The following is a 72,089-nucleotide window of genomic DNA, read 5'->3' as shown; positions in this document are numbered from 1 at the left end:
ACACACCAAAAGACAGCATGAAAGTTGATCTCATTGACTCTTTGGTAGAGGAGGTCAACATGTCTGAGAGTCTCAAATCAGAGCTGGAAGACATCTTTAAAGATGTTCAGCCTGATTTGGAGGGTTCAGAGGAACTGAAAGAGCCTCTGAGATTTCCTCAGGAAGAGGAGAAACCTCCTAAACTCGAGCTCAAGCCATTACCACCATCCCTAAAATATGTATTTCTGGGAGAAGGTGACACTTTTCCAGTGATCATAAGCTCTGCTTTAAACCCACTGGAAGAGGAAGCACTAATTCAAGTGCTAAGGACACACAAGACAGCTCTTGGGTGGTCCATAAGTGACCTTAAGGGCATAAGCCCAGCTAGATGCATGCACAAAATCCTATTGGAGGATAATGCTAAGCTAGTGGTTCAACCACAGAAGTGGCTAAATCCAGCCATGAAGGAAGTGGTGCAGAAAGAAGTCACCAAATTAATGGAGGCTGGGATAATTTACCTTATTTCTAATAGCCCCTAGGTGAGCCCTGTTCAAGTAGTTCCCAAGAAGGGAGACATGACAGTGGTTCATAATGAAAAAAATGAACTGGTTCCTACAAGAACAGTTACAGGGTGGCGCATGTGTATTGACTACAGAAGGCTCAACACAGCCACCAGAAAGGATCATTTTCCTTTACCATTCATAGACCAGATGCTAGAGAGACTAGCAGGTCATGAATATTACTGCTTTTTGGATGGCTATTCAGGTTACAACCAAATTGCAGTAGATCCTCAGGATTAAGAGAAGACAGCATTCACATGTCCTTCTGGAGTATTTGCTTACAGAAGAATGCCTTTTGGTCTGTGTAATGCACCTGCAACCTTTTAGAGGTGCATGCTCTCTATCTTCTCTGATATGGTAGAGAAATTTCTGGAAGTCTTCATGGATGACTTTTTAGTATTTGGAGACTCATTCGGCTCCTGCCTTGTCCATTTAGCACTTGTTCTGAAAAGATGTCAAGAGACCAACCTAGTTTTAAACTGGAAAAAATGTCACTTTATGGTGACTGAAGGAATTGTCCTTGGGCATAAAATTTCAAATAAGGGGATAGAGGTGGATCAAGCTAAAGTGGAAGTAATTGAAAAATTACCATGACCTGCTAATGTTAAGGCAATCAGAAGCTTTTTGGGGCATGCAGGATTCTACAGGAGGTTTATAAAGGATTTTTCAAAAATTGCAAAACCCCTAAACAATCTGCTAGCTGCTGACATGCCATTTGTATTTGACACAGAGTGTCTACAAGCGTTTGAGACTCTGAAAGCTAAGCTGGTTACAGCACCAGTTATTTCTGCACCAGACTGGACTTTACTATTTGAATTAATGTGTGATGCCAGTGATCACGCCATTGGTGCAGTACTGGGACAGAGGCATGACAAGCTTTTGCATGTCATTTATTATGCTAGCCGTGTTTTAAATGATGCCCAGAAAAACTACACAACCACAGAAAAAGAATTGCTTGCAGTGGTTTATGCCATTGACAAGTTTAGATCATACTTAGTAGGATCAAAAGTGATTGTGTACACTGACCATGCCGCTCTTAAATATCTACTCACAAAGCAGATTCAAAACCCAGTCTCATAAGATGGGTGTTGCTTCTGCAAGAGTTTGATATAGAAATAAGAGACAAAAAAGGGACAGAGAACCAAGTGGCTGATCATCTGTCCCGGATAGAACCAGTAGAAGGGGAGTTTCCCCCCTCTATTGAGATCTCTGAGACCTTTCCAGATGAGCATTTGTTTGCCATCCAGGAAACACCATGGTTTGCAGATATTGCAAACTATAAAGCTGCAAGGTTCATACCCAAGGAGTACAGCAGGCAACAAAAGAAAAAATTAATTACTGATGCAAAGTACTACTTCTGGGATGAACCCTATCTCTTTAAGAGATGTGCAGACGGAATAATTCGTAGGTGTGTGCCTAGAGAAGAAGCACAGAGGATCTTATGGCATTGCCATGGATCACAATATGGAGGCCATTTCGGAGGTGAGCGAATAGCCACCAAGGTCCTCCAATGTGGCTTCTACTGGCCTACACTCTATAGGGATTCCCGAGAGTTTGTACGTAACTGTGACAGTTGCCAAAGAGCTGGTAATCTGCGTCATGGTTATGCTATGCCTCAACAGGGAATCTTGGAGATTGAGTTGTTTGATGTATGGGGAATTGACTTCATGGGACCTTTCCCACTATCATACTCAAACACTTATATTCTGGTGATAGTCGACTATGTATCAAAATGGGTAGAGGCCGTTGCCACACCCACCAATGATACTAAAACAGTGCTGAAGTTCTTCCAGAAACATATCTTCAGCAGGTTTAGTGTCCCTAGAGTATTAATCAGTGATGGGGGCACTCACTTCTGCAACAAACAGCTCTACTCTACCATGGTCCTGTATGGGATTTGCCACAAGGTGGCGACTCCATATCATCCACAGACAAATGGGCAAGCTGAAGTTTCCAACAGAGAACTAAAAAGAATCCTAGAACGGATTGTAAGTACCCGTAGAAAGGATTGGGCAAGAAGCTTGGATGATGCTCTGTGGGCTTACAGAACAGCATTCAAGACTCCTATAGGAACCTCTCCATACCAACTTGTGTATGGTAAGGCCTGTCATCTGCCCGTGGAACTGGAACATAAGGCCTACTGGGCAACCAGATTCCTAAACTTTGATGCCAAATTAGCTGGAGAAAAAAGATTGCTCTAGCTGAATGAGCTAGAGGAATTCAAACTCACTGCTTTCGAAAATGCCAAGCTTTATAAAGAGAAATAAAAAAGGTGGCATGACAGAAAGCTGTCATCTAGAGTCTTTGAACTAGGACAAAAGGTTCTGTTGTTTAACTCTAGGCTCAGGCTATTCTCCGGGAAACTGAAATCCCGGTGGAGGGGACCATATGTGATTACAAGTGTATCACCATATGGTTATGTGGAGCTTCAAGACATTGATTCTGATAAGAAGTTCATTGTTAATGGACAGAGAATCAAGAACTATCTTGAAGGCAATGTTGAGCAAGAGTGCTCAAGGCTGAGGCTAGATTAAAAGCTCAGCAAAGGTCTAGCTAAAGACAATAAAGAAGCGCTTGCTGGGAGGCAACCCAGCCATTGGCAAAACTCTTTCTGTTATTTTACCCTATTCTTCATTTTATTTATTTATTTTTAAAGAATATAAGTTCAATGTTAATAAGGTAAAGAGTCAAATGCATAGGTTCACAGGGTTACAGAAGGATTCAGCACACAAAACAGAGAAAAAGAGCTCACTGGCAAGAAAACGCCAGTAAGAGGCACAACTGGGCATTAAACGCCCAAAAGGAGCATCTACTGGGCGTTTAACGCCAGTAAAGATAGCCATCTGTGCGTTAAACGCCAGAAAGAAGCAGCTTCTGGGCTTTTAACGCCAGATTTACAGCATCCTGGGCGTTCAGAAAAACGCCCAGTGACAAAGGGGTTTCTGGCGTTTAACGCCAGCTAGAAGCAACAGCTGGGCGTTAAATGCCCAAACCAAGCAACAACTGGGCGTTAAACGCCCAAAACATGCAGCTGTTGGGCGTTTAATGCCAGGATTGTGGGGAGTAGGCAATTTCGTTTTCAATTCAAATTTTTTCTATTTTTATGTTTCAATTCATGATTTCTTGCACAAACATGTTACAAATCCTAATTTTTCAAATCCTTTTTTTTTCAAAAAGATATCAAATGTATCTTAATTCATAAGCCCTTTTTCTTAATCCTCTTCAAATTATTTTCAAATCCTTTTCAAAATAAATCTATCTCTTTTCACTCTAAAATCTTTTCAAATCATCAATATCTTTTTCAAATCCTCACATCATCTTTTTCAAAATTCAGATTTATCTTTTTCAAATATCTTTCATATCTTTTCAATTTTAAATCATATCTTTTTTCTATCATACTTATCTTTTACAAATCATATCTTTTATCATATCTCCTTCAAAATTTTTGAACCCACCCTCCCTTTTCCCTTTAAATCCTAATTCGGCCTCCCCCTCTCCTCCACAAGTTGCGCTTGGCTCTCCCTCTTTCCCTCTCCTTTCTTTTCTTTTGCTTGAGGACAAGCAAACCTCTAAATTTGGTGTGTTTATCTGTGATCACTAAGCCAATACCCACTAAGATCATGGCTCCCAAGGGAAAACAAACTGACTCAAGAGGCAAGAAGGAGAATATTCGAAAACCACTTTGGAATCAAGGGAAGTTCATAACCAAAGAACATTCAGACCATTTTTACAAAATAATGAGTCTAAGGTCAGTGATCCCGGAAGTTAAATTCGATCTGAAAGAAGATGAATATCCGGAGATCCAAGAGCAAATTCGAAATAGGAGCTGGGAAGTCCTAGCTAATCTTGAAACAAAGGTGGGAAGAAAAATGGTTCAGGAATTCTATGCTAATCTATGGCAGACAGACAAGCAGAGAATAGCTGGAACTGCATTCTATGACTATAGAACTCTGGTCAGAGGGAAGATTGTTCACACCCACCCTGACAAAATAAGGGAGATCTTCAAGCTGCCTCAACTGCAAGATGACCCAGACTCTTTTAATAGGAGAATGATGAGATCAAACCTGGGATTGGACAAAATCCTAGAGGACCTATGCCTCTCTGGAGCCAAGTGGACAACCAACACAAAGGGTGCCCCGAACCAACTCAAGAGAGGAGATCTCAAACCAGTTGCCAGAGGCTGGCTGGACTTCATTGGGCGCTCTATACTGCCCAATAGCAACCGCTCTGAGGTCACCATCAGAAGAGCAGTGATGATTCATTGCATTATGCTAGAAAAAGAAGTGGAAGTTCATCAGCTGATTGCTTGTGAGCTTTACAAAATTGCAAACAAGAACTCCAAAGATGCTAAATTGGCTTATCCAAGCTTAGTCTCTCTGCTATGTAAAGATGCTGGAATAAAAATGGGAGTAGATATGTGATGAGCAGATAATTTATACGCTTTTTGACATTGTTTTTAGTATGTTTTTAGTAGGATCTAGTTACTTTTAGGGATGTTTTCATTAGTTTTTATGTTAAATTCACATTTCTGGACTTTACTATGAGTTTGTGTGTTTTTCTGTAATTTCAGGTATTTTCTGGCTGAAATTGAGGGACTTGAGCAAAAATCAGATTCAGAGGTTGAAAAAGGACTGCTGATGCTGTTGGATTCTAACCTCCCTGCACTCAAAGTGGATTTTCTGGAGCTACAGAACTCGAAATGGCGCGCTTCCAATTGCGTTGGAAAGTAGCCATCTAGGGCTTTCCAGCAATATATAATAGTCCATACTTTGGCCAAGAATTGACGACGTAAACTAGCGTTCAACGCCAGCCTTCTGCCCAAATCTGGCGTCCAGTGCCAGAAAAGGATCCAAAACCAGAGTTGAACGCCCAAACTGGCACAGAAACTGGCGTTCAACTCCACAAATAGCCTCTGCACGTGCAACACTTAAGCTCAGCCCAAACACACACCAAGTGGGCCCCGGAAGTGGATTTATGCATCAATTACTTACTCATGTAAACCCTAGTGACTAGTTTATTATAAATAGGACCTTTTACTATTGTATTAGGCATCTTTGGATTACCTTATGATCCTTTGATCACGTTTTAGGGGGCTGGCCATCTCGGCCATGCCTGGACCTTCACTTATGTATTTTCAACGGTAGAGTTTCTACACTCCATAGATTAAGGTGTGGAGCTCTGCTGTTCCTCAAAGATTAATGCAAGTACTACTGTTTTCTATTCAATTCATCTTATTTCGCTTCTAAGATATCCATTCGCACTCAAGAACGTGATGAAGGTGATGATTATGTGTGACGCTCATCACCATCTCCCCTATGAACACGTGCCTGACAAACACTTCCGTTCTACATGAAATAAGCTAGAATGAGTATCTCTTAGATCTCCTAACCGGAATCTTCGTGGCGTAAGCTAGAATGATGGCGGCATTCAAGAGAATCCGGAAGGTCTAAACCTTGTCTGTGGTATTCTAAGTAGGATTCAATGATTGAATGACTGTGACGAGCTTCAAACTCGCGAGTGCTGGGCGTTAGTGACAGACGCAAAAGGAGGGTGAATCCTATTCCAGCATGATCGGGAACCGACAGATGAATAGTCGTGCCGTGACAGGGTGCGTGAGCATATTATTCACTGAGAGGAGGGGATGTAGCCACTGACAATGGTGATGCCCTTGCATACAGCCAGCCATGGAAAGGAGTAAGACTGATTGGATGAAGATAGCAGGAAAGCAGAGGTTCAGAGGAACGAAAAGCATCTCCATTCGCTTATCTGAAATCCCTGCCAATGAATCTACATAAGTATCTCTATCCCTTTTATCGTTTATTTTAATCTAATAAAATATCATGTTTAAATCCGCCTGACTGAGATTTGCAAGGTGACCATAGCTTGCTTCATACCAACAATCTCCGTGGGATTCGACCCTTACTCACGTAAGGTATTACTTGGACGACCCAGTGCACTTGCTGGTTAGTTGAACGAAGTTGTGATCACACGTGCCATTACCAGGGATTATTAAGATCCCAATTCATTACACCATGATCTCTTTGGGGTATTTTTGATTTCATACAAATACAAAGAGACTAACTTTGAGGATCACAATTTCGTGCACCAAGTTTTTGGCGCCGTTGCCGGGGATTGTTTGAGTCTTCGGCAAGCTTTTGGTCCGGTAACATCAGTGCCAGATTCCCTTTTGATCCGGCAACAGCACCAAGTTTTTGGCACCGTTGCCGGGGATTGTTCGAGTTTGGACAACTGACGGTTCATCTTGTTGCTCAGATTAGGTAATTTTCTTTTTATTTTGTTTTCAAAATTCTTTCAAAAATATTTTCAAAAATCTCTCATATGTTTTCGAAAAAATAAAAATGTTTTCAAAAATTTATTCAAGATTTTTAAGAATGAATTCTAGTGTTTCATGAAGCATGTGAAGCCTGGCTGGCTGTAAAGCCATGTCTAAATTTATTTGGACTGAGGCAGCAATTTGTTATCAAGAGCAAGCTAGTTGGAGTTAATCCACCTGCTACTGTTTCTGATTTACATGCTAAAGCTTGGCTGGCCATTGGCCATGTCTAGTGTTTTGGACTGGAGTTTTTTTTGAAAGCTTGGCTGGCTAGTGAGCCATGTCTAATTCCTGGACTGAAGCTTTAGACTAACATGGCAAGATTCCTGGAATTCATATTAAAAATTTTGGAATCCTTATTTTTCCTTTTAATTTTCGAAAAATATAAAATAAAAATCCAAAAAAATTAGAAAATCATAAAAATCAAAAAAATATTTCATGTTTCTTGTTTGAGTCTTGAGTCATGTTATACGTTTGGTGTCAATTGCATGTGCATCTTGCATTTTTTCGAAAATTCATGCATTCATAGTGTTCTTCATGATCTTCAAGTTGTTCTTGGTAAGTCTTCTTGTTTGATCTTGATGATTTTTTTGTTTTGTGTCTTTTCATGTTTATCATATGCATTCTTGAATTCTTAGTGCGTAAGCATTAAAAAATTCTAAGTTTGGTGTCTTGCATGTTTTCTTTGCATTAAAAATTTTTCAAAAATATGTTCTTGATGTTCATCTTGACATTCAAAGTGTTCTTGGTGTTCATCTTGACATTCATAGCATTCTTGCATGCATCACATGTTTTGATCTAAAAATTTCATGCATTGCATAATTTTCATGTTTTTCATAAAAATTCAAAAAAATCAAAAAAATATCTTTCCCTTTTTCTCTCATCAAATTCGAAAATTTGAGTTGACTTTTTCAAAAATTTTTAAAATCAAGTTGTTTCTTATGAGTCAAATCAAATTTTCAATTTGAAAATCTTATCTTTTTCAAAATCTTTTTCAAAAATCAAATCTTTTTCAAATTTCTTAGTTATTTTCGAAAATTCCAAAAATCTTTTTCAAAAATCTTTTTTCTTATTTTTACACTAAAGTTTCGAAAATAACATAAACAATTAATGTTTTGATTCAAAAATTTGAAGTTTGTTACTTACTTGTTAAGAAAGATTCAAACTTTAAGTTCTAGAATCATATCTTGTGATTTCTTGTGAATCAAGTCATTAATTGTGATTTTAAAAATCAAATCTTTTTCAAAACTAATTCCTATCATATCTTTTCAAAAATATCTTCTTATCTTATCTTTTTCAAAAATATCTTTTTAAAATATCTCTTCTAACTTCCTAACTTCTTATCTTTTCAAAATTTGTTTCAACTAACTAACTTTTTGTTTGTTTCTTAACTTTTTCAAAACCACCTAACTAACTCTCTCTCTCTCAATTTTCGAAAATATCTTCTCCCTTTTTCAAAAATTTCTTAACTAATTAATCTTATTTTTATTTTTAATTTTAAAAATTTTTTCGAAAAAAAAATAAAAAAAATAAAAAAAAATAAAAAAAATACTAACAATTTTCAAAAACCAATTTTCAAAAATCACTAACTCCTTTTCAAAATAATTTTCGAAAATTATACCTCCCACATCCTATTCTATTTATTCATTCATATCCTAACATCTCATCTCACATCTCTTCCATTCTCACAGTTGTGTTTCTTCCTTTACATCACATTCTTTATCTCCCCCTCCTTTCTTCTACTCACATAAGGGAACCTCTATACTGTGGTAAAGAGAATCTCTATTATTATTATCATTTTTCTGGCCATTCTTCCTTGTCATATGAGCAGGAGCAAGGATAAGAACATTCTTGTGGAAGCAGATCCAGAACCTGAAAGGACTCTGAAGAGAAAATTAAGAGAAGCTAAAATACAACAATCCAGAGATAACCTTTCAGAAATTTTCGAACAGGCAGAGGAGATGGCAGCCGAAAATAATAATAATGTAAGGAAGATGCTTGGTGACTTTACTGCACCTAATTCCAATTTACATGGAAGAAGCATCTCCATTCCTGCCATTGGAGCAAACAACTTTGAGCTGAAACCTCAATTAGTTTCTCTGATGCAGCAGAACTGCAAGTTTCATGGACTTCCATCTGAAGATCCTTTTCAGTTCTTAACTGAATTCTTGCAGATATGTGATACTGTTAAGACTAATGGAATAGATCCTGAAGTCTACAGGCTCATGCTTTTCCCTTTTGCTGTAAGAGACAGAGCTAGATTATGGTTGGATTCTCAACCTAAAGACAGCCTGAACTCTTGGGATAAGCTGGTCACGGCTTTCTTAGCCAAGTACTTTCCTCCTCAAAAGCTGAGCAAGCTTAGAGCTGATGTTCAAACCTTCAGACAAAAAGAAGGTGAATCTCTCTATGAAGCTTGGGAAAGATACAAACAGTTGACCAAAAAGTGTCCTTCTGACATGCTTTCAGAATGGACCATCCTGGATATATTCTATGATGGTTTATCTGAGCTATCAAAGATGTCACTGGACACTTCTGCAGGTGGATCCATTCACCTAAAGAAAACGCCTGCAGAAGCTCAAGAACTCATTGACATGGTTGCTAATAACCAGTTCATGTACACTTCTGAAAGGAATCCTGTGAGTAATGGGACGCCTATGAAGAAGGGAGTTCTTGAAGTTGATACTCTGAATGCCATATTGGCTCAGAATAAAATATTGACTCAGCAAGTCAATATGATCTCTCAGAGTCTGCATGGAATGCAAGCTGCATCCAACAGTACTCAAGAGGCATCTTCTGAAGAAGAAGCCTATGATCCTGAGAACCCTGCAATAGCAGAGGTAAATTACTTAGGTGAACCTTATGGAAACACCTATAACTCAACATGGAGAAATCATCCAAATTTCTCATGGAAGGATCAGAAGCCTCAACAAGGCTTTAACAATGGTGGAAGAAACAGGTTTAGCAATAGCAAACCTTTTCCATCATCAACTCAGTAACAGACAGAGAACTCTGGACAAAACGCTTCTAATTTAGCAAATCTAGTCTCTGATCTATCTAAGGCCACTGTAAGTTTCATGAATGAAACAAGGTCTTCCATTAGAAATTTGGAAGCACAAGTGGGCCAGCTGAGTAAAAGGATCACTGAAATCCCTCCTAGTACTCTCCCAAGCAATACAGAAGAGAACCCAAAAGGAGAGTGCAAGGCCATTGACATAAGTGCCATGGCCGAACCTGTGAGGAAAGGAGAGGACGTGAATCCCAAGGAGGAAGACCTCCTGGGACGTCCAGTGATCAATAAGGAGCTTTCCTCTGAGGAACCAAAGGACTCTGAGGCTCATCTCGAGACCATAGAGATTCCATTGAACCTCTTTATGCCCTTCATGAGCTCGGCTGAGTATACCTCTTCTGAAGAGAATGAGGATGTTACTGAAGAGCAAACTGCCAAGTTTCTTGGTGCAATCATGAAGCTGAATGCCAAATTATTTGGCATTGATACTTGGGAAGTTGAACCTCCCTTGTTCATCAATGAACTAAGTGATCTGGATCAACTAACATTGCCTCAGAAGAGACAGGATCCTGGAAAGTTCACAATACCCTGCACCATAGGCACCATGATCTTTAAGGCTCTATGTGACCTTGGTTCAGGGATAAACCTCATGCCCCTCTCTGTAATAGAGAAACTGGGAATCTATGGGGTGCAAGCTGCTAAAATCTCACTAGAGATGGCAGACAGCTCAAGAAAATAGGCTTATGGACAAGTAGAAGATGTATTAGTAAAGGTTGAGGGCCTTTACATACCTACTGATTTCATAGTCCAAGATACTGGAAAGGAAGAGGATGAATCCATCATCCTAGGAAGACCTTTCCTGGCCACAGCAAGAGCTGTGATTGATGTTGACAGAGGTGAAATAGTCCTTCAATGGAATGAGGACTCCCTTGTGTTTAAAACTCAAGGATCTCCCTCTGCAACCATGGAGAGGAAGCAGAAAAAGCTTCTCTCCAAGCAGAGTCAACCAGAGCCCCCACAGTCAAACTCTAAGTTTGGTGTTGGGAGGCCACAACCAAACTCTAAGTTTGGTGTTGAACTCCCATATCCAAACTCTAAGTTTGGTGTTGGAGAGTCTCAACAAAGCTCTGCACATCTGTGAGGCTCCATGAGAGCCCACTGTCAAGCTATTGACATTAAAGAAGCGCTTGTTGGGAGGCAACCCAATGTTTATTTATCTAACCCTATCATTATTGTTTTTCATGTTTTCTTAGGTTCATGATCATGTGGAGTCACAAAATAAATATAAAAATTGAAAACGGAATCAAAAACAGCAGAAGAAAAATCACACCCTGGAGGAGCATCTGTCTGGCGTTCAAACGCCAGAACAGAGCATAGTTCTGGCGCTGAACGCCCAGAATGGGAGCATCCTGGCGCTGAACGCCCAGAACAAGCATGGTTCTGGCGTTCAATGCCAGAAATGGCAGCAAATGGGCATTGAACGCCCAAAACGGGCACCAACCTGGCGCTGAACGCCCAGAGTTGTGTGCAAGGGCATTTTGCATGCCTAAATTGGTGCAGGGATGTAAATGCCTTGACACCTCTAGATCTGTGGACCTCACAGGATCACCTCAGGATCTGTGGACCCCACAGGATCCCCGCCTACCTTCACTCACTCTCTTCTCTCTTCTCAATCATCCTCTATTCTTCCATTTACCACTCACACCCATACATCCATTTATGGCTGAATACACACAGCCATCCATCTCCTCCATATCTTCTTCTTCTTCTATTCTTTCTTCTTTTGCTCGAGGGCGAGCAACATTCTAAGTTTGGTGTGGTAAAAAGCATAGCTTTTTTGTTTTTTCCATAACCATTGATGGCACCTAAGGCCAGAGAAGCCTCTAGAAAGAGGAAAGGGAAGACAAAAGCTTCCATCAAGGGTCTATAGCTCAGTGGTAGAACATTTGACTGCAAATCAAGAGATCCCTGAGATACCTCAGGGGATACATTTTCTTCCACACAATTATTGGAAGCAACTAAGGGTGGAACATCAAGAGCACTCCATCATCCTTCATGAAATCAGAGAAGATCTAAAAGCAATGAAGGAGGAGAAGCCAAGGCAAGGAAGAGACATAGAAGAGCTCAAGGACATCACTAAGGTGGACTCATTCCTTGTTCTTACTTTCTCTGTTTTTCGTTTTCTATGTTATGTGCTTATCTATGTTTGTGTCTTCATTACATGATCATTAGTAGTTAGTAACTTTGTCTTAAAGTTATGAATGTCCTATGAATCCATCACCTCTCTTAAATGAAAAATGTTTTAATTCAAAAGAACAAGAAGTACATGAGTTTCGAATTTATCCTTGAACTTAGTTTAATTATATTGATGTGGTGTCAATGCTTCTTGTTTTCTGAATGTATGCTTGAACAGTGCATATGTCTTTTGAAGTTGTTGTTTAAGAATGTTAAATATGTTGGCTCTTGAAAGAATGATGACTAGGAGACATGTTATTTGATAATCTGAAAAATCATAAAAATGATTCTTGAAGCAAGAAAAAGCAGCAAAGAGCAAAGCTTGCAGAATAAAAAAAGAGGAAAAAAGGGGGCGAGAAAAAAAAAATAGAAAAAAAATAGAAAGAAAAAGCAAGCAGAAAAAGCCAATAACCCTTAAAACCAAAAGGCAAGGGCAAATAAAAAGGATCCCAAGGCTTTGAGCATCAGTGGATAGGAGGGCCTAAAGGAATAAAATCCTGGTCTAAGCGGCTAACCCAAGCTGTCCCTAACCATGTGCTTGTGGCGTGTAGGTGTCAAGTGAAAACTTGAGACTGAGCGGTTAAAGTCAAGGTCCAAAGCAAAAGAAGAGTGTGCTTAAGAACCCTGGACACCTCTAATTGGGGACTTTAGCAAAGCTGAGTCACAATCTGAAAAGGTTCACCCAATTATGTGTCTGTGGCATTTATGTATCCGGTGGTAATACTGGAAAACAAAGTGCTTAGGGCCACGGCCAAGACTCATAAAGAAGCTGTGTTCAAGAATCATCATACTGAATTAGGAGAGTCAATAACACTATTCGAAATCTGAAGTTCCTATAGATGCCAATCATTCTAAACCTCAATGGATAAAGTGAGATGCCAAAACTATTCAAGAGGCAAAAAGCTATAAGTCCCGCTCATATGATTACAGTTATGTTTCATTGATAGTTTGGAATTTATAGTATATTCTCTTCTTTTTATCCTATTTGATTTTCAGTTGCTTGGGGACAAGCAACAATTTAAGTTTGGTGTTGTGATGAGCGGATAATTTATACGCTTTTTGACATTGTTTTTAGTATGTTTTTAGTAGGATCTAGTTACTTTTAGGGATGTTTTCATTAGTTTTTATGTTAAATTCACATTTCTGGACTTTACTATGAGTTTGTGTGTTTTTCTGTAATTTCAGGTATTTTCTGGCTGAAATTGAGGGACTTGAGCAAAAATCAGATTCAGAGGTTGAAAAAGGACTGCTGATGCTGTTGGATTCTGACCTCCCTGCACTCAAAGTGGATTTACGGAGCTACAGAACTCGAAATGGCGCGCTTCCAATTGCGTTGGAAAGTAGACATCCAGGGCTTTCCAGCAATATATCATAGTCCATACTTTGGCCAAGAATTGACGACGTAAACTGGCGTTCAACGCCAGCCTTCTGCCCAAATCTGGCGTCCAGCGCCAGAAAAGGATCCAAAACCAGAGTTGAACGCCCAAACTTTCACAGAAACTGGCGTTCAACTCCACAAATAGCCTCTGCACGTGCAACACTTAAGCTCAGCCCAAACACACACCAAGTGGGCCCCGGAAGTGGATTTATGCATCAATTACTTACTCATGTAAACCCTAGTGACTAGTTTATTATAAATAGGACCTTTTACTATTGTATTAGGCATCTTTGGATTACCTTATGATCCTTTGATCACGTTTTAGGGGGCTGGCCATCTCGGCCATGCCTGGACCTTCACTTATGTATTTTCAACGGTAGAGTTTCTACACTCCATAGATTAAGGTGTGGAGCTCTGCTGTTCCTCAAAGATTAATGCAAGTACTACTGTTTTCTATTCAATTCATCTTATTTCGCTTCTAAGATATCCATTCGCACTCAAGAACGTGATGAAGGTGATGATTATGTGTGACGCTCATCACCATCTCCCCTATGAACACGTGCCTGACAAACACTTCCGTTCTACATGAAATAAGCTAGAATGAGTATCTCTTAGATCTCCTAACCGGAATCTTCGTGGCGTAAGCTAGAATGATGGCGGCATTCAAGAGAATCCGGAAGGTCTAAACCTTGTCTGTGGTATTCTGAGTAGGATTCAATGATTGAATGACTGTGACGAGCTTCAAACTCGCGAGTGCTGGGCGTTAGTGACAGACGCAAAAGGAGGGTGAATCCTATTCCAGCATGATCGGGAACCGACAGATGAATAGCCGTGCCGTGACAGGGTGCGTGAGCATATTATTCACTGAGAGGAGGGGATGTAGCCACTGACAATGGTGATGCCCTTGCATACAGCCCGCCATGGAAAGGAGTAAGACTGATTGGATGAAGATAGCAGGAAAGCAGAGGTTCAGAGGAACGAAAAGCATCTCCATTCGCTTATCTGAAATCCCTGCCAATGAATCTACATAAGTATCTCTATCCCTTTTATCGTTTATTTTAATCTAATAAAATATCATGTTTAAATCCGCCTGACTGAGATTTGCAAGGTGACCATAGCTTGCTTCATACCAACAATCTCCGTGGGATTCGACCCTTACTCACGTAAGGTATTACTTGGACGACCCAGTGCACTTGCTGGTTAGTTGAACGAAGTTGTGATCACACGTGCCATTACCAGGGATTATTAAGATCCCAATTCTTTACACCATGATCTCTTTGGGGTATTTTTGATTTCATACAAATACAAAGAGACTAACTTTGAGGATCACAATTTCGTGCACCAATAAGTATATCTCAGTTGAGCAACCAATCACCAAAAAGTCTATGGAAGGACTACAAGTGCAGGACGGCCCCATCAAGAGAAAAGCAGAGGAGCTCCTCCCGGAAATCCCTCAAATTGAATACTGGGAGCGCCTAGAAGCATCTGTCACCAAGTTGCAAGAAGCTGTGAATCAACTGAAGGAAGAACAGCAAAATCAAAATAGCATGCTATGCAAACTGCTTAAATAACAAAAAGAGCAAGGGTGTGACATAAAGGAACTGAAGCGCCAGAAGCTGTCTCTTGAAGGGCCAAGCACCCCACAGACTAAAGAAGCATCTACCTCCCAAAATAAAGGTTGTTGAGTCCTAACTCTGAGATAACCTTTTATCTATGTTAAGAGTATATGAGTATTAGAGTTAGAGTCATTTATTTTTAAGTCCTTAATTTCCTGTCTTTTATTATTAAGTGTCTGCTTTTATGCCTAATTTATATTATTAAATAATAAATAAAGATTAGAGTCTATGCCTTAAAGTTATGAATATCCTATGAATCCATCACCTTTCTTAAAAAAATGTTTTAATTATAAAAGAACAAGAAGTACATGGTTTCAAATTCATCCTTGAAACTAGTTTAATTATTTTGATGTGGTGACAATACTTTTTGTTTTCTGAATGAATGCTTGAACAGTGCATATGTCTTTTGAATTTGATTGTTTATGAATGTTAAATATGTTGGCTACTGAAAGAATGATGAAAAGGAAAAATGTTATTTGATGATCTGAAAAATCATAAAATTGATTCTTGAAGCAAGAAAAAGTAGTGAATACAAAAGCTTGCGAAAAAAATAGAAAGAAAAAGAAAAAGCAAGCAAAAAAAGCCAATAGCCCTTAAAACCCAAAGGCAAGGGTGATAAAAAGGATCCAAGGCTTTGAGCATCAGTGGATAGGAGGGCCTAAAGGAATAAAATCCTGGCCTAAGCGGCTAAACCAAGCTGTCCCTAACCATGTGCTTGTGGCGTGAAGGTGTCAAGTGAGAACTTGAGACTGAGCGGTTAAAGTCAAGGTCCAAAGCAAAAGAAGAGTGTGCTTAAGAACCCTGGACACCTCTAATTGGGGACTTTAGCAAAGCTGAGTCACAATCTGAAAAGGTTCACCCAGTTATGTGTTTGTGGCATTTATGTATCCGGTGGTAATACTGGAAAACAAAGTGCTTATGGCCACGACCAAGACTCATAAAGTAGCTGTGTTAAAGAATCAACATACTAAACTAGGATAATCAATAACACTATCTGAATTCTAAGTTCCTATAGATGCCAATCATTCTGAACCTCAATGGATAAAGTGAGATGCCAAAACTATTCAAGAGACAAAAAGCTACTAGTCCCGCTCATCTAATTGGAGCTAAGTTTCATTGATATTTTGGAATTTATAGTATATTCTCTTCTTTTTATCCTAATTAATTTTTAGTTGCTTGGGGACAAGCAACAATTTAAGTTTGGTATTGTGATGAGCGGATAATTTATACGCTTTTTTGCATTGTTTTTAGTATGTTTTCAGTATAATTTAGTTAATTTTTATTATATTTCTATTATTTTTTAAATAAAAATCAAAATTCTGGACTTTACTATGAGTTTGTGTGTTTTTCTGTAATTTCAGGTATTTTCTGGCTGAAATTGAGGGAGCTGAGCAAAAATCTAATTCAAGCTGAAAAAGGACTGCTGATGGTGTTGGATTCTGACCTCTCTGCACTCGGAATGGATTTTCTGGAGCTACATGAGTCCAATTGGCGCGCTCTCAATTGCATTGGAAAGTAGACATCCAGGGCTTTCTTGCAATATATAATAGTTGATACTTTTCTCAAGGATAAATGACGTAAACTGGCGTTCAACACCAGTTCCATGTTGCAGTCTGGCGTCAAACGCCAGAAACAGGTTACAAATGGGAGTTGAACGCCAGAAACAGGTTACAACCTGGCGTCTAACTCCAAAAACAGCCTAGGCACATGAGAAGCTTAAGTCTCAGCCCCAGCACACACCAAGTGGGCCCCAGAAGTGGATTTATGCACTATCTATCATAGTTTATTCATTTTCTGTAAACCTAGGTTACTAGTTTAGTATTTAAACAACTTTTAGAGGTCTATTTCGCACCTCATGACATTTTAGATCTGAACTTTGTACTCTTTGACGGCATGAGTCTCTGAACTCCATTGTTGGGGGTGAGGAGCTCTACTGTGTTTCGATGAATTAATGCAACTATTTCTGTTTTCTATTCAAACACGCTTGTTTCTATCTAAGATGTTTATTTGCACTTCAATTTGATGGATGTGATGATCCGTGACACTCATCATCATCCTCAACCTATGAACGCGTGCCTGACAACCACCATCGTTCTACCTTCGATTGAATGAATATCTCTTTGATTCCTTAATCAGAATCTTCGTGGTATAAACTAGAATCCATTGGCAGCATTCCTGAGAATCCAGAAAGTCTAAACCTTGTCTGTAGTATTCTGAGTAGGATTCAGGGATTGAATGACTGTGACGAGCTTCAAACTCACAAGGGCTGGGCGTAGTGACAGACGCAAAAGGATCAATGGATCCTATTCCAGCATGAGTGGGAACCGACAGATGATTAGCCGTGCGGTGACAGCGCACCTGGACCTTTTTCACTAAGAGGACGGATGGTAGCCATTGACAATGGTGATCCACCAACACAAAGCTTGCCATAGAAGGAACCTTGCGTGCGTGAAGAAGAAGACAGGGAGAAAGCAGAGATTCAGAAGACAAAGCATTTCCAAAACTCCAACATATTCTCCATTACTACAGAACAAGTATTTAATCCATGCTCTTTTATTCTTCGCAATTCATACTGATAATTATAATTGATTTACAAGATAACCATAGATTGCTTCAAACTAACAATCTCCGTGGGATTCGACCCTTACTCACGTAAGGTATTACTTGGACGACCCAGTGCACTTTCTGGTTAGTGGTACGAGTTGTGAAAAGTGTGATTCATAATTCGTGCACCAAGATCCCTCTTTTGTACAGGATGTTGTTTATGATAGTGTAGTACTGTGTGATGAGAGAACTTTTGCGTGATCTAGAAAATTGCGGATGAATCCTCGTTGCAAGTATAGTTTCTAAACCTTCAAAAGTCCTTTCATACAAACGTTTTGGTTGTCACAAGTAACAAACCCCTTAAAAATTGTTAATCGAGTATTCAAACCTCGGGTCGTCTTCTCAAGGAACTGCAGGGAAGTATGTTCTTATTATTGGCTATAAAGGTTGTAATCGGGGTTTAGAAGATGAGAAGTAAGTGACTTAAATGGCAATTAAAATCAATAAATAACTGTAAAGCAACTTTTGGCAGGGTAAGAGAAATTGGAAGTCCAACTTGGTTATCCCTCTCAACAATAATGAAAGTTGAATCTTAATTCCTCTTAGTTAACCTTTAAAGCAAAGGAAAGTCAAGGGACTAATTAGTTTGACCTTCGAATCCTATTTATTTCCTAAGAAAAATTTGGGATTATTGAAGTTCAGTTCAATTAGCAAGATAACGATTATCAATTATGCTGAGTTTGATAATGTTGAGTTACTGATTTCTTAACCAAGACCAAAAAGGGAAAAAGTAAAATTGCTGGAATAAAAATGTCCTTAGATGGGAAGCAAAAATATCTTAATTCAAAGAGAACAATAATAAACTGAAATACCTCAAATAATCATTAATTCAAATCATAACATGGAAACGGTTCATAAGCTAATTTGGCAACATTTATAGATACGACTAAAAGCATTGAAGTAAAAGCAGCATAGAAACATAGATTAAAGTAAAAATTAAACCTGGATCGAGAGTCACTCTTAAAAACTAAGAGAAGTCCTAAATCCTAATCCTAAAAGAGAGAGGAGAGAACCTCTCTCAAAACTAAATCTAAATCATGGAAAGTGAAAATTGGCGAGCTCTCTCTGAATGGATGCATTCTACCGCTTCATAACCTCTGGTCTATGCCTTCTGGACTTGGATTTGGGCCAAAAAGGGCTTCAGAATTCGCTATGAGCATTTTCTGCAATTTCTGGTGCGTGGCCTCTGTCACGCGTCCGCGTGGGTCACGCGGTCGCGTCATTCGGAGCTTTTCCTTGCCACGCGGTCGCGTCAGTCATGCAACCGCGTCATATACATTCTACTTAAGGCGCGCGGTCGCATCAGTCATGCGACCGCGTCATTGCTTCTTTGCGCTTGGCATGCGTCCGCGTCGCCCATGCAATCGTGTGGATTCTAATTTCTTTAGAAGCTCCGTTTTGTGCTTTCCTTCCAATTTTGTATGTTTCCTTTCCATCCTTTAAGTCATTCCTACCTTAGAAGATCTGAAAACTACTCAACACACTAATCACGGCATCAAATGGAATTAAAGGTGATTAAAATAATTAATTTAAAAGCATAGGAAACATGTTTTTCACATACATCACATAATAAGGAAGGAGAGTAAAACCATGCAATTAACATGAATAAGTGGTTGGAGGATTGAATAAATCACTCAAATTAAGCACAAATTACATCATAAAATATGGGTTTATTACTGTGCCTCTCTTTTTAACCTCTTTGCCTCCTTTTCTTCTGTGGGGAGTGTTTCTGCTTTGAGGTAGTTAATTATGGGGGTCATCCATCCTTGGTCCTAACTTGTTATGGCTAGGACTTTTTCCTCTTCCAAGATTGACGGGTTCTGTAGCATTTCCTGGATGAGGCTTCTATTGTTGCCCCCTGGTTTGGTGCTGGCTAGTTTCGAAAGTGCGTTAGCTCGGGCATTTTGTTCGCAGGTATGTGGCGGATCTTATATTCCCCGAGTTGTCCGAGCTGTTCCTTGGTTTTATCCAAATACTTTTTCATGGTGGGATCTTTGGCTTGGTAGTTCCCTGTTATCTGTGACGTGACTACTTGTGAATCACTGTAAATGTTGAGTTTTTAAGCTCCAACCTCTTTAGCCAGCTTCAAACCAGCTAATAACGCTTCATATTCCGCCTGATTGTTTGAGGCCGGGAACCCGAATTTGAGGGAAAGCTCAACTTGGGTTCCTTGGTTGCTTTCTATTGTCACACCTGCGCCGCTTCCAGTCTTATTTGAAGAACCGTCCACATAGAGATTCTATTCTGTGGGATTTTCGGGGCATCTGTGAATTCTGCGATGAAGTCGGCTAGATACTGTGATTTGATCGCCGTCCGAGCTTCATATTGGAGGTCAAACTCGGATAACTCGACTGGCCATTATAAAATTCTGCCTGCTAAATCTGTTTTCTGCAATATTCCTTTTATGGGCTGGTTAGTTCGAACCTTAATTGTGTGAGCCTGGAAGTACGGGCGAAGTCGTCGAGATGTTAGAACGAGAGTATAGGCAAACTTTTCTATTTTCTGGTAGTTCAACTCGGATCCCTGTAGCGCTTTACTAATGAAGTAGACGGGTTGTTGCCCACTTTCGTCTTCTCTGACTAGTGCTGAGGCTATTGCCCGGCTTCCTACTGCGAGATATAATATAAGCAATTCTCCTTTTCGTGGTCGAGATAGGATAGGTGGCCGTCCTAAGAATTCCTTGAAGTCTTGGAAGGCTTGTTCACATTCTGTTGTCCATTCGAACTGCTTTCCCTTCCTTAAAGTAGCATAGAATGGGAGAGATCTTATCGCTGATCCTTCTAAGAACCTGGATAGAGCGGCCAATCTCCCGTTGAGTTGCTGTACTTCTTTGACACAGGTTGGGCTTTTCATGTTGAGTATGGCTTGACATTTATCTGGATTTGCTTCAATTCCTCTTTGTGTGAGCATGAAACCTAAAAATTTGCCTGCTTCTACTGCAAAGGTGCATTTTGCGGGATTGAGTCGCATGTCATGCTTCCTTATAGTGTCAAACACTTGAGCCAGGTCGGATAATAATGTCTCTTCACTTTGTGTTTTTATCAACATGTCATCCACATAGACTTCCATGATTTTCCCGATGTGATCTGAGAAGACTTTATTCATTAGCCTTTGATAAGTAGCTCCCGCATTCTTGAGACCGAAAGGCATCACAACGTAGTAGTAATTTGCTTTTGGCATCAAAAACGAGGTCTTTTCTTGATCTGATGGATACATGGGGATCTGGTTGTATCCGGAATATGCATCCATGAACGAGAGGTATCTATATCCGGAGGAAGCATTTACCAGAGCGTCGATACTTGGGAGTGGGTAAGGATCTTTTGGGCAGGCTTTGTTGAGGTCGATGTAGTCGGTGCACATTCGCCACTTCCCATTTGATTTTTTCACCAAGACGACGTTAGCTAGCCATAGTGGGTACTTGACTTCTCTTATGAATCTTGCCTCCAGTAGTGCTTGTACCTGTTCATCCATAGCTTGGGATCGCTCTGGCCCAAGTTTTTTTCGTCTCTGCTGTACCGGCCGAGATCCTGGGTAGACCACCAATTTGTGACACATTAGCTTGGGGTCTATGCTTGGCATATCTGCAGCTTTCCATGCAAAGAGATCGACATTATCTCGCAAGAACTGTACTAGTAATTCTTTTTCATCACCTTTCAGGATCGTGCCAATATTAGTCGTTTTGTCCGAGGTGTCTCCGATCTGAACTTTCTCTATTTCACCTTCGGGCTGTGGACGGAGTTCTTCTCATCTCTGGACTCCACCAAGCTCAATTGTATGGAACTCTTCTCATCTGCCTCTGAGGTTTAGACTTTCGTTATAACAGCGGCGTGCCATCTTTTGATCTGCTTTTATTGTGGCTATCCCCTCTGTAGTTGGGAATTTCATGCATAGATGTGGAGTTGAGACTATTGCGCCGAGTTGATTTAGTGTTGTCCGACCTATTAGGGCATTGTAGGCTGAACTCACGTCGACCACAATGTAGTCTATCTTGAGTGTTCTGGATTGGTTTCCTTTTCCGAAGGTTGTATGTAGTGACACGTATCCCAGTGGTTGTACCGGGGTATCTCCTAGTCCGAACAGACTGTTCGGGTATGCCCTAAGCTCCTTGTCTTCTAGGCCGAGCTTGTCGAAGGCAATTTTGAATAAGATGTCGGCAGAGCTCCCTTGGTCTATTAATGTGCGGTGTAGATTGGCGTTTGCCAGTATGATGGTGATAACCATGGGGTCGTCGTGTCCCGAGATGATACCGGATGCGTCCTCTTTAGTGAATGTGATTGCAGGGATGTCAGGTGCTTCTTCCTTTCCCTCGACATGATATACTTCTTTGAGATATCTTTTGCGATATTATTTGGAGATTCCTCCCCCTGTGAATCTGCCGTGTATCATGTGGACGTGTCTTTCCGGTGTACGAGGTGATCACGCGGTTCGTCCGATATCTTCATCCCTTCGTCTCTTTTTTTGGTCGTCATCTCGGGTGGCTAGAAAACGATCTAGTTTTCCTTCCCTCACCAATTTTTCTATGATGTTCTTTAGATCGAAGCACTCGTTGGTGGAATGCCCTCGCACTCGATGATATTCGCAATATTCATTCCGGTTTCCTCCTCCTCTTTTGCCTTTGAGTGGCCGAGCTGGGGGTATTTTCTCCGTATGGCAGACTTCTTTGTATACGTCGACTAGGGATGCCCTGAGAGGGGGTGTAATTGTGGTATTTTTTGATTTTCTCTCTGATAAATCCATATTTCATGAGTTCTTTTGTGCTTAATTTGAGTGACTTATTCAATCCTCCACCAACTTATTCATATTAACTGCATGGTTTTACTTTCCCTTCCTTATTATGTCATATTGTGAAAAACATGTTTTTCTAAGCTTTAAAAATTAATTATTTTAATTACCTTTATTTCCATTCGATGCCGTGATTAGTGTGTTGAGTAGTTTCAGATTTTCTAAGGCAGAATGACTTAAAGGATGGAAAAGGAAACATACAAAAATGGAAGGAGAAAGCAAAATGGAGCTTTGAAGGAAACTGGTATTCACGCGATCGCATGGACGACGCGATCGCGTGCCAGAAGCGAAGATGCAGCGACGCGGCCGCATGACTGACGCGACCGCGCGACATAAGCAGAACGCATACGACGCGGACGCGTGACTGACGCGACCGCGTGGCAAGGAAAAGCTCTGAATGACGCGACCGCGTGACCCATGCGGACGCGTGACAGAGGCCACGTATCAGAATTTACAGAATATGCCCCCAGCGATTTCTGAAGCCCTTTTTGGCCCAGATCCAAGTACAGACAGCATAGACCAGAGGTGATAAAGTGTGGGAATGCACCCATTCAAAGGGAGCTCGCATATTTTATTTTTCAATGATTTAGATTTAGTTGGGAGGGAGATCTTCTCCTCTCTCTCTTAGGATTTAGGATTTCTTTTCGCTTTAAGAGTGACTCTCAATCCAGGTTTTATATTTCTTTGCTTTAAACTTCCCTTTTACTTTATTTATTTATTTCAGTATCTGAGTTGGCTATTTACCTTTATAATTGAATCTATGAATTCTTCCATGTTACAGACTGTTATTTGAATTAATGATAATTGAGGTATTTTCAGTTTATGATTTTCAGTTTATGATTGTTCTCTTTGATTTAAGCTACCATTGCTTCCCATCTAAGGACATTTTTATTATTCCAACAATTTTACTTTTTCCCCCTTTTAATGATAATTGAGGTATTTCCCATCTAACGTTTGTACGAAGGGATTTTTGTCGGTTTAGAGACTATATCTACAACGCGACTGTTTTTATGACATTCTTTACTGGCAAAAATCCTAACGTCAAAAATGGCGCCGTTGCCGGGGAACTGCTAACGTGTGCCTTATTATTGGTTATTGTAAATATTTTTCTTTTGCTTGTTTATTTATTTTTGTTTTTTTTTCCTGTTTATCTTTATTTGCTACCATGGACTCTCACCCCTCTCGCTTTGAGTTTGGTTCTAATATTGTTAAAGGAAATAGAAGTTACAGTAGGAACGCACATCAGGGTCAGACCAATCAAGGATGGATGGAAACAAGGGGATCTAATCAACCCTTTTGGCAGCTACACCCTCTGAGATATCCTGGACAAAGACCATTGGTACGCGGAATCGTGATTACACTTTAATTATGTAAAGTTCATTGCTCTTTCTTTCCCTGGTAATGGCGCCAAAAACATGATGCCAAAACCACGGTTCACAACTCCGTGTAACTGACCAGCAAGTGCACTGGGTCGTCCAAGTAATACCTTACGTGAGTAAGGGTCGAATCCCACGGAGATTGTCGGTATGAAGCAAGCTATGGTCACCTTGTAAATCTCAGTCAGGCAGATATCAAACAGTAATGGGTTTTCGAATAATAAGTAATAAAATAGGGATAGAGGTACTTATGTAAATCATTGGTAGGAATTTCAGATAAGCGAATGGAGATGCTTTTCGTTCCTCTGAACCTCCGCTTTCCTGCTATCTCCATCCAATCAGTCTTACTCCTTTCCATGGCTGGCTTTATGCAAGGGCATCACCGTTGTCAGTGGCTACATCCCCTCCTCTCAGTGAAAAATATGCTCACATGCTCTGTTACAGCACGGCTAATCATCTGTCGGTTCTCGATCATGCTGGAATAGGATTCACCCTCCTTTTGCGTCTGTCACTAACGCCCAGCACTCGCGAGTTTGAAGCTCGTCACAGTCATTCAATCATTGAATCCTACTCGGAATACCACAGACAAGGTTTAGACTTTCCGGATTCTCTTGAATGCCGCCATCATTCTAGCTTACGCCACGAAGATTCTAATTAAGAGATCTAAGAGATACTCATTCAGTCGAAGGTAGAACGGAAGTGGTTGTCAGGCACGCGTTCATAGGGAATGATGATGATTGTTACGTTCATCACATTTAGGTTGAAGAGCGAATGAATATCTTAGAAGCGAAATAAGATGAATTGAATAGAAAACAGTAGTACTTTGCATTAATCTTTGAGGAACAGCAGAGCTCCACACCTTAATCTATGGAGTGTAGAAACTCTACCGTTGAAAATACATAAGTGAAAGGTCCAGGCATGGCCGAGAGGCCAGCCCCCATGGTCTATGTACTATGCGTTCAAAGATGTCTAATACAATAGTGAAATGTCCTATTTATAATAAACTAGCTACTAGGGTTTACAAAAGTAAGTAATTGATGCATAAATCCACTTCCGGGGCCCACTTGGTGTGTGCTTGGGCTGAGCTTGAGTGTTGCACGTGTAGAGGTCCTTCTTGGAGTTGAACGCCAGTTTTTGTGCCAGTTTGGGCGTTCAACTCTGGTTTTGGCTCCTTTTCTGGCGCTGGACGCCAGATTTGGGCAGAAAGCTGCCGTTGAACGCCAGTTTACGTTGTCTATTCTTGGCCAAAGTATGGACTATTATATATTTCTGGAAAGCCCTGGATGTCTACCTTCCAACGCAATTGGAAGCGCGCCATTTCTAGTTTTGTAGCTCCAGAAAATCCACTTTGAGTGCAGGGAGGTCAGAATCCAACAACATCAGCAGTCCTTCTTCAACCTCTGAATCTGATTTCTGCTCAAGTCCCTCAATTTCAGCCAGAAAATACCTGAAATCACAGAAAAACACACAAACTCATAGTAAAGTCCAGAAATGTGAATTTAACATAAAAACTAATGAAAACATCCCTAAAAGTAACTAGATCCTACTAAAAACATACTAAAAACAATGCCAAAAAGCGTATAAATTATCCGCTCATCACAACACCAAACTTAAATTGTTGCTTGTCCCCAAGCAACTGAAAATCAAATAGGATAAAAAGAAGAGAATATACTACAAATTCCAAACTATCAATGAAACAGAGCTTCAATCATATGAGCGGGACTTATAGCTTTTTGCCTCTTGAATAGTTTTGGCATCTCACCTTATCCATTGAGGTTCAGAATGATTGGCATCTATAGGAACTTCAGATTTCGAATAGTGTTATTGACTCTCCTAGTTCAGTATGATGATTCTTGAACACAGCTTCTTTATGAGTCTTGGCCGTGGCCCTAAGCACTTTGTTTTCCAGTATTACCACCGGATACATAAATGCCACAGACACATAATTGGGTGAACCTTTTCAGATTGTGACTCAGCTTTGCTAAAGTCCCCAATTAAAGGTGTCCAGGGTTCTTAAGCACACTCTTTTTTTTTGCTTTGGACATTGACTTTAATCGCTCAGTCTCAAGTTTTCACTTGACACCTACACGCCACAAGCACATGGTTAGGGACAGCTTGGTTTAGCCGCTTAGACCAGGATTTTATTCCTTTAGGCCCTCCTATCCACTGATGCTCAAAGCCTTGGGATCCTTTTTATTTGCCCTTGCCTTTTGGTTTTAAGGGTTATTGGCTTTTTGCTCTTGCCTATTGGTTTTAAGAGCTTTTGGCTTTTTCTGCTTGCTTTTCTTTCTATTATTTTTTTCGCCTATTTTTTTTCTCTTTTTTTTTCTGCAAGCTTTGTTCTTTGCTGCTTTTTCTTGCTTCAAGAATCATTTTTATGATTTTTCAGATTATCAAATAACATGTCTCCTAGTCATCATTCTTTCAAGAGCCAACATATTTAACATTCTTAAATAACAGCTTCAAAAGACATATGCACTGTTCAAGCATTCATTCAGAAAACAAGAAGCATTGTCACCACATTAATATAATTAAACTAAGTTCAAGGATAAATTCAAAACTCATGTACTTCTTGTTCTTTTGAATTAAAACATTTTTCATTTAAGAGAGGTGATGGATTCATAGGACATTCATAACTTTTAAGACATAGTTACTAACTACTAATGATCATGTAATGAAGACACAAACATAGATAAGCACATAACATAGAAAACGAAAAACAGAAGAAATAAGAACAAGGAATGAATCCACCTTAGTGATGGTGGCGTTTCCTTCTTGAGGAACCAATGATGTCCTTGAGCTCTTCTATGTCTCTTCCTTGTCTTTGTTGCTCCTCCCTCATTGCTTTTTGATCTTCTCTTATTTCATGGAGCATGATGGAGTGCTCTTGATGTTCCACCCTTAGTTGTCCCATATTGGAACTCAATTCTCCTAGGGAGGTGTTGATTTGCTCCCAATAGTTTTGTGGAGGAAAGTGCATTTGAGGCATCTCCGGGATCTCATGGTGATGAGCTTCATACGCCTCTTGAGCTCCATGAATGGGCTCTCTTGCTTGCTCCATCTTTTTCTTAGTGATGGGCTTGTCCTCTTTAATGAGGATATCTCCCTCTATGTCAATCCCAGCTGAATTGCATAGGTGGCAAATGAGGTGAGGAAAGGCTAACCTTGCCGTAGTGGAAGACTTGTCAGCCACCTTGTAGAGTTCCTGAGGTATAATCTCATGAACTTCCACCTCTTCTCCAATCATGATGCTATGGATCATGATGGCCCGGTCTATAGTAACTTCAGACCAGTTGCTAGTGGGAATGATTGAGCATTGAATAAACTCCAACCATCCTCTAGCTATAGGCTTGAGGTCCAATCTTCTTAGTTGAACCGGCTTGCCTTTGGAGTCAATCTTCCATTGAGCTCCTTCTACACATATGTCCATAAGGACTTGGTCCAACCTTGTTTAAAGTTGACTCTCCTTGTGTAGGGGCGTGCATTCTCTTCCATGTTTGGCAAGTTGAACGCCAACCTCACATTCTCCGGACTAAAATCTAAGTATTTCCCCCGAACCATTGTAACATAGTTCTTTGGATCCGGGTTCTTACTTTGATCATGGTTCTTGGTGATCCATGCATTAGCATAGAACTCTTGAACCATTAGGATGCCGACTTGTTGGATGGGATTTGTTAGAACTTCCCAACCTCTTCTTTGAATTTCATGTCGGATCTCCAGATACTCATTTCTTTTGAGTTTGAAAGGGACCTCAGGGATCACCTTCTTCTTGGCCACAACATCATAGAAGTGGTCTTGATGGGCTTTGGAGATGAACCTTTCCATCTCCCATGACTCGGAGGTGGAAGCTTTTGTCTTCCCTTTCCCCTTTCTAGAGGATTCTCCGGTCTTAGGTGCCATCAATGGTAATGGAAAAATAAAAAGCTTATGCTTTTACCACACCAAACTTAGAATTTTGCTCGCCCTCGAGTAATAAAAGAAAGAATAGATGAAGAAGAAGAAGAAATGGAGGAGAGGGAGAGTGGTAAGTGTTTCGGCCAAGAAGGGTGTAGAGGGGTGTGTTGTGTGAATTTGATGAAGAATGGAGGGCTTTATATAGGGGAAGGAGGGGGGAAAGGTTTCAGCCAGATGGGTGGGTTTGGGTGGAAAATTGGTTTTGAATTTTTGAAGGTAGGTGGAGTTTATGAGGTAGGTTTATGGGGAAGAGTGGATGGATGTGAGTAGTGAAGAGGTGATGGGGAAGAGAGTTTGAGGTGATTGGTGAAGAGAGTGGTGAGAAGAAGTGAGTGGAGGTAGGTGGGGATCCTGTGGGGTCCACAGATCCTGAGTGGATCCTGTGGGGTCCACAGATCCTGAGGTGTTCAAGGATTTACATCCATGCATCCATTATGCTTGAAAAAATGCCTTTGCACACAACTCTGGGCGTTCAGCGCCAGGTTGGTGGCCATTTTGGGCGTTCAACGCCCATTTGTTTGCCATTTCTGGTGTTGAACGCCAGAACCATGCCTGTTCTGGCATTCAGCGCCCAGAGGCTGCCCATTTTGGGCGTTCAGCGCCAGAACCATGCTCTGTTCTGGCGCTGAACGCCAGACAGATGCTCCTCCAGGGTGTAATTTTTCTTCTGCTGTTTTTGATTCCGTTTTCAATTTTTTTATTTATTTTGTGACTCCACATGATCATTAACCTATAAAGACATATAATTAAGAAAAATATAGTTAGATAAAATAAAAATTGGGTTGCCTCCCAACAAGCGCTTCTTTAATGTCAATAGCTTGACAGTGGGTTCTCATGGAGCCTCACAGATGTTCAGAGCATTGTTGAGAGTCTCCAACACCAAACTTAGAGTTTGGATATGGGAGTTCAACACCAAACTTAGAGTTTGGTTGTGGCCTCCCAACACCAAACTTAGAGTTTGACAGTGGGGGCTTTGGTTGACTCTGCTTTGAGAGAAGCTTTTCAGGCTTCCTCTCCATGGTTGCAGAGGGAGATCCTTGAGTTTTAAACACAAGGGAGTCCTCATTCCATTGAAGGACTATTTCACCTCTGTCAACATCAATCACAGCTCTTGCTGTGGCCAGGAAACGTCTTCCTAGGATGATGGATTCATCCTCTTCCTTTCCAGTATCCAGGACTATGAAATCAGCAGGGATGTAAAGGCCTTCAACCTTTACTAACACGTCCTCTACTTGTCCATAAGCCTGTTTTCTTGAATTGTCTGCCATCTCTAATGAGATTTTAGCAGCTTGCACCCCATAGATTCCCAATTTCTCTATTACAGAGAGGGGCATGAGGTTTATTCCTGAACCAAGGTCACATAGAGCCTTTAAGATCATAGTGCCTATGGTACAGGGTATTATGAACTTTCCAGGATCCTGTCTCTTCTGAGGCAATGTCAGTTGATCCAGATCACTTAGTTCATTGATGAACAAGGGAGGTTCAACTTCCCAAGTATCAATGCCAAATAATTTGGCATTCAGCTTCATGATTGCACCAAGAAACTTGGCAGTTTGCTCTTCAGTAACATTCTCATTCTCTCTAGAAGAGGAATACTCATCAGAGCTCATGAAGGGCATAAGGAGGTTCAATGGAATCTCTATGGTCTCTAGATGAGTCTCAGATTCCTTTGGTTCCTCAGAGGGAAGCTCCTTATTGGTCACTGGACATCCCAGGAGGTCTTCCTCCTTGGGATTTACGTCCTCCTCTCCCTCATTGGGTTCGTCCATTTTGCTTATGTCAATGGCCTTGCACTCTCCTTTTGGATTCTCTTCTGTATTGCTTGGGAGAGTACTGGGAGGGATTTCAGTGATCCTTTTACTCAACTGGCCCACTTGTGCTTCCAAATTTCTAATGGAAGACCTTGTTTCATTCATGAAGCTCACAGTGGCCTTGGATAGATCAGAGACTAGATTTGCTAAATTAGAAGCATTTTGTTCAGAGTTCTCTGTCTGTTGCTGAGTGGATGATGGAAAAGGTTTATTGTTGTTAAACCTGTTTCTTCCACCATTATTAAAGCCTTGCTGAGGCTTTTGATCCTTCCATGAGAAATGTGGATGATTTCTCCATGATGAGTTATAGGTGTTTCCATAAGGTTCACCTAAGTAATTCACCTCTGCTATTGCAGGATTCTCAGGATCATAAGCTTCTTCTTCATAAGAAGCCTCTTGAGTACTGTTGGATGCAGCTTGCATTCCATTCAGACTCTGAGAAATCATATTGACTTGCTGAGTCAATATTTTATTCTGAGCCAATATGGCATTCAGAGTATCAACTTCAAGAACTCCCTTCTTCATAGGCGTCCCATTACTCACAGGATTCCTTTCAGAAGTGTACATGAACTGGTTATTAGCAACCATGTCAATGAGTTCTTGAGCTTCTGCAGGCGTTTTCTTTAGGTGAATGGATCCACCTGCAGAAGTGTCCAGTGACATCTTTGATAGCTCAGATAAACCATCATAGAATATATCCAGGATGGTCCATTCCGAAAGCATGTCAGAGGGACACTTTTTGGTCAGTCCTTTGTATCTCTCTCAAGCTTCATAGAGGGATTCACCTTCTTTCTGTTTGAAGGTCTGAACATCCACTCTAAGCTTGCTCAGCTTTTGAGGAGGAAAGAACTTGGCTAAGAAAGCCTTGACCAGCTTATCCCAAGAGTTCAGGCTATCCTTAGGTTGAGAATCCAACCATAATCTAGCTCTGTCTCTTACAGCAAAAGGGAAAAGCATGAGCCTGTAGACTTCAGGATCTACTCCATTAGTCTTAACAGTATCACATATCTGCAAGAATTCAGTTAAGAACTGAAAAGGATCTTCAGATGGAAGTCCATGAAACTTGCAGTTCTGCTGCATCAGAGAAACTAATTGAGGTTTCAGCTCAAAATTGTTTGCTCCAATGGCAGGAATGGAGATGCTTCTTCCATGTAAATTGGAATTAGGTGCAGTAAAGTCACCAAGTATCTTCCTTACATTATTATTATTTTCGGCTGCGATCTCCTCTTCCTGTTCAAAAATTTCTGAAAGGTTATCTCTGGATTGTTGTATTTTAGCTTCTCTTAGTTTCCTTTTTAGAGTCCTTTCAGGTTCTGGATCTGCTTTCACAAGAATGTTCTTATCCTTGCTCCTGCTCATATGACAAAGAAGAGGGCACAGAAAAATAATAATAATAATAGAGATCCTTTATACCACAGTATAGGGGTCCTTGTGTGAGTAGAAGAAGAGGGGGAGACAAAGAATGTAATGTAATGGAAGAAACACAACTGTGAGGAGGGTTGAGATGTGAGATGAGATGTTAGTAGATGAATAAATAAATAGAATAAGATGAGAGAGAAGGAATTTTCGAAAATAAATTTTGAAAAAGAGTTAGTGATTTTTGAAAATAGTTTTTGAAAAATGTTAGTAATTTTCGAAAATTAAGATTTAAAAATTAAAAATTAAAATAATTAATAAATTAAAAAGAAATTTTGAAAAAGGGGGAAGATATTTTCGAAAATGAGAGAGAGAGAGTTAGTTAGGTAGTTTTGAAAAAGTTAAGAAACAAACAAAAAGTTAGTTAGTTGGTTGAAACAAATTTTGAAAACCACTTTTGAAAAGATAAGAAGTTAGGAAGTTAGAGAAGATATTTTGAAATCAAATTTTTGAAAAAGATAAGAAGATATTTTTGAAAAGATATGATAGAAATTAGTTTTTGAAAAAGATTTGATTTTTAAAATCTCAATTAATGACTTGATTCACAAGAAATCACAAGATATGATTCTAGAACTTAAAGTTTGAATCTTTCTTAACAAGCAAGTAACAAACTTCAAATTTTTGAATCAAAACATTAATTGATTATGTTATTTTCGAAAATTTGATATAAAAATAAGAAAAGGATTTTTGAAAAAATTTTTTGGAATTTTCGAAAATAACTAAGAATTTTGAAAAAGATTTGATTTTTGAAAAAGATTTTGAAAAGGATAAGATTTTCAAATTGAAAATTTGATTTGACTCATAAGAAACAACTTGATTTTAAAATTTTTGAAAAAGTCAATCCAAATTTTCAAATTTGATGAGAGAAAAAGGGAAAGATATTTTTTTGATTTTTTTGAATTTTTTTTATGATGAGAGAGAAAAACAACAAAAAGACTCAATGCATGAAAATTTTGAATCAAAACAATGAATGCATGCATGAATGATATGAGTGTCAAGATGAACACCAAGAACACTTTGAATGTCAAGATGAACATCAAGAATATATTTTGAAAAATTTTTGATGCAAAGAAAACATGTAAGACACCAAACTTAGAAATCTTTCATGTTTAGACTCTAAGAATTCAAGAATGCATATGATAAACATGAAAAGACATAAAACAAAAAATCATCAAGATCAAACAAGAAGACTTACCAAGAACAACTTGAAGATCATGAAGAACACTATGAATGCATGAAATTTTCGAAAAATGCAAGATGCACATGCAAATGACACCAAACTTATGACATGACTCATGACTCAAACAAGAAACACAAAAAATGTTTTTGATTTTTATGATTTTCTAATTTTTTTGGATTTTTTCGAAAATTATATGAAAAAGAAAAAATAAGGATTCCAAAATTTTTAACATGAATTCCAGGAATCTTGCATTCTTAGTCTAAAGCTTCAGTCCAGGAATTAGACATGGCTCATGAGCCAGCCAAGCTTTCAATGAAAGCTCCGGTCTAAAACACTAGACATGGCCAATGGCCAGCCAAGCTTTAGCATGTAATTCAGACATGACACGCCTGACATACTCATTCCCAAAGGAATTAGACATGGCTTTACAGCCAGCCAGGCTTCAACATGCTTCATGAAACACTAGAATTCATTCTTTAAAAATTTTGAATAAAATTTTTGAAAACATTTTTATATTATTTTTTTCGAAAACACAAGAAAAATTTTTTGAAAGATTTTTGAAAAATTTTTGAAAACAAAACAAAAAGAAAATTACCAAATCTGAGCAACAGGATGAAGCGTCAGTTGTCCAAACTCAAACAATCCCCGGCAACGGCGCCAAAAACTTGGTACGCGGAATCGTGATTACACTTTAATTATGTAAAGTTCATTGCTCTTTCTTTCCCTGGTAATGGCGCCAAAAACATGATGCCAAAACCACGGTTCACAACTCCGTGTAACTGACCAGCAAGTGCACTGGGTCGTCCAAGTAATACCTTACGTGAGTAAGGGTCGAATCCCACGGAGATTGTCGGTATGAAGCAAGCTATGGTCACCTTGTAAATCTCAGTCAGGCGGATATCAAACAGTAATGGGTTTTCGAATAATAAGTAATAGAATAGGGATAGAGGTACTTATGTAAATCATTGGTAGGAATTTCAGATAAGCGAATGGAGATGCTTTTCGTTCCTCTGAACCTCCGCTTTCCTGCTATCTCCATCCAATCAGTCTTACTCCTTTCCATGGCTGGCTTTATGCAAGGGCATCACCGTTGTCAGTGGCTACATCCCCTCCTCTCAGTGAAAAATATGCTCACATGCTCTGTCACAGCACAGCTAATCATCTGTCGGTTCTCGATCATGCTGGAATAGGATTCACCCTCCTTTTGCGTCTGTCACTAACGCCCAGCACTCGCGAGTTTGAAGCTCGTCACAGTCATTCAATCATTGAATCCTACTTGGAATACCACAGACAAGGTTTAGACTTTCCGGATTCTCTTGAATGCCGCCATCATTCTAGCTTACGCCACGAAGATTCTGATTAAGAGATCTAAGAGATACTCATTCAGTCGAAGGTAGAACGGAAGTGGTTGTCAGGCACGCGTTCATAGAGAATGATGATGATTGTCACGTTCATCACATTCAGGTTGAAGAGCGAATGAATATCTTAGAAGCGAAATAAGATGAATTGAATAGAAAACAGTAGTACTTTGCATTAATCTTTGAGGAACAGCAGAGCTCCACACCTTAATCTATGGAGTGTAGAAACTCTACCGTTGAAAATACATAAGTGAAAGGTCCAGACATGGCCGAGAGGCCAGCCCCCATGGTCTAAGAACTATGCGTTCAAAGATGTCTAATACAATAGTGAAATGTCCTATTTATAATAAACTAGCTACTAGGGTTTACAGAAGTAAGTAATTGATGCATAAATCCACTTCCGGGGCCCACTTGGTGTGTGCTTGGGCTGAGCTTGAGTGTTGCACGTGTAGAGGTCCTTCTTGGAGTTGAACGCCAGTTTTTGTGCCAGTTTGGGCGTTCAACTCTGGTTTTGGCTCCTTTTCTGGCGCTGGACGCCAGATTTGGGCAGAAAGCTGGCGTTGAACGCCAGTTTACGTCGTCTATTCTTGGCCAAAGTATAGACTATTATATATTTCTGGAAAGCCCTGGATATCTACTTTCCAACGCAATTGGAAGCGCACCATTTCGAGTTCTGTAGCTCCAGAAAATCCACTTTGAGCGTAGGGAGGTCAGAATCCAACAACATCAGTAGTCCTTCTTCAACCTCTGAATCTGATTTCTGCTCAAGTCCCTCAATTTCAGCCAGAAAATACCTGAAATCACAGAAAAACACAAAAACTCATAGTAAAGTCCAGAAATGTGAATTTAACATAAAAACTAATGAAAACATCGCTAAAAGTAACTAGATCCTACTAAAAACATACTAAAAACAATGCCAAAAAGCGTATAAATTATCCGCTCATCACAACACCAAACTTAAATTGTTGCTTGTCCCCAAGCAACTGAAAATCAAATAGGATAAAAAGAAGAGAATATACTACAAATTCCAAACTATCAATGAAACAGAGCTTCAATCTTATGAGCGGGACTTATAGCTTTTTGCCTCTTGAATAGTTTTGGCATCTCACCTTATCCATTGAGGTTCAGAATGATTGGCATCTATAGGAACTTCAGATTTCGAATAGTGTTATTGACTCTCCTAGTTCAATATGATGATTCTTGAACACAACTTCTTTATGAGTCTTGGCCGTGGCCCTAAGCACTTTGTTTTCCAGTATTACCACCGGATACATAAATGCCACAGACACATAATTGGGTGAACCTTTTCAGATTGTGACTCAGCTTTGCTAAAGTCCCCAATTAAAGGTGTCCAGGGTTCTTAAGCACACTCTTTTTTTTTGCTTTGGACCTTGACTTTAACCGCTCAGTCTCAAGTTTTCACTTGATACCTACACGCCACAAGCACATGGTTAGGGACAGCTTGGTTTAGCCACTTAGACCAGGATTTTATTCCTTTAGGCCCTCCTATCCACTGATGCTCAAAGCCTTGGGATCCTTTTTATTTGCCCTTGCCTTTTGGTTTTAAGGGTTATTGGCTTTTTGCTCTTGCCTCTTGGTTTTAAGAGCTTTTGGCTTTTTCTGCTTGCTTTTCTTTCTATTATTTTTTTCGCCTATTTTTTTTTTCTCTTTTTTTTTTCTGCAAGCTTTGTTCTTTGCTGCTTTTTCTTGCTTCAAGAATCATTTTTATGATTTTTCAGATTATCAAATAACATGTCTCCTAGTCATCATTCTTTCAAGAGCCAACATATTTAACATTCTTAAATAACAGCTTCAAAAGACATATGCACTGTTCAAGCATTCATTCAGAAAACAAGAAGCATTGTCACCACATTAATATAATTAAACTAAGTTCAAGGATAAATTCAAAACTCATGTACTTCTTGTTCTTTTGAATTAAAACATTTTTCATTTAAGAGAGGTGATGGATTCATAGGACATTCCTAACTTTTAAGACATAGTTACTAACTACTAATGATCATGTAATGAAGACACAAACATAGATAAGCACATAACATAGAAAACGAAAAACAGAAGAAATAAGAACAAGGAATGAATCCACCTTAGTGATGGTGGCGTTTCCTTCTTGAGGAACCAATGATGTCCTTGAGCTCTTCTATGTCTCTTCCTTGTCTTTGTTGCTCCTCCCTCATTGCTTTTTGATCTTCTCTTATTTCATGGAGCATGATGGAGTGCTCTTGATGTTCCACCCTTAGTTGTCCCATATTGGAACTCAATTCTCCTAGAGAGGTGTTGATTTGCTCCCAATAGTTTTGTGGAGGAAAGTGCATTTGAGGCATCTCCGGGATCTCATGGTGATGAGCTTCATACGCCTCTTGAGCTCCATGAATGGGCTCTCTTGCTTGCTCCATCTTTTCCTTAGTGATGGGCTTGTCCTCTTTAATGAGGATATCTCCTTCTATGTCAATCCCAGCCGAATTGCATAGGTGGCAAATGAGGTGAGGAAAGGCTAACCTTGCCATAGTGGAAGACTTGTCAGCCACCTTGTAGAGTTCTTGAGGTATAATCTCATGAACTTCCACCTCTTCTCCAATCATGATGCTATGGATCATGATGGCCCGGTCTATAGTAACTTCAGACCGGTTGCTAGTGGGAATGATTGAGCATTGAATAAACTCCAACCATCCTCTAGCTATAGGCTTGAGGTCCAATCTTCTTAGTTGAACCGGCTTGCCTTTGGAGTCAATCTTCCATTGAGCTCCTTCTACACATATGTCCATAAGGACTTGGTCCAACCTTTGATCAAAGTTGACTCTCCTTGTGTAGGGGCGTGCGTTCTCTTCCATGTTTGGCAAGTTGAACGCCAACCTCACATTCTCCGGACTAAAATCTAAGTATTTCCCCCGAACCATTGTAACATAGTTCTTTGGATCCGGGTTCTTACATTGATCATGGTTCTTGGTGATCCATGCATTAGCATAGAACTCTTGAACCATTAGGATGCCGACTTGTTGGATGGGATTTGTTAGAACTTCCCAACCTCTTCTTTGAATTTCATGTCGGATCTCCGGATACTCATTTCTTTTGAGTTTGAAAGGGACCTCAGGGATCACCTTCTTCTTGGCCATAACATCATAGAAGTGGTCTTGATGGGCTTTGGACATGAACCTTTCCATCTCCCATGACTCGGAGGTGGAAGCTTTTGTCTTTCCTTTCCCCTTTCTAGAGGATTCTCCGGTCTTAGGTGCCATCAATGGTAATGGAAAAAGAAAAAGCTTATGCTTTTACCACACCAAACTTAGAATTTTGCTCGCCCTCGAGCAATAAAAGAAAGAATAGATGAAGAAGAAGAAGAAAGGGAGGAGAGGGAGAGTGGGAAGTGTTTTGGCCAAGAAGGGTGTAGAGGGGTGTGCTGTGTGAATTTGATGAAGAATGGAGGGCTTTATATAGGGGAGGGAGGGGGGGAAAGGTTTCGGCCAGATGGGTGGGTTTGGGTGGGAAATTGGTTTTGAATTTTTGAAGGTAGGTGGAGTTTATGAGGTAGGTTTATGGGGAAGAGTGGATGGATGTGAGTAGTGAAGAGGTGATGGGGAAGAGAGTTTGAGGTGATTGGTGAAGAGAGTGGTGAGAAGAAGTGAGTGGAGGTAGGTGGGGATCCTGTGGGGTCCACAGATCCTGAGTAGATCCTGTGGGGTCCACAGATCCTGAGTGGATCCTGTGGGGTCCATAGATCCTGAGGTGTTCAAGGATTTACATCCCTGCACCCATTATGCATGAAAAAATGCCTTTGCACACAACTCTGGGCGTTCAGCGCTAGGTTGGTGGCCATTTTGGGCGTTCAACGCCCATTTGTGTGCCATTTCTGGCGTTGAACGCCAGAACCATGCCTGTTCTGGCGTTCAGCGCCCAGAGGCTGCCCATTTTGGGCGTTCAGCGCCAGAACCATGCTCTGTTCTGGCACTGAACGCCAGACAGATGCTCCTCCAGGGTGTAATTTTTCTTCTGCTGTTTTTGATTCCGTTTTCAAGTTTTTATTTATTTTGTGACTCCACATGATCATTAACCTATAAAGACATATAATTAAGAAAAATATAGTTAGATAAAATAAAAATTGGGTTGCCTCCCAACAAGCGCTTCTTTAATGTCAATAGCTTGACAGTGGGTTCTCATGGAGCCTCACAGATGTTCAGAGCATTGTTGAGAGTCTCCAACACCAAACTTAGAGTTTGGATATGGGAGTTCAACACCAAACTTAGAGTTTGGTTGTGGCCTCCCAACACCAAACTTAGAGTTTGACTGTGGGGGCTTTGGTTGACTCTGCTTTGAGAGAAGCTTTTCAGGCTTCCTCTCCATGGTTGCAGAGGGAGATCCTTGAGTTTTAAACACAAGGGAGTCCTCATTCCATTGAAGGACTATTTCACCTCTGTCAACATCAATCACAGCTCTTGCTGTGGCCAGAAAAGGTCTTCCTAGGATGATGGATTCATCCTCTTCCTTTCCAGTATCCAGGACTATGAAATCAGCAGGGATGTAAAGGCCTTCAACCTTTACTAACACGTCCTCTACTTGTCCATAAGCCTGTTTTCTTGAATTGTCTGCCATCTCTAATGAGATTTTAGCAGCTTGCACCCCATAGATTCCCAATTTCTCTATTACAGAGAGGGGCATGAGGTTTATTCCTGAACCAAGGTCACATAGAGCCTTTAAGATCATAGTGCCTATGGTACAGGGTATTATGAACTTTCCAGGATCCTGTCTCTTCTGAGGCAATGTCAGTTGATCCAGATCACTTAGTTCATTGATGAACAAGGGAGGTTCAACTTCCCAAGTATCAATGCCAAATAATTTGGCATTCAGCTTCATGATTTCACCAAGAAACTTGGCAGTTTGCTCTTCAGTAACATTCTCATTCTCTCTAGAAGAGGAATACTCATCAGAGCTCATGAAGGGCATAAGGAGGTTCAATGGAATCTCTATGGTCTCTAGATGAGTCTCAGATTCCTTTGGTTCCTCAGAGGGAAGCTCCTTATTGGTCACTGGACATCCCAGGAGGTCTTCCTCCTTGGGATTTTCGTCCTCCTCTCCCTCATTGGGTTCGGCCATTTTGCTTATGTCAATGGCCTTGCACTCTCCTTTTGGATTCTCTTCTGTATTGCTTGGGAGAGTACTGGGAGGGATTTCAGTGATCCTTTTACTCAACTGGCCCACTTGTGCTTCCAAATTTCTAATGGAAGACCTTGTTTCATTCATGAAGCTCACAGTGGCCTTGGATAGATCAGAGACTAGATTTGCTAAATTAGAAGCATTTTGTTCAGAGTTCTCTGTCTGTTGCTGAGTGGATGATGGAAAAGGTTTATTGTTGTTAAACCTGTTTCTTCCACCATTATTAAAGCCTTGCTGAGGCTTTTGATCCTTCCATGAGAAATGTGGATGATTTCTCCATGATGAGTTATAGGTGTTTCCATAAGGTTCACCTAAGTAATTCACCTCTGCTATTGCAGGATTCTCAGGATCATAAGCTTCTTCTTCATAAGAAGCCTCTTGAGTACTGTTGGATGCAGCTTGCATTCCATTCAGACTCTGAGAAATCATATTGACTTGCTGAGTCAATATTTTATTCTGAGCCAATATGGCATTCAGAGTATCAACTTCAAGAACTCCCTTCTTCATAGGCGTCCCATTACTCACAGGATTCCTTTCAGAAGTGTACATGAACTGGTTATTAGCAACCATGTCAATGAGTTCTTGAGCTTCTGCAGGCGTTTTCTTTAGGTGAATGGATCCACCTGCAGAAGTGTCCAGTGACATCTTTGATAGCTCAGATAAACCATCATAGAATATATCCAGGATGGTCCATTCCGAAAGCATGTCAGAGGGACACTTTTTGGTCAGTCCTTTGTATCTCTCTCAAGCTTCATAGAGGGATTCACCTTCTTTCTGTTTGAAGGTCTGAACATCCACTCTAAGCTTGCTCAGCTTTTGAGGAGGAAAGAACTTGGCTAAGAAAGCCTTGACCAGCTTATCCCAAGAGTTCAGGCTATCCTTAGGTTGAGAATCCAACCATAATCTAGCTCTGTCTCTTACAGCAAAAGGGAAAAGCATGAGCCTGTAGACTTCAGGATCTACTCCATTAGTCTTAACAGTATCACATATCTGCAAGAATTCAGTTAAGAACTGAAAAGGATCTTCAGATGGAAGTCCATGAAACTTGCAGTTCTGCTGCATCAGAGAAACTAATTGAGGTTTCAGCTCAAAATTGTTTGCTCCAATGGCAGGAATGGAGATGCTTCTTCCATGTAAATTGGAATTAGGTGCAGTAAAGTCACCAAGTATCTTCCTTACATTATTATTATTTTCGGCTGCGATCTCCTCTTCCTGTTCAAAAATTTCTGAAAGGTTATCTCTGGATTGTTGTATTTTAGCTTCTCTTAGTTTCCTTTTTAGAGTCCTTTCAGGTTCTGGATCTGCTTTCACAAGAATGTTCTTATCCTTGCTCCTTCTCATATGACAAAGAAGAGGGCACAGAAAAATAATAATAATAATAGAGATCCTTTATACCACAGTATAGGGGTCCTTGTGTGAGTAGAAGAAGAGGGGGAGACAAAGAATGTAATGTAATGGAAGAAACACAACTGTGAGGAGGGTTGAGATGTGAGATGAGATGTTAGTAGATGAATAAATAAATAGAATAAGATGAGAGAGAAGGAATTTTCGAAAATAAATTTTGAAAAAGAGTTAGTGATTTTTGAAAATAGTTTTTGAAAAATGTTAGTAATTTTCGAAAATTAAGATTTAAAAATTAAAAATTAAAATAATTAATAAATTAAAAAGAAATTTTGAAAAAGGGGGAAGATATTTTCGAAAATGAGAGAGAGAGAGTTAGTTAGGTAGTTTTGAAAAAGTTAAGAAACAAACAAAAAGTTAGTTAGTTGGTTGAAACAAATTTTGAAAACCACTTTTGAAAAGATAAGAAGTTAGGAAGTTAGAGAAGATATTTTGAAATCAAATTTTTGAAAAAGATAAGAAGATATTTTTGAAAAGATATGATAGAAATTAGTTTTTGAAAAAGATTTGATTTTTAAAATCTCAATTAATGACTTGATTCACAAGAAATCACAAGATATGATTCTAGAACTTAAAGTTTGAATCTTTCTTAACAAGCAAGTAACAAACTTCAAATTTTTGAATCAAAACATTAATTGATTATGTTATTTTCGAAAATTTGATATAAAAATAAGAAAAGGATTTTTGAAAAATATTTTTGGAATTTTCGAAAATAACTAAGAATTTTGAAAAAGATTTGATTTTTGAAAAAGATTTTGAAAAAGATAAGATTTTCAAATTGAAAATTTGATTTGACTCATAAGAAACAACTTGATTTTAAAATTTTTGAAAAAGTCAATCCAAATTTTCGAATTTGATGAGAGAAAAAGGGAAAGATATTTTTTTGATTTTTTTGAATTTTTTTTATGATGAGAGAGAAAAACAACAAAAAGACTCAATGCATGAAAATTTTGAATCAAAACAATGAATGCATGCATGAATGATATGAGTGTCAAGATGAACACCAAGAACACTTTGAATGTCAAGATGAACATCAAGAATATATTTTGAAAAATTTTTGATGCAAAGAAAACATGTAAGACACCAAACTTAGAAATCTTTCATGTTTAGACTCTAAGAATTCAAGAATGCATATGATAAACATGAAAAGACATAAAACAAAAAATCATCAAGATCAAACAAGAAGACTTACCAAGAACAACTTGAAGATCATGAAGAACACTATGAATGCATGAAATTTTCGAAAAATGCAAGATGCACATGCAAATGACACCAAACTTATGACATGACTCATGACTCAAACAAGAAACACAAAAAATGTTTTTGATTTTTATGATTTTCTAATTTTTTTGGATTTTTTCGAAAATTATATGAAAAAGAAAAAATAAGGATTCCAAAATTTTTAACATGAATTCCAGGAATCTTGCATTCTTAGTCTAAAGCTTCAGTCCAGGAATTAGACATGGCTCATGAGCCAGCCAAGCTTTCAATGAAAGCTCCGGTCTAAAACACTAGACATGGCCAATGGCCAGCCAAGCTTTAGCATGTAATTCAGACATGACACGCCTGACATACTCATTCCCAAAGGAATTAGACATGGCTTTACAGCCAGCCAGGCTTCAACATGCTTCATGAAACACTAGAATTCATTCTTTAAAAATTTTGAATAAAATTTTTGAAAACATTTTTATATTATTTTTTCGAAAACACAAGAAAAATTTTTTGAAAGATTTTTGAAAAATTTTTGAAAACAAAACAAAAAGAAAATTACCAAATCTGAGCAACAGGATGAAGCGTCAGTTGTCCAAACTCAAACAATCCCCGGCAACGGCGCCAAAAACTTGGTACGCGGAATCGTGATTACACTTTAATTATGTAAAGTTCATTGCTCTTTCTTTCCCTGGTAATGGCGCCAAAAACATGATGCCAAAACCACGGTTCACAACTCCGTGTAACTGACCAGCAAGTGCACTGGGTCGTCCAAGTAATACCTTACGTGAGTAAGGGTCGAATCCCACGGAGATTGTCGGTATGAAGCAAGCTATGGTCACCTTGTAAATCTCAGTCAGGCGGATATCAAACAGTAATGGGTTTTCGAATAATAAGTAATAGAATAGGGATAGAGGTACTTATGTAAATCATTGGTAGGAATTTCAGATAAGCGAATGGAGATGCTTTTCGTTCCTCTGAACCTCCGCTTTCCTGCTATCTCCATCCAATCAGTCTTACTCCTTTCCATGGCTGGCTTTATGCAAGGGCATCACCGTTGTCAGTGGCTACATTCCCTCCTCTCAGTGAAAAATATGCTCACATGCTCTGTCACAGCACGGCTAATCATCTGTCGGTTCTCGATCATGCTGGAATAGGATTCACCCTCCTTTTGCGTCTGTCACTAACGCCCAGCACTCGCGAGTTTAAAGCTCGTCACAGTCATTCAATCATTAAATCCTACTCGGAATACCACAGACAAGGTTTAGACTTTCCGGATTCTCTTGAATGCCGCCATCATTCTAGCTTACGCCACGAAGATTCTGATTAAGAGATCTAAGAGATACTCATTCAGTCGAAGGTAGAACGAAAGTGGTTGTCAGGCACGTGTTCATAGGGAATGATGATGATTGTCACGTTCATCACATTCAGGTTGAAGAGCGAATGAATATCTTAGAAGCGAAATAAGATGAATTGAATAGAAAACAGTAGTACTTTGCATTAATCTTTGAGGAACAGCAGAGCTCCACACCTTAATCTATGGAGTGTAGAAACTCTACCGTTGAAAATACATAAGTGAAAGGTCCAGGCATGGCCGAGAGGCCAGCCCCCATGGTCTAAGAACTATGCGTTCAAAGATGTCTAATACAATAGTGAAATGTCCTATTTATAATAAACTAGCTACTAGGGTTTACAGAAGTAAGTAATTGATGCATAAATCCACTTCCGGGGCCCACTTGGTGTGTGCTTGGGCTGAGCTTGAGTGTTGCCCGTGTAGAGGTCCTTCTTGGAGTTGAACACCAGTTTTTGTGCCAGTTTGGGCGTTCAACTCTGGTTTTGGCTCCTTTTCTGGCGCTGGACGCCAGATTTGGGCAGAAAGCTGGCGTTGAACGCCAGTTTACGTCATTTATTCTTGGCCAAAGTATGGACTATTATATATTTCTGGAAAGCCCTGGATGTCTACTTTCCAACTCAATTAGAAGCGCGCCATTTCGAGTTCTGTAGCTCCAGAAAATCCACTTTGAGTGCAGGGAGGTCAGAATCCAACAACATAAGCAGTCCTTCTTCAACCTCTGAATCTGATTTCTGCTCAAGTCCCTCAATTTCAGCCAGAAAATACCTGAAATCACAGAAAAACACACAAACTCATAGTAAAGTCCAGAAATGTGAATTTAACATAAAAACTAATGAAAACATCCCTAAAAGTAACTAGATCCTACTAAAAACATACTAAAAACAATGCCAAAAAGCGTATAAATTATCCGCTCATCAACCGTTCTACAATGCATACACAGCTCAAAGATATGGTGGACAACCTTGTAACTACCAACAAGCCCCACCCCGTGCATGTAAACCATCCTTTCAATATAACCTCGAACCACCACACTCACAAGCTTCTCTTCACCATTCGCCACCATATGATCCTTCCTTACCCCAGTGCCAATCCAATCGCCCCCAATCACCACCACTTTCCTTTGTGTCATGTCCAAGTCCAGCAACCCGAGAAGCAGAGGTTTGCCTAACGGAAACAGTAAATAAATTTCAAACAACCATTCAACAACTGGAGCAAGCGATAATTCAATGGGTTTCTAGGCGCACAAATACACAAGGATCAGCCACAGCCCCATGTGAACAGTCTAACGAAGAGCATAGCATGAAGGAGATACCAGAAACTCTAGTGGACAAGACAAAGAATGAATTCGTACTAGAACAAGTAGAAGAAGATGTCATCGCTCAAGAAGAAGAGTTTGTTGAAGATCTAGGAGATGCTGAACCTCCATGGGAATCCAGAATTGAGGAACACGCCATCAAGGAGACTACAGTTGATGCTAAGGAGGATATTTCTCCAAGGCAAGTCGTTTATGAAGAATCAGACGGAATAATCCAAGAAACAAATTCCCTCGATAGTGATAGTCACAAGTCTAGCTCTCTTAATGATGAACTTGCATCCGCAAGTGAATTCTCTGAGATCGAAGAATCTTCCCCAAGTGAATATGAAGATGATGCAGAGGTAGATTTCTCTCAACCTCCAATCTATGACTCAAGTGATGAGGAAAACACAGAAGACTTTGACCAGGACACAGATACAATTGAAGATCTTTGCAAAGAAGTGGAGGAATTCACAGAAGAGCACAAAGAAATGGAACTTGCAGAACCACCAAAAACACCTATCCCAAGGCCATTACCACCTAATACAAGCTTCAAGTGGGTACAATCCTTAACTTATAACTTTACTTATTCACTTGAATATGGTTTGCTTGAAACAGATGGCCAGCTTAGAGCTCTCTGTGGCTTTAAGAGTAAGAGGGAAATGGCTCGTACTCAGAGCTGGTGCACAAGGTTCAATAAGGTTCCACGCTTCACCTCGAAGTACACGGATTGGTATCATGCTCAATTGCATGGATCACGGAAAACGTTTGGTCACCAAGGTGAGATTCTACTTTTTAAACCGCCCGAATGGAAACATGTAGATCAAGACGGAGGCGGATTTAAAAGCAAGGCTTGGAATCCTGGACTCTATCCTAACATTCGTCGTCCCGGGAGCTTGAAAATATGTTTGGAGCTGTTCAGAAGCTTTGCATGCTTGGTTTGGGACCCCGGAGGCTATTGGCATTTCAAGCACTGGTGGAGATTTTTAGACGAATTTAAACATAAGCCGCCATAACAGGATACTCCTCCAATGTCCAACTTAAGGACTTTAACTAAAAGTGCTAGGTGGGAGACAACCCACCATGGTATGGTCGCTTCTTTTTCAATTTATTTCTTGTTAATTGCTTTCATTTTTCCTTTTTCATTTTAATTTATTAAACCTGGAATCATAAATAGCATTCATGTTAATCATTGCATTCTGCATTTTTCATGCATATATAAAAAAAAAGGGGTGCACGACGCGACCGCATGCTCCATGCGATCGCGTCATATTGCGAGAAACACCACCCACGCGACCGCATGACCCACGCGGCCGCGTGATATATATATCGGTGTAAGGATCCAACGAACAGAAAGTTAGGCTGGAATCGTGCGGCCCTTGTGCGTTTCGCACAAATTGGCCCATGCGATCGCATGCCCCATGCGATCGCGTCACTTGCACAATACCAATCCCACGCGACCGCGTGAGCGACGCGACCGCGTCGCATGGATTGCACATCACCCCAAAAGGAGACAGAGAGTTGCGCTAAAACGGCGCTGGAGTTGTGCGTTTAGCACGAATTCCAGCGACACGATCGCGCGACCCACGCGATCGCGTCACCCCTCTTTCCCCCCCACCTCTCATGCGATCGCGCGCCCCACGCGATCGCGTCACTCCCATTTTCAACCCAACCACGCGACCGCGTGCCCCACGCGACCGCGTGCCCCACGCGGCCGCGTGTATTCGAAAATATAACCCCCCCAGCCACGCGAACCCTATCAGTCGCGTAGCCCCCCACCCCTAACTCTCTTCTCCCACTCTGCTTCTTCTTCCTCCAGCCACCACCCAGCACCACCCAGCCGCCACCGCGCCACCACCCAGACGCCGCCGCCGTCCAGACACCGCCGCCGTAACATCCCCTCCCCTTTTTTTTCTTCTTCTTTCTTCCTCTCTCCCCCCTCTCCGCCACCACCAGAACCACCACCCACCACCGCTAGCCATCCAGCCGCGCCCCCCTCCGCCACCCACCCGCAACCCCCCCTCCCTTCCTCTATCACTAACCCTAAGACCCTACCCCCATTCCCCCTCAGCCGACACCGCGCCGCCGTGCCCCGCCACCGCGCCGGACACCACCGCCGCCATCACCCAACCGTTCTGCTTCTTTCGCTTTCCAGGTTCCGCAACACGCACTCCCTTTTATCCGTTCGTCGTTTTTCTGTATTTTTTTCCATTTTTGTTCATACTTAGGATAGATAGATATGCATGCTGTAGTGGATTTTTAGGTTGTTAGGTAGCTTAGGCTGTGGTTAGTGGATCTAGGTCTGTTTACTTGCACTGTTCCTGTTTCTGTTTTATCATAACTGCAATTCTGCTGTTCCTGTGACCTCGTTCATATGCTGTGATTTCTTGCATTTGCTGCTTGTTACTCTGAATTTTCCTGTTTCTATTAATTATAGGTAACTACAGCAAGTTTTTAATTCATATGAACTGCTATGATTGCTGTTTATTTTCCGGGACAAAAATAAAAATTTGAGAAGCATGCTCATATAAAAACAAAACAATTGAATTACCATGTTGATAAACCACTATTTTATGATTTATCTTGTACTCAATTGAGTGGTTTTTATCAACTCTTTACCCACTTATTCATACTATTTGCATGTTTTACATTTTCCTTCCTGGTTTTGTGCTGTGATTGAAAACATGCTTCTTTGATCTTATATTTGCTTATTATTAATACTCTCTTATTACCATTAGATGCCTTGATATGTGTGTTAAGTGTTTTCAGAGATTACAGGGTAGGAATGGCTCAGAGGATGGAAAGGAAGCATGCAAAAGTGGAAGGAATACAAGAAGTTGGAGAAACTGCTAAGCTGTCCAGCCTGACCTCTTCGCACTCAAATGGCTATAACTTTAGCTACAGAGGTCCAAACGATGCGATTTTAGTTGCGTTGGAAAGCTAACGTTCGGAGCTTCGATTTGATATATAATATGCCATAGTTGCTCTGACACTAGGCGACGCGAACGCGTGATTCACGCGGACACATCGCATCTACGAACATCAATCCGCGCGGCCGCGTGGATGACGCCTCCGCGTCACTTGTCCGCGACCTGAACGTACCAAAATATGCAGGGGGCAATTTCTGGGCTGTTTTTGACCCAGTTTTCGGCCCGGAAAACACAGATTAGAGGCTATAAAGTGGGGGAATGCATTCATTCAAGGAGAGCTCGCCAATTTTCACTTTCCATGATTTAGATTTAGTTTGAGAGAGGTTCTCTCCTCTCTCTCTTAGGATTAGGATTTAGGACTTCTCTTAGTTTTTAAGAGTGACTCTCGATCCAGGTTTAATATTTACTTTAATCTATGTTTCTATGCTACTTTTACTTTAATGCTTTTATTCGTATCTATAGATGTTGCCAAATTGGCTTATAAACCATTTCCATGTTATGATTTGAAATTAATGATTATTTGAGGTATTTCAGTTTATTATTGTTCTCTTTGATTTAAGATATTTTTGCTTCCCATCTAAGGACATTTTTGTTCCAGCAATTTTACTTTTTCCCTTTTTGGTCTTGGTTAAGAAATCAGTAACTCAACATTATCGAGCTCAGCATAATTGATAATCGCTATCTTGCTAATTGAACTGAACTTCAATAATCCCAACTTTTTCTTAGGAAATAAATAGGATTCGAAGGTCAAACTAATTAGTCTCTTGACTTTCCTTTTCATTAAAGGTTAACTAAGAGGAATTAAGATTCAATTTTCATTATTGTTGAGAGGGATAACCAAGTTGGACTTCCAATTTCTCTTACCCTGCCAAAAGTTGCTTTACAGTTATTTATTGATTTTAATTGCCATTTAAATCATTTGCTTCTCATCTTCTAAACCCCGATTACAACCTTTATAGCCAATAATAAGAACATACTTCCCTGCAGTTCCTTGAGAAGACGACACGAGGTTTGAATACTCGGTTAACAATTTTTAAGGGGTTTGTTACTTGTGACAACCAAAACGTTTGTACGAAGGGATTTCTGTCAGTTTAGAGACTATATCTACAACGCGAATGTTCTTATGAAATTCTTTACTGGCAAAAATCCTAACGTCAAAATGGCGCCGTTGCCGGGGAACTGCTAACGTGTGCCTTATTATTGGTTATTGTAAATATTTTTCTTTTACTTGTTTATTTATTTCTGTTTTTCCTTTTTATTTTTCATTTGTTTCCATGAATTCTCACCCCTCTCGCTTTGAGTTTGGTTCTAACTTTGTTGAAGGAAATAGAAGTTACGGTAGGAATATGCATCAAGGTCAGACCAATCAAGGATGGATGAAGCCAAGAGGATCTAATCAACCCTTTAGGCAGCAACACCCTCCGAGATATCCTGGACAAAGATCATTCTACCGTGCATACCCAGCTGAAAGATATGGTGGACAACCTTGTAACTACCAACAAGCCCCACCCCGTGCATATAAACCATCCTTTCAACATAACCTCGAACCACCAGACTCACAAGCTTCTCTTCACCATTCGCCACCATATGATCCTTCCTTACCCCAGTACCAATCCAATCACTCCCAATCACCGCCACTTTCCTATGTATCATGTCCAAATTCGGCAACCCGAGAAGCAGAGGTTCGCCTAAAGGAAACAGTAAATAAACTTCAAACAACCATTCGACAACTGGAGCAAGCAGTAATTCAATGGGTTTCTATGCGCTCAAATACACAAGGATCAGCCACAGCCCCATGTGAACAGTCTAACGAAGAGCGTAGCATGAAGGAGATACCAGAAACTCCAGTGGACAAGACAGAGAATGAATTCGTACTAGAACAAGTAGAAGAAGCTGTCATTGTTTAAGAAGAAGAGTCGGTTGAAGATCTAGGAGATGCTGAACCTCCATGGGAATCCAGAACTGAGGAGAACTCCGTCAAGGACGCTACAGTTGATGCTAAGGAGGATATTGTACAATCTCCAAGGCAAGTTGTTTATGAAGAATCAGATGGAATAACCCAGGAGACAAATTCCCTTGATGATGATAGTCACAAGTCAAATTCTCTTAGTAATGAACTGGCATCCGCAAGTGAATTCTTTGAGGTCGAAGAATCTTCCCCAAGTGAATATGAAGACGATGCGGAGGTAGATTTCTCTCAACCTCCAATCTATGACTCAAGTGATGAGGAAGACATAAAAGACTTTGACCAGGACACAGATACACTTGTAGAACCTTGCAAGGAAGTGGAGGAATTCACAGAAGAGCACAAGGGAGTAGAACTTACAGAACCACCGGAAACACCTATCCCAAGGCCATTACCACCTAATACAAGCTTCAAGTTGGTACAATCCTTAACCTATAACTTTACTTATTCACTTGAATATGGTTTGCTTGAAACAGATGGCCAGCTTAGAGCTCTTTGCGGCTTTAAGAGTAAGAGGGAAATGGCTCGTACTCAGAGTTGGTGCACAAGGTTCAATAAGGTTCCACGCTTCACCTCGAAGTACACGGATTGGTATCATGCTCAATTGCATGGATCACAGAGAACGTTTGGTCACCATGGTGAGATTCTACTCTTTAAACTGCCCGGATGGAGGCATGTAGATCAAGACGGAGGCAGATTTAAAAGCAAGGCTTGGGATCCTGGAGTTTATTCTGACGTTTGTCACCCCGGGAGCCTGACAATCTGTTTGAAGCTGTTCAGAAGCTTTGCATGCCTAGTTTGGGATCCCGGAGGCTATTGGCATTCCAAGCACTGGTGGAGATTTTTGGACGAATTTAAACATAAGCCGCCATAGCAGGAAGCTCCTCCAATGTCCAACTTAAGGACTTTAACTAAAAGTGCTAGGTGGGAGACAACCCACCATGGTATAGTCGCTTCTTTTTCAATTTAATTCTTGTTAATTGCTTTCATTTTTATTTTCTTTTCATTTTACTTTATTGAACCTGGAATCATGCATAGCATTCATATTAATCATTGCATTCTGCATTTATCTTACATATAAAAAAAACGCCACACGACGCGATTGCATCAGCGACGCGTCCGCGTCGCAAGGAGAGGGGAGAAAATAAAAACGAACAGAGAGTCACGCTGGAGCATGGCTGGAGGCGTGCCCGTGGCACAAATTGTCCCACGCGACCGCGTCGCTGACGCGTCCGTGTCGAGTGGGAATACTGGACTCCCACGCGACCGCGTGCCCCACGCGGCCGCGTGACCAGCATTTCGACATAATAATGGTGCACAACCGAAAGTTGTGCTAGAGTGGTGCTGGACTGGCGCTGGATGCGCAGTCCATCTCACGCGACGGCGTGCCCCACGCGGCCGCGTCACATCCTACTAAGTGCCCACTCACGCGATCGCGTCACCTAATATTTGGCAATTAATGATTTTTGAACAGAGAGTTGTGCGAGAGCGAGGCTGCCCTCGCGCCAGTAGCATAAAACGGGTCACGCGACCGCGTGACCGACGCGACCGCGTCAATCAGTTTGAGCGCTAGCCGCGCGACCGCGTGTCCCACGCGACCGCGTCGCTTGCGTCGCGCAGCTTATCCTAATTTGCCAAATATCTTATCTTTTCTCCCCCTAATCCTAATTTTTCCTCCCTCCTTTCTTACTTACTTCTTCTTCCCTTCTTTCCTTTCTCATTCTTCTTATCTTTTATTTTATTTTACTTAATTTATTTGCATCTTTCATTCATTGCATCTTAATTTTGTGCATATTTTTGTTTTCTTTTCTAAATTCATTATTTTTCCTTTGGTATTAAAATTTTCTTATTTAACTGTTGCATCTTCTCTTGAATTATTTTGGGTGCTTAGTGACTTGTTTTATTCTGGATAGGTAATATTATTTATATCAATGCCAACCTTTTATACCTGTATTACTTTTACATTGACATGAATTTATATTATCTCTCCTTACCCACACTATCTTCCCTATTTTTGCAAATTTTTGCACTCTTGATTTGCCATGTACTCCTACTGTTTTCTCATTTGCATGTTGTAGCTACCATGTAATTGAGACCCTCATTATCTGGCATTAACCCAACCATATTTTATTTTATTTTTATTTCTGGGTTACTGTTCTTCTTTTTCTTTTCTTTCAGGCTAGCCACCGAAGACGGAAAAGGGAGAAACTTCTATAAGGGGAGACAAACAAGTCCATCTGCACAATCCTTGAAGATAAGTGATGAGTATTTTGGAGGAAAAATAAATTTCTCCCAAAACACACAAATCTAACCGGCAAGTGCACCGGGTCGCATCAAGTAATAAAAACTCACGGGAGTGAGGTCGATCCCACAGGGATTGAAGGATTGAGCAATTTTTGTTTAGTGGTTGATTTAGTCAAGCGAATCAAGATTTGGTTGATGGTTTTGTGACTTGCAGAATTAAATTGCATTGAAGTAAAGAGAACAAGAAATAAATTGCTGAAACTTAAAGAACAAGAAATTAAATGACAGAAACTTAGAGTGCAAGAAATGTAAATTGCGGAATCTTAAAGTGCAAGGAATGTAAATTGCTTGAAATGTAAAGGGGACTGGGACGTGGATTTGCAGAAATTAAACAAGGAAAAGTTAAATTGCATCAAACAGAAGAGTAAATGGGAATTGGGATTGGATCGGGTCTTATAGCAGAAAAGTAAATGAACAAGGAAAGCAGTAAAGAGAATTGAAATAGGAAATCAGATCTCAGGACCCAGAGACTAGAAAACCAAGTCTAGATCTCAATGCCTTCCTAGATCCAACAAGAACAATTGCAAGGAAATTGTAAATTGCAAAGAAATTAGATGAGAAGCAAGTAACAGAAACGGAAATTCAATTAAGCAGTAAATAAATAGAGAGATCCAAGGATGAGATTGAAACAGAATTTCTTCAATTCTCCAACCCAAGATCCAAGACAATTGCAATTGAAATAGAAAGCAATAAAATGAAGAGGAAGAGAAGTGAATTCTCCTTCCCCAAGACAAAGAAATTAAAGATCACTCAATATCCAAAGCTCTCCGAAAACTATTATGAAAATTCCAAAAGAAAGCTCCCCGAAGAACTTGAATTCTATCCTATTTATACACTTTCTTCAAATGATCTTCAAGCCTTGAGTTGGGCCTTTGCTCTTGGTGGAATTGGGTTGAAAGAGGCCTTGGTTGATTGCTCTTGAAGTTTGAAGAAGAACCAAAGTGAACCAATTGAACCGGGTTTGATGTTAGCAAAAGTTGGACCAAAAGTTGGAGCTAAAGTTAGGGGTCTAACTTTGGCTCCAACTTTTCATAGCAGCCCACAAAACTTGCTGGTATGAATGTTGGTGCCAACGTTAGGGGTCTAACTTTGACCCTAACGTTGGCCTTGCCTTGTGTGCTAGTGGCGCCAACGTTAGCCACCAAGTTAGGGGGCTAACATTGGCGCAAACTTTTGCTCCTTCCCCATTGAATTTTCATGTGCCAACGTTAGCCTCCAAGTTAGGGGTCTAACGTTGGCGCAAACGTTGGTTGGCCAGGGAGGAATTCATGTGCCAACGTTAGCCTCAAAGTTAGGGGGCTAACGTTGGCGCAAACTTTTGGTGCCCAGGGGAGAAATTCATGTGCCAACGTTAGCCTCAAAGTTAGGGGGCTAATGTTGGCGCAAACTTTTGGAGCCCAGGGGAGAATTTTCAAGTTCCAACGTTAGCCTCAAAGTTAGGGGGCTAACGTTGGGGCTAACTTTTCAACCAAAAGTTTGTGCAAAAGTTTGGTGCTAACTTTCGGTCCAGCTTCTTGCTTCCTGGTTCAATTTCACTTATTCCATTGTCCTCTCTTCACTCCTAGCCATTCCTTCTTGCTTCAACCTTTCTCCAAGCTTTCTTCACCTATCATTAATCAACCAAACACATCAAAGCTATGCTTAAAATCATGAGGTATTCATTCTTTCATAATATGCAACAAATATAGCCTAAAACCTCATGAAATGGCATGAATTCATACATGGTTGATTCAATCAAGGGAAACATGAAAATCTACTCAATTAGCTTGCTTGTAGCTCAAGAAAGTGCATAATTCTAATGAAAACAAAAGAAAAAAGACTAGTTAAAATAGGCTAGGATGACTTGTCATCAATAAGCATCAGTTGGAACAACCCGTCCACTCGCACATCTTAGCATGCACCGAGGACGGTGCAATCTTTAAGTGTGGGGAGGTCGATACCGATCTCCGTGGGTTAGTACCTTTCTGTCTCAACACCAATGTTTAAATTTTCTTTTATTAGTTGTTGCATTTGCATGTTTAATTGCATGGCTATTTGATTTTATGCATTTAGTTACTACTTGGCTAAAGTAATAAATTTCTTTTTAGGACTCTATTTTTGAAAATTTTCACTAATTTAAATAAAAAAAATTTCTGTTAAAACTTGTTTGAAGTTGTATTTGGAACATAGTTTTTGAGCCAAAGAACACACAACCTGTGAGATTTTGAGCTTATTTACATGGTTACATTATTTAACCATAAATATTTTATTCTTGTGTGTTTACTTCTCTATAATTGTGATCTTTACTTTGTTTCAGTTTATATGTCCAATATTTAGTGTATTTACATGCTTGCATATGATTGAGGCCATTATTTGATTTTAGCTCACTTATCCCAAATAAGCCTACCCTTTAAATCACCCTTGTCAGCCACTTTGAGCCTTGAAATCCCCATTTGTTCTATATCTTACCACATGACTAGCTTTAAGTGGAAAATAAATTAATTATCCCAATTGAATCTTTGGTTAGCTTAAGATAGTGTGTTAATTAAGTGTGGGGAAACTGTGGGAACATGGGTTAATAAAGGAAAAGTATAATGTTTCTAAATTATTTGAATATTAGGAATTTGGGAACCTACTCATGAAAAATCAAAACAGAAAAATAATAGAAAATTCATGTGCATTGATAAGTTATGTTTGTTTCTCTACACAAAAAAAAGAAAAAAAAGAGAAAAATCCAAAAATACTCAATAAATAAGTAAATAAGGGGACAAAATTATCCCAATATTAAGTTTAATAAAAGATCAATGCACATGTGATAAAAATTAAAGAAAAAAATTTTTTTGGTACATGAGTATGGGAATTATACAAAAGTGGGAATTATGGGTAGCTAGGCATGAATTTAAAAGTATATAGAGTATATGTATATTAGGTGAGAGCTTAGGTTAATTAAAGATTCAAATTATAAAGCTCACTTAGCCATATATATACCTTTACCCTTACCTTAGCCCCATTACAACCTTGAAAAAGACCTCATGATGTTTGCATTGGTATATTAAAAATTGTTGATTGGTTAGATGAAGAACAAGGTTTAGAAAGCATGACTAGAGAAGAGTAGAATGAATAACCCTATACACTTGAGAGATTAGAGTGATATACACTACCAGTGAGGGTTCAATGCTTGATTCTATGTTCCCTGCTTTCATGAGCTGTCTTCTTACAAGTTTACTCGCTTTTTATTGTACGATTTGAATTAGTGGAAATTGGTTTGTATTTGTCTTGGAGAACTTGTTTACTTTTAAACCAAGTAGGTAGAAACATTTTGCATGTAGTTGCATTCATATAGATAGGATTACATTTTATACATCCTACCATTTCTCTTCATCTTTATAGCTTCTCTTGAGCTTAGCATGAGGACATGCTATTGTTTAAGTGTGGGGAGGTTGATAAACCACTATTTTATGGTTTATCTTGTACTCAATTGAGTGGTTTTTATCAACTCTTTACCCACTTATTCATACTATTTGCATGTTTTACATTTTCCTTCCTGATTTTGTGCTGTGATTGAAAACATGCTTCTTTGATCTTATATTTGCTTATTATTAATCCTCTCTTATTACCATTAGATGCCTTGATATGTGTGTTAAGTGCTTTCAGAGATTACAGGGCAGGAATGGCTCAGAGGATGGAAAGGAAGCATGCAAAAGTGGAAGGAATACAAGAAGTTGGAGAAACTGCTAAGCTGTCCAGCCTGACCTCTTCGCACTCAAATGGCTATAACTTTAGCTACAGAGGTCCAAACAATGCGGTTCCAGTTGCGTTGGAAAGCTAAAGTCCGGGGCTTCGATTTGATATATAATATGCCATAGTTGCCCTGACGCTAGGCGACGCGAATGCGTGATCCACGCGGACACGTCACATCTGCAAACTTCAATCCGCGCGGCCGCGTGGATGACGCCTCCGCGCCACTTGTCCGCGACCTGAACGTACCAAAATACGCAGGGGGCAATTTCTGGGCTGTTTTTGACCCAGTTTTCGGCCCAAAAAACACAGATTAGAGGCTATAAAGTGGGGGAATGCATCCATTCAAGGAGAGCTCGCCAATTTTCACTTTCCATGATTTAGATTTAGTTTGAGAGAGGTTCTCTCCTCTCTCTCTTAGGATTAGGATTTAGGACTTCTCTTAGTTTTTAAGAGTGACTCTCGATCCAGGTTTAATATTTACTTTAATCTATGTTTCTTTGCTACTTTTACTTTAATGCTTTTATTCGTATCTATAGATGTTGCCAAATTGGCTTATAAACCGTTTCCATGTTATGATTTGAAATTAATGATTATTTGAGGTATTTCAGTTTATTATTGTTCTCTTTGATTTAAGATATTTTTGCTTCCCATCTAAGGACATTTTTGTTCCAGCAATTTTACTTTTTCCCCTTTTGGTCTTGGTTAAGAAATCAGTAACTCAACATTATCGAACTCAGCATAATTGATAATCGCTATCTTGCTAATTGAACTGAACTTCAATAATCCCAACTTTTTCTTAGAAAATAAATAGGATTCGAAGGTCAAATAATTAGTCTCTTGACTTTCCTTTGCTTTAAAGGTTAACTAAGAGGAATTAAGATTCAATTTTCATTATTGTTGAGAGAGATAACCAAGTTGGACTTCGAATTTCTCTTACCCTGCCAAAAGTTGCTTTACAGTTATTTATTGATTTTAATTGCCATTTAAATCACTTGCTTCTCATCTTCTAAACCCCGATTACAACCTTTATAGCCAATAATAAGAACATACTTCCCTGCAGTTCCTTGAGAAGATGACCCGAGGTTTGAATACTCGATTAACAATTTTTAAGGGGTTTGTTACTTGTGACAACCAAAACATTTGTACGAAGAGATTTATGTCGGTTTAGAGACTATATCTACAACGCGAATGTTCTTATGAAATTCTTTACTGGCAAAAATTCTAACGTCACATGTGCATTAAAAAAATAAAATAAAATAAAATTTTTTACATTTTCGGTATTTAATTAAAGGGATACAAAAATTCCCCAATTGCAAAATAAAAAAAATCAATTCACATGTGACAAAGTTAAGTTTAAGGCATGAGTTTGCACTACAAAGTGGAAAAATTTGGGCAAATAGGTTAAGAAACTTTGAATTACAAAATATGTATGTTAGGTGACATCTTAGACTAATCAAGGATTCCCTTATTAGCTCACTTAGCCTTATACATGTACCCTTACCCTTACCTTGGCCCCATTACAACCTTGAAAAAGACCTCATGATTTTTGTATGTTTGTATTCTATAATTGTTGATTGGTTAGATGAAGAACAAAGTTATAGAAAGTAAGGATAAAAAAGAAGAATAGAGTGATTAACCCAATAAACACTGAGTGACTAGAGAGCAAACACAAAATCCCGTGAGGGTTCAATAGCTCATCACCATATATCTCTGCTTAAATTGTTAATTGTCTTGCAAGTTTGAAAAATATTTTTACCCATCTCAATTGTAAAAGTGCTTTAACATTATCTAGGGTTTGGCTATGCATATATGATTCCTTGAGAATGTGAACTAATTTAACTACATGTAAGTTTTATATACAAGTGAATAACAATTAGAATTGCATGATTCATTTAGGTAGTTGCATTTAGGATAGATTGTATTGCATGAGATTCCACCACTTTAACCTTACCTTACTCTTTATCTTGGACTTAGCATGAGGACATGCTATTGTTTAAGTGTGGGGAGGTTGATAAACCCATATTTTATGATATATATTGTGCTCAATTTAAGTGATTTATTCAACCCTTCACCCACTTATTCATGTAAATTGCATGGTTTTACTTTCCCGTCCTTATTATGTGATATATGTGAAAAACATGTTTTCTATGCTTTAAAAATAATTATTTTAATTACCCTTTATTACCATTCGATGCCGTGATTTGTGTGTTGAGTAGTTTCAGATATTCTAAGGCAGAAATGACTTAAAGGATGGAAAGAAAACATACAAAAATGGAAGGAAAGCACAAATGGAGTTTTTGATGAAACTGGCAGCGACGCGAACGCGTGACTGACGCGGATGCGCGCCTTAAGCAGAACACATATGACGCGGACGCATGACCGAAGCGAACGCGTGATAAGGAAAACTCCAGATGACGCGACCGCGTGACCCACGCAGACGCGTGACAGACGCCACGCACCAGAAATTACAGAAAGCACTCCCAGTGATTTCTGAAACCCTTTTTGGCCCAGATCCAAGTCCAGACGCGTGACAGACGCCACGCACCAAAAATTACAGAAAGCACTCCCAGTGATTTCTGAAACCCTTTTTGGCCCAGATCCAAGTCCAGAAAGCACATATCAGAGGTTATAAAGTGGGGGAATGCATCTATTCATAAGGACGTATTCGATTATTCACTTTTCATGATTTAGATGTAGTTTTTAGAGAGAGGTTCTCTCCTCTCTCTCTCTTAGGACTAGAAATTAGGATTTTTCTCGCCTTCATGATTGTCTCTTTTTATCAGGTTCAATGTTCCTTTTTAATTATTTTCTCAAATTAAGTTATGAACTCTTCCATGTTACATATGATTCTCTCAATTAATGCTATTTGAGGTATTTCAGTTTATGATTGCTTCCTTTTATTTATGTTACTGTTGCTTCCAATCTGAAGATATTTTTATTCGAGTAAGTTTACTTTTCCCCTTTTGGCCTTGGTTAAGTAATTGGTAACTCATGAGTTATCAAACTCAACGTGATTGATAATTGTTGTCTTTGCTAATTGAATTAAACTTCAATAACTCCAGTCCTTTCTTAGGAATTGACTAGGACCTGAGGATCAAACTAATTGGTCCACTTAACCTTCCTTTGCTTTAGTAAAGGCTAACTAAGTGGGATTAAAACTCAATTCTCATCACCATTGATAAGGATAACTAGGATAGGATTTCCAAATTCTCATACCTTACCAAGAGTTTATTTTACAGTTATTTACTTATTTTATTTGTCATTTAAATTACTTGTTTCTTACTTTCAAAACCCCCAATTTACAAAACTTATAACCAATAATAAGAACACCTCCCTGCAGTTCCTTGAGAAGACGACCCGAGCTTTAAATACTTCGGTTATCAATTTTAAAGGGATTTGTTGCTTGTGACAACTAAAACGTTTGTAAAAAAGGACTTTTGTTGGTTTAGAAGCTATACCTGCAACGAGGATTTATCTGCAAATTTCTAGACCACGCAAAAGTTCTCTCTTCACATGCGCACGCGCACCTTGCGCGTACGCGCGAATACGTGCATCCAGAGCCAGCGCAATGGAGCCGAGCGAGGAGCCGGCGCGCTTATTTGGCTGGGCCATATTCCCTATGATGCTCGCGCGCACCTTACGCCTGCACGCAGATCTCAGAAAACCCAGGATGCGTGCGCGTATAGTGTGCGTATGCGTCGATGTGCGCACATGATTTTTAAAAAGGAACACGTGCCCAGTGATTTCAAGGAGTCCCTAGGCCCTGTTTTGGAGCAGATTTTGGAGGGAAAAGCTTAAGAAGACCAAGGATTAGGAGTGTGAGGACAATTAGTCAGAATTCTAGATATTTTAGAGAGTTAGTTACATTTTGTTTTTAGAGAGAGAAACTCCAACTTCTCTTTAGGATTTCACTTATTCCATTACAATTCTCCTTTGATTTCTTGGTTAGATCCTTTGCTAATTCCCTTTTAGTTTGGTACAAGTTGTAGATATACTCTTCTATTCTTAATTGATGCTCTTTTGATTCAATTTCTTAGATCTAGATTTGGTTGACTTTGTTACTTTGAATTTGGATTAATGAATTGAAGTTTCATTCAATTGTTTGATTGTTGATGATTGTTTGTATTAGATAGCTTTAATTCAATTCTCTTCTCTCAATTTTATCATGTTTTCTATGATTGCCTACCAATTGTTTGTGATAATGACAACCCTAGCTATGGAGTAGATTTCTCTTACTTGGCTTAGGGGTTGAGTTATTGGAGACACTTGAATAGTGGATATCAATTGTAGATTATGAATTGAGAAGTTGCTAATTGACTTGGAGTGCACTAAAGCTAGACTTCCCTAGGGTGAGACTAGGACTTGTGACTCAAGTTGGTTACTCTCACTTGACTTTCCTCCATTGTTAGGGGGTTAACTAAGTGAGGCAATAATCAATTCTTATCATAATTGAAGGAAACTATAAGGATGGAATTTCCAATGCTTACCCTTAGCCAAGGCTTTTATCTCAATTAATTGTTCTTTGCTTTGCTAGCTTGAATTCTTGCACCAACTCTTAAAACCATAAAAGCTTTCCTAATCAATGATGCACATTCTAAGGCAATTTCTAGGGAGAACGACCCGGGATCAATACTCTCGGTCATAGATTTTAGAATTGTTTGATGCGGTATTCACGTGTTGGTTAGACTATACTCATGATCGGATTCATTGCTAGTTTCTAACCAGCATATGAATATAATCGTTCATCAAAATGGCGCCGTTGCTGGGGAATTGCTTATGTGTGCCATTCTATTGGTTAGTGTGAATATGTTAACATGTCAATATTTGCATTTCTCTCTTGATTGATTGTTTGTTTGATTGTTACATAGGACTAGATTTTGCTTAGATACCAATTGATGTCATGAGCTCCTTTTCTCCTTCATTGTATGACGCGTTCACTACCAAATCCGAGCTTAGCACTATTTGATTCGGAAATTGAAAGAACTTTGCTTCATATTAGGCAAGCTCGGAGGCAGTTAGCTTTTGGGGAAGGTGAAAAGGTTCTTACCAATTCACCAACCACATCATCGTCATCCAACAAAGGCACTAATTACTCTTCTGTTGATACTACAAATAGTTCTTCTTTTGATCTAGGTTTTGACAACATGGCCGCTCCAAGGAGAGTTACTCTCAAGGAAGCGGGTGGACCGAATTTTGTTCTCCAACCTCTACATGTGCTTCATCCCAACTTGAATGCAAACTTTGAACTCAAGACCGCTCTCATCAATCTCTTACCAAAGTTCCATGGACTTCCCGTACAAGATCTAATTAGACACCTCAAGGACTTTCATGGTGTATGCTCGACTACTAGGCGGGAAGGATCCGATGAAGTGGCTATATGGTTGTTTGCCTTCCCTTTTTCTCTTGAGAGAAGAGCCAAGGAGTGGTTCTATACCTTACCTAGTGATGTTGTGTCCAATTGGGACTTGCTTAGAAGAGAATTCCTTGATAAATTCATGCCCGTAGAAATAACGGACAAGCTAAGGAAGGAGATTTCATGTATTGTACAAGGCGAGATAAAAACTTTACATGAATATTGGGAACGGTTTCGCAAACTTCTTGATTCATGTCCCAACCACATGATTGACACTAAAGTCTTGCTTAGCTATGTGTGCCAAGGCATGAGGGAGCAAGATAAGAATTTGATGGATGCTTCAAGCAACGATTCTTTGTCAAAGTATAGGACGGCGGAGGAGGCATGGCAACTCATTACCGACTTGGCCGAGTCCACTCAACATGCTAGACGGAGAGTCAACCGCCCAAAGGCCGTGAATGAAGTTTCTTCTATTGGTGAGACCGCTACCCTTACTAAGACCTTGTGTGAGATGACAAACCTTCTAAAGTAACTCCCAGTGAATCAACAATAACCTCCATCCCAACAACATCCACTACCTCCTCAAAACCAACAATGTCAACAATTGGTCCCCCAAAAAGTATGTGGCATTTGTTCATGTTACTCCCACTACACGGATGAGTGTCTAGGTTTCCAAGAAGATAACACTCTAGCGGCTACCCACAACTTCTATGATCGCCCCTACTATGAACGTGCTAATCAAGGATACCATTTACAAGGGAGCAATTACAACCAAGGGTACCCCCAACATGGAGGCAATTGTAACCAAGGGAGTAACAACTCTAATCAAGCTTGGCGGGACAATTATGAACAAGGGGGTAGGGATAATAGAGGCAACCAAAGGTGGAACAACAACACTCTACAAAATCACTATTCACAAAACCCTCCCAACCAACAACCAAATCAAAGAAGGAACTATCAAACCTACATACCACCTCATAGACAACCACTCCCACCCAACCAACCCCAAGCACCACAAATCACCTATCCTTTCACATCTCCAAACCAAGATGACACACTCCGGTCCACACTCCAAGGACAAAAAGAACTCCAAAATACACTAAACTCAAGCATTAATGGTCTCACTTCCACCCTCCAAGCTCTCATTGCTCGCATGGAGGCACCTTCTACTCCCACTCCTCAAGCCTCAACCTCTAGTGCCATACCCTCTCAACCTCTACCCGATCCCAAGGGTGGCATCAACGCCGTAACCTTGAGGTCCAGAACTTAATTGAAGGAAAGAGATTCAAAGGCACCTAGTCTAATGAAAGTCGCTCAAGAGGAAGATGGGGTTGAGATAGAAGAAATTGAAGAGGAGGAGGAGTCACATGTAATAGTTGAAGATGAAGACCCTCTACCAAGGAGTGAAGTCTCTAAAAAGGAGAAAATCTTGGAGGAAGTGGCTCAACCAATCTCATTCCCTACATTGGCAAGAAAGGCTAAGAAGCGTGTGGAACTTGACCCAAAAATGGTAGAGATGTTCAAGAAAGTGGAGGTAACTATCCCCCTCTTTAATGTTATACATCAAGTGCCTAAATATGCGAAATTTCTTAAAGAGTTGTGTATGAACAAAGATAGAATTCATGAATTGGAAACCATTCCATTGGGGAGTTCCATTTCGGCTTTAATGGGGGCCATTCTGGAAAAGTGTGTTGATCCGGGTCCTTGTTTAGTCTCTTGTGTTATTGATGGGGTCCAATTCATTGATTGTATGTGTGACCTTGGTGCATGCGTTAGCATTTAGCCTCTTTCCATTTATCATCTATTGAAACTCCCACCGTTGAAGCGGTCGGCGGCTAGGTTTGTCTTGGCGGACAAGAGCATAATAACCGTGGCGGGTATTGCGGAAGATGTGTTAGTCAACATCAAGGGTTTGATATTTCTAATTGATTTCCATATCATTGAGATGCCACCGAGTGAATCCGAGAGGGCATCATCTATCCTACTTGGGAGACTATTTTTGAGGACTTCTAGATTCAAGTTGGATGCCCATTCGGGAACCTACTCATTTGAGATAGATGAGAGAGTTGTAAGTTTTAGCCTAGAAGAAGCGATGAGGCACCCACCGGAGAACCATTTCATATTTTGGTGTGATCTAATTGACAACATTGTGGCTGAGGTGCATTGTGCAAAGCTAGAAGAGAAACATGTGGTTGAAGAAGATAGTGAAGATCCAAGTGTAGAAGTTCAAGTGACAAGCCAAGAGCAAAAGCTAGAATTAAAGCCACTACCGCCCCACCTAAAGTACTCATACCTTGATGAAGCCCACAAGTTCCCGGTGATCATAGCAAGGGAACTAAATCCTCAACAAGAAGAAAAATTACTATGTGTTTTGAGGAAGAACAAAAGGGCAATAGGGTGGAGTTTGGCGGATCTAGTGGGGATAAGTCCCCAAGTGTGTGAGCATCGGATCTTTTTAGAAGAAGAAGCTAGACCCGTGAGACAACCTCAACGGCAATTAAATCCTACTATTTTGGAGGTTGTCAAGAAAGAGGTGACACGGTTACTGGAGGCGGACATCATCTACCCTATTTCGGATAGTGAATGGGTAAGTCCCGTTCAAGTTGAGCCTAAGAAGTCCAGGATAACCACAATCAAGAATGAAAGCGGGGAGCTCATAGCAACATGGGTGCAAAACTCTTGGCGAGTATACATAGACTACCGAAGGTTGAACTCGGCCACTAGAAAAGATCATTTTTCACTTCTGTTTATCGATCAAATGCTCAATTGATTATCCGGTAAATCCCATTGTTGCTTTCTAGATGGCTATTCGGGGTACTTCTAAATACACATTGCTCTAGAGGACCAAGAAAAAATAACATTTACTTGCCCTTTTGGAACTTATGCCTACAAGCGTATGCCATTCGGCTTATGCAATGCACCGGCAACTTTCCAAAGGTGCATGATGAGCATCTTTGCGGACTTTCTAGAGCAATGCATGGAGGTATTCATGGATGACTTCACAGTATATGGTGATTCTTTCGATCATTGCTTGGATAATCTTGAAAAAGTTTTGGAAAGATGTACTAAAACTAACCTTGTCTTGAATTTTGAGAAGTGCCATTTCATGGTCAAGCAAGGCATTGTTTTAGGACATATTATTTCCAAAGATAGTATTTCCATAGATCCGGCAAAGATTAATGTTATATCTAGCTTGCCTTACCCCTCTTCCGAGAGGGAGGTCCACTCTTTTCTTGGACATGCACGATTTTATCGTAGATTCATAAAGGATTTAAGCAAGGTAGCATTACCTCTCTCAAGGTTGTTACAAAAGGATGTTAGTATTGATTTAAGCAAGGAATGCATGGAGGCTTTTGACAAGCTCAAGGTAGCATTGACCCAAGCTCCCATTGTGCGAGGGCCAAACTGGAGTCGGCCATTTGAAATAATGTGTGATGCTTCAAATTTTGCTGTGGGAGCCGCGTTAGCACAACGCGAGGGTAAGAATCCATATGTCATAGCCTATGCATCGAAAACACTAGACGGAGCCCAATCCAACTACACTACCACCGAAAAAGAACTTTTGGCCATTGTCTTTGCCTTGGACAAGTTCTAAGCATATCTACTTGGTTCAAAGGTGGTAGTGTATTCGGATCATGCGGTGTTAAAGTATTTGTTGGCTAAGAAGGAATCCAAACCGAGATTGATTAGATAGGTTTTATTGTTGCAAGAATTTGACTTGGAAGTCAAGGATAGAAGTGGTACGCAAAACCTAGTGGCGGACCACTTAAGTCACCTTGAACACACAAAGGGCGATACCACTCCTATCAATGATTCTTTTCCCTTTGAGGGCTTGCATGCAATCTCGGAAACCATTCCTTGGTATGCACCAATTTCCAATTACTTAGTATCTCACTCCTTCCCTCCTAATCTCTCCAAACACCAAAGGGATAAGCTAAAATGTGAATCCAAGTACTATGTGTGGGATGACCCATACCTTTGGAGATGTGGGGCAGATCAAGTAATTCAGAGGTGCATCCCACAAACCGAATTCCACTCAATCTTGGAAGCTTGCCACTCCTCCGAAGGAGGAGGCCATTTTGGACCTCAAAGAACGGCAATAAAAATCCTAGATTGTGGCTTTTGGTGGCCAACTCTTTTCAAGGACTCTTCTCATTTTTGTAAATCTTGTTCTCAATGCATTAGATTTGGTAACATCTCCAAGAAGGATGAAATTCCCCAACAAACCATGCTATTGTGTGAGATTTTTGATGTGTGGAGAATCGACTTCATGGGGCCATTCCCAAATTCTAATGGTTTTCTCTACATTCTACTTACCGTTGATTATGTGTCCAAATGGGTGGAAGTGATACCCACCCGGACAGATGATGCTAATGTGGTCCTTTCTTTTGTGAGAAACAATATCATTTGTAGATTTGGGTCGCCACGAGCAATCGTGAGCGACCAAGGTTCACACTTTTGCAACAAAAGAATGGAAGGGCTCATGAAAAAATATAGCATCAGCATAAAGTAGCCACGGCCTACCACCCACAAACAAACGGCCAAGCCGAAGTTTCCAATCGGAAAATTAAACGCATCTTGGAAAGGATTGTGAAACCCAATAGGAAAGATTGGAGTGCTAAGCTCACCGATGCATTATGGGCCTACCAAACGGCATACAAACGCCAATTGGCATGAGGCCCTTTCGGTTGGTATATGGAAAAGCTTGCCACTTACCGGTGGAGATAGAGCACAAGGCATACTGGGCCATCAAGGAGTGTAATCAAAGTTTGGGTGGAGCCGGAGTTGAGAGGAAGCTACAACTAGCAGAGTTGGAATGTTTGAGGCTTAAAGCTTATGAGAACTCTAGACTTTACAAGGAGAAAATGAAAGCCGTGCATGATAGGAACATAAGAGGCAGAGAATTTAAAGCGGTGATCTAGTCCTTCTTTACAATTTTAGATTGAGATTGTTGCCCGAAAAACTAAGGTCGAAATGGGAAGGCCCTTATGAAGTAGTGAAAGCAGAACCCTATGGGGTTTACCATTTGCGCCATCCCTCAAGTTCGGATATCTTCAAGGTCAATGGGTACCGTCCCAAGTTGCATCATAGTGAGCAAATGAAGAGCAACAAAGAGATTGAGGTATTTCTTTTGGAAGATGCACCTATTGGCAAAGAGCAATGAGCTAGTGGAAGTCCAACTTAAGGATATTAAACAAAAGTGTTAGGTGGGAGGCACCCCACCATGGTGAGATCTATCCTTTTTACCCTTTTGTATATAGTTTTTAAACTCTTGATTGGTTTACGATTGCTTAGCTATAGTCCTATTTGATTAGAGTTAATTGTAAACACCTTGGATATTTTACTCATGAAGACTTTCATTGATTTTTCCATGATTGATTTGATTGTGTGGTAGAAGAACACCCCTCTTTAGGTTTTGCATTGATTTTGGGTGTTTTTAGCTCCTTTGGCTGGATTGGCCATTAAATTCATGACAATTAGGCATCTTTCATTTTCATTCAAAAAAAGGGGGGGGGACGCGTGCGTGCACAGCGCGCGTACGCGTCCTTAGGTCTTCGCAGATCCTGGGCCATTTTCCAGAGAGTTGTGCAAATTCTGGGCCAGCTTTGGGCCCTGGCCATAACCAGCATCACACGTGCGCGCACTGTGCGCGTACGCGTCCATGGACATTCACGCAAAAGCACGCATACGCGCACTTGCCGCGTGCGCATCACCATTGCGAATTTGCGATCCTGGGCCATTTTTCCCGAGAGTTGTGGCCTGGTAGGGCTGATTTCATGCCACTGGCCTAACTCACCTCACGCGTACGCGCATCAGACGCGCCCGCGCACTGTTATCATAAAGTAAATCGACGCGCCAGCGCACCGTACACGTCTGCGTCGATCATCAAATTTTATTTTCTAGTACTTTTTCCCGAGATTTGAGCCAAAGTTGTGCCCAACCTGTGCTGAGGGCACAACTCCTATGCACGCGCATGCGCACTTGGCGCTCGCACGCACACCCACATTTCGCCACTTTGTGCACATGCGCACCATGCGCGCCCGCGCCCTTACTGATTTTTGCCCATGCACGCGCACGCGTGCATGGCGCGCGCGCGTCGGTTTTGCGAACCAATTGCATTAGAGTGTGCCTTTCTCCTTCAATTTTCTTTCTTTCTTCTTACCACCACCCCTCTTTTTCACTTCTACCCTCTTCTACCATCTCTACCACATCTTCTCCGCCACCGGCGGCAACCACCACCTCCGGTGGTCCCAGACCTCTCTTTTCCCTCTCCTCTCTCCTACTCTTCACTACCTTTTTTCTCACCTCCATACCCCATCTCCCTTCTTCCTCTCACGGTACTTCTCATTTCTATTTTTCTTTGGTTTTTCTTTTTCCTTTTTCCTTTCCTTAGTTACATTCCCTTCCTCTTCTTCTTAGTTAGTTTCATTCATGTTTTCTTTGTTGTTGAATTTTTTTCATCTCTCTTTATTTTTACTTTCTTATGGGTGTTAGAAGTGGAGATTACTCTTGCATTTGTTGAGTTTGTTTAACTTACTTGCTTTCCTTTGCAACATGCGGTAGTTATGATGATTGATGATACTTTATGGGATGTTACATTGTAACCCTTCTCTCAATTTTTGTCATAAAAAGGGATGCACACCAAGTGTTTGATGAAAGACCCACATGACTTCTTGGAGTTATTTTGACTAATTGTTTTCTATCTTGGTGCTCTTTCTCTTTCACTTGCTTGTTCATATATGCATTGAGCCTACTACATTTCTTGCTTCATTTCTACATGCTCATCCCTTAATTCTCACTTCTTGTTATTGATGTTAAGAGTGTGTGTGCTTCTCATGCTTCTTGTTTGCATGCATATACCACTCATACATCACATGCTAGTGATTAACCATGATCTTCATTATTGCCTTAGTTACATGTTGCAGCTGTCATGTATCTACGTCACTTATCCTCTTGGCTTTGTCACTAGCATGCTTATTATTTCTTAAGTGCTTCTTAGGACCTAATTTTACCATCTCTTCCTTCTTTCTAGGATGGTGATCAAAAGAGACAATGGAAAGGCGCCATCACGGTCCATTAGCAAAGCACAACAAGGACCTAGAGCCAAGCCCCTCCCCAATAAGACAAGGAGCGTTGCTAACATTGATGTTTTGGAAAAGGACAATCCGGCAAGGGATCCGAAAAAGTTTCCCAACCGCTATTGCGAACTTGTCTTCCCCTTGATCAAACCAAGGAACTATCATGCGGAGCCTCTACTAGCCCCTCCGGCTCATGTTATTCCGCTCATCATGCCCCGCATCGGACGGCGACAATGGGAGTTCCTATTGAGGAAGCCACGGGAAGCAAACTTGTCCTGGGTGGTAGAATTTTACACCAATTACCACTCCCCCTCCCTTGCATCGGTATTTGTGTGACAAAGACAAGTTTCTATCACGGAGGAGGCCATTCAATGTGTGCTTAATACTGGACTGTTAGCGGAAGAGATTGATGCTTATCAAGAGATTTTGTCGGCACGATGCGAATATGCGTTTGATTGGGATTTCATCCTCAAGGTCATTGCTATACCCAAATCATTCTGGATTCGAAGAAGGATAAGACCCCAACCCAAGGGCATCACCGAACGTTTTCTCACTAGAGAGGCTCAGGCATGGGCTCAAATTCTAGCCCACTATGTGCTCCCAAGCACCCATGGCTCATCTATCACGGCCGAGTTAGCCTTGTTGGTTTGGTGTGTCCTCACAGAAAAACCGGTGCATATTACCCGTCTCATCCGCCAATCTATGGGCTGCATCCACGCTAAAGGGAACTTACCCTTTCCCGCTCTAGTGACCGACTTAGTCACCACAGCCGGTGTTTCCCGGGAGACCAAGGATAGAAGGGCCATGATCCCGGTGGATGGCGATGTTGTTCCCAACGGGAGATATCTTTACCCTCCGGCAGACACCGAAGAGCCAAACTTAACCGTCCCCATGAGCATCCCCTCCACCTCATCCGCACCACCAAAGTCATCCATGCAACGCATAGAGGAGCTCCACAAGAAGCTTGACCGTTATGAGTGGCGTAACCAACGCCGTTACGCTTTTGTCAAGAAGCTTCTAAGTTGCCTAGCACCACCTATGGAAGACCCGGAAATTTTCACGTCCACCGATACCAATAATGAGGAAAGCGATAATGAAGATGAGGATGGACACTCGGAAGCCGATCAACCACTGCGTCTCACTCAAGGCACGGAGGACCATGCCTACTTCTAAGTGTGGGGAGGTCGGTCGGCCGACCGGTCTTCATAGGTAACACCCAAATAAATTTCTTGAGTCTCTTTTGTTAACTAGGATAGGTTGCATATTAGGTTTTTCAGTTTTGGCATCTTTTGCATACTAAGTATCTCTTAATAAATTCACTTGGTTAGATTAATGACTTCTCTCCTAGAAAACTAGAATTTTAGGGAAACCCTACCAATTTTGAAAATCTTTTGATGCTTAGCATGTTTAAAGAATGTAATTTGAAACATAGATTTTGAGCCAAGAACACAAGCAAGTGAGTTTTGAGCCTAATTGTGTGGTTGCATCTTATAACCACTTACTTTCCTTCTTGTGTGCATTGTCCTCTCTCTATGATTGTGATCCTTAATTTGTTTGACTCTATATGTCCATTGTTATATGTATGAATGCATGTGCATGATTGAGGCCATCAATTCACTTAGCCACCTACCCAAATGACCTTACCTTATAACAACCATTGCAACCAATTTTGAGCCTACGCTTAACCCACTTATTCTTAATTCTAGCACATCACAAGCCAAGGCAAAAAACCATGAATGTCCCTATTTGAATCCTTGAATAGCTTAGGCTAGTGCGTGTGTGCCATTCAAGTTTTGAAAAATGCGGAGGAGAGCATTGGTTGAGATAAGAGCATGTTGTTTTGTTGAAAATATTAGGAAGATGATGCATACTCATGTGTTGATTAAATGTATAAACCTTATGCATTGACATTCTTGTATAAAGTTGAAAAAAAAATGTACATATACACACATATGTGTATAGAAAAAAAGAGAAAGAGAAAAGACAAGAAAAGAAAAGAAATATATATATATATGTAGAAAAAAAAGAAAAAAAAAGGAAGAAGCAAGAAAAGGGGACAAAATGCCCCAAAGTAAGGCTTAGAGACAAATCAATGCATATGTGTAATGATCAAAAGTGAATGCATGAGTATGTGAAAAAAGTGAGGAATGGGTAGTTAGGTTAGTATATAATTGTATAGGATGTTATATAGGTTAGATGAGAAGCTCAAGTTAATCAAGGAATTCAAATTTTAGCCCACTTAACCAAATATCTAACCCTACCTTAACCCTAACCCCATTACAACCTAAGGAAAGACCTCATGATATATGTATGCATGCATAGAACAATTGTTGATTGTCAGAGGAAGAACAAATTTTGGAAGAGCATGAAGTAGGGGAAGATTGAGTGATCAGCCCTATACACCGAGCGATTAGAGTGCAAATACTTTCGGTGAGGGGTTCGAAGCTAAAGCCCTTGTTCCCAGCTCTCGCGAGCGTTATTCATGCAAACTATGCATATCTCACTTTGATAACTAGAATTGGTAGAGTTCATACATTGACCATCATCTTGCCCTATGTGCATATATATGCGTATTCTAGGAAGATTGAATTGCTCTTGGCTAAGTAGATAGTAGCATACATCCTAGTTGCATTCATGTAGGTAGATTGTATCACATGAGTCCTACTCCCTTGTGGTCCTTTGATCTTTTGCTTCCCTTTAGCATGAGGATATGCTATACTTTAAGTGTGGGGAGGTTGATAAACCCCGTTTTTAGGGTTTATCATGTATAGAATCTAAGGGTTTTATCAATGATCTTCCACACTTATTCATATAAAACTACATAATTTTGTGTTCCTTTCCCATTTTACCTCATAGATGAACATATGCCTCTTTTGCATCAAAATTGATATATTGTAATCTCCTCTACTATCATTCAATGCCTTGATCCATTTGTTAAGTGGTTTTAGAAGTTATAGGGCAAAAAATGGCTAAGAGGAGTGAAGGAAGCATGCATGAAGGGAAGGAGCATGGAATAAATTAAAGATTTGGATTTTGGACATGCACGCGCATGCGCACCTTGCGCGTACGTGCGAATACGTGCATCCAGAGCCAGCGCAGTAGAGCTGAGCGAGGAGCCGGCGCGCTTATTTGGCTGGGCCATATTCCCTATGATGCTCGCGCGCACCTTACGCCTACGCGCAGATCGCAGAAGACCCCAGGGACGCGTACGCGTACAGTGCGCACATGATTTTAAAAAGGAACACGTTCCTAGCGATTTCAAGGAGTCCCTAGGACCTGTTTTGGAGCAGATTTTGGAGGGAAAAGCTTAAGAAGACCAAGGATTACGAGTGTGAGGACAATTAGTCATAATTCTAGATATTTTAGAGAGTTAGTTACATTTTGTTTTTTAGAGAGAGAAACTCCAACTTCTCTCTAGGATTTCACTTCTTCCATTGCAATTCTCCTTTGATTTCTTAGTGAGATCCATTGCTAATTCACTTTTACTTTGGTACAAGTTGTAGATCTACTCTTCATCTATTCTTAATTGATGCTCTTTTGATTCAATTTCATAGATCTAGATTTGGTTGACTTTGTTACTTTGAATTTGGATTAATGAATTGAAGTTTCATTCAATTGTTTGATTGTTGATGATTGTTTGAATTAGATAGCTTTAATTCAATTCTCTTCTCTCAATTTCATCATGTTTTCTATGATTGCCTACTAATTATTTGTGATAATGACAACCCTAGCTATGGAGTAGATTTCTCTTACTTGGCTTAGGGGTTGAGTTATTGGAGACACTTGAATAGTGGATATCAATTGTAGATTATGAATTGAGAAGTTGCTAATTGACTTTGAGTGCACTAAAGCTAGACTTCCCTAGTGTGAGACTAGGACTTGTGACTCAAGTTGGTTACTCTCACTTGACTTTCCTCCATTGTTAGGGGGTTAACTAAGTGAGGCAATAATCAATTCTTATCATAATTGAAGGAAACTATAAGGATGGAACTTCCAATGCTTACCCTTAGCCAAGGCTTTTATCTCAATTAACTGTTCTTTGCTTTGCTAGCTTGAATTCTTGCACCAACTCTCAAAATCATAAAAGATTTCCTAATTAATGATGCACATTCTAAGGAAATTCCTAGGGAGAATGACCCGGGATCAATACTCTCGGTCATAGATTTTAGAATTGTTTGATGCGGTATTCGCATGTTGGTTAGACTATACTCATGATCGGATTCATTGCTAGTTTCTAACCAGCATATTTCATTGGAAGATTCTCATCAGTTCTTAGCTGAATTCTCGTAAATCTGTGACACTGTTAAGACCAATGGGGTTAATCCCGAGGTCTACAAACTTATACTTTTCCCCTTTGCTGTAAGAGACAGAGCTAGGATATGGTTGGACTCACAACCTAAGGAAAGCCTGAACTCTTGGGAAAAGTTGGTCAATGCTTTCTTGGCCAAATTCTTTCCACCTCAAAAGTTGAGCAAGGTTAGAGTGGAAGTCCAAACTTTCAGATAGAAGGAAGGTGAATCCCTCTATGAAGCTTGGGAAAGATACAAGCAATTGATCAGAAGGTGTTCTTTTGATATGCTTTCAAAATGGAGCATCTTATGTATATTCTATGATGGTCTATCTGAATTGTCCAAGATATCATTAGACCACTCTGCTGATGGATCTCTTCATCTGAAGAAAACCCTTGCAGAAGCCCAGGAACTCATTGAGATGGTTACAAATA

At 40.1% G+C, this 72,089-nt stretch overlaps 2 non-coding genes across 2 annotated transcripts; both read left to right on the top strand.

Annotated features, from left to right (window-relative positions):
• Positions 1 to 30,356: 30,356 nt before the first annotated feature.
• Positions 30,357 to 30,464, top strand: LOC112724345 (small nucleolar RNA R71). The gene has a single exon (XR_003163512.1). It is a non-coding gene; the product is annotated as a small nucleolar RNA R71 (small nucleolar RNA).
• Positions 30,465 to 39,455: 8,991 nt separating this feature from the next.
• On the top strand, positions 39,456 to 39,563 carry LOC112724343 (small nucleolar RNA R71). The gene has a single exon (XR_003163510.1). It is a non-coding gene; the product is annotated as a small nucleolar RNA R71 (small nucleolar RNA).
• Positions 39,564 to 72,089: the final 32,526 nt, after the last annotated feature.

This window comes from Arachis hypogaea, chromosome 11, assembly GCF_003086295.3.
Source record: "Arachis hypogaea cultivar Tifrunner chromosome 11, arahy.Tifrunner.gnm2.J5K5, whole genome shotgun sequence".
Classification (NCBI taxonomy): Eukaryota; Viridiplantae; Streptophyta; class Magnoliopsida; order Fabales; family Fabaceae; genus Arachis; species Arachis hypogaea.
This window is presented reverse-complemented; position numbering and strand designations above follow the sequence as displayed.